This window comes from Mauremys mutica, chromosome 8 (assembly GCF_020497125.1).
Source record: "Mauremys mutica isolate MM-2020 ecotype Southern chromosome 8, ASM2049712v1, whole genome shotgun sequence".
Classification (NCBI taxonomy): Eukaryota; Metazoa; Chordata; order Testudines; family Geoemydidae; genus Mauremys; species Mauremys mutica.
This window is the reverse complement of record NC_059079.1, coordinates 77,591,187-77,659,062: the sequence shown is the minus strand read 5'-3', so window position 1 is coordinate 77,659,062 and position 67,876 is coordinate 77,591,187. Positions and strand designations below refer to the sequence as shown.

Below are 67,876 nucleotides of genomic sequence, written 5' to 3'. Positions count from 1 at the left end.
GCTGCTCAAAATCAGCTGCCAGGTGTTCTGCCTCAGCAGTCTGCCCCTGAGCAAACTTTTCACCCTTCCCTCCACAAATATTGTGCAACGTGCAACACGTGGCTATGACCGTGGAAATATTATCCTCATTGAGGTCTGGCCTGCCATAAAGGCATCGCCAGTGCACCTTTAATTTGCCAAACACACATTCCACAGTCATCCTGCACCTACTCAGCCTGTTGTGGAACCACGCCTTACTGCTGTCCAGATTTCCTGTGTAAGGCTTCCTGAGCCATGGCAGGAAGGGGTCTGCCGGGTCTCCCAGGATCACTATGGGCATGTCAACATCGCCCACTCTAATCTTCTGGTCTGGAAAGAAAGCTTCCACTTGCAGCTTTCTGTACAGACCGATGTTCCTGAATATACATGCGTCATGCACCTTTCTTGATCACCCGGCATGGATGTCAGTGAAACACCCGTGGTGATCCACAAGTGCCTGAAACACCATGCAAAAGGTACCTCTTCCTATTGATGTACTCCGTTGCAAGGTGGTCCAGTGCCAAAATTGGAATATGTGTGACATTTATCGCCCCGCCACAGTTAGGGAATCCCATTGCCACAAAGCCAGCCTGTATTTCATGCACATTGTCAAGAGTCATGGTCCTTCACAGCAGGATGCAATTAATGGCCCTGCACACTTGCATTAACACAGCCCCAACGGTTGACTTCCTGACTCCAAACTGATTTGCAACCGACCGGTAGTAGTCTAGAGTTGCCAGCTTCCACACTGTGATTGCCACACACTTTTTCACTGTGAGGGCAACTCTCATTTGGGTGTCCCTGCGCCACTGGACTAGGGCGAGTTTAGCACACAGTTCCAGGAAGGTGGCTTTCCATAACCAAAAATTCTGCTGCCACTGCTCATCTTTCCATAGCTGCATAATGATGCAATCCCACCACTCAGTACTAGTTTCCCCAGCCCAAAAGCGACTTTCCATCACGTTCAGCTGCTCCGTGAATGCCAGAAGTAATCTAATGTTGCTCCTATCCATGTCAGACAGCACATCAGGCAACTGAATCCTGTTGAGTTTGGAACTTCAAGATTAACTGCACTGCCATTCGCGATGTGCCACTGACAGCTAGCAGAACACTGGAGAGTAGTGCAGGATCCATTCTTTCAGCTAGGATGGCAGGGCAAGCAGAAAACAAGGGACATTGAAAAATGCCACGAACCGAAGTTGGAAGCACATGGAATGTTGGAACAGAAAGCAATGCATCATGGGACATTGAGCCCAGCCCCATGATGTGCTGTAATCCCCTCTGCCGTCCCACAAGACCTAGCAGCAGAAGATGAAGAGCTGAACTGTGGGATAGCGTCCCACCTGCATTGCTCTCACTGTTGATGCTACTGCCCCAAGTGTGGACATGCTATGCCAACAGAGAAAGACAGTGTGAACACGCAACAATGATTTTATTTGAGTACTTTTTAATCATCAACCAAACTTCTGTCAAAAAAACTGTGTCAGTGTAAACATAGCCTAAGTACCCCACAATCTAGTTGTGCTAACTCCTTGGAAAAGCAGATACAGTCAGGCCTGGATCCTGTGTGTTCATGGTGCTCTCCAGTACAAACAGGAGCAGAGGGCATAAATTGAGTTAAGTTTGAAATTTCCAGCCCTCAGGAGTTTGCTTGCTCCCCAAATTATTGAAATAATTAAAGTGTCAGCATCAGGCTTTAGAGTTGCCACCCTGACGAGGTTAATAGCGGTGGGGCCATTCACACTGCTGTGTCTTCATTGCAGAGTGAATTGGGTGACCGGCAGTCGGCTCTGAGTGCCAGGTTAGCCAAGCCTGGGTGCAAGCAGCCACAGTGCAAAGCCCTGCAACTATGTGTTACTGGGTACGTCTACACTGCAAAAAAAACAACAACCCAGCAGTGAGCCTTAGAGCCCGGGTTAGCTGACTCAGGCTTGTGAGGCTTGTGCTAGGGGCTAAAACTAGCAGCATAGATGTTCCTGCCCACAGAATAAAGTTGGGGGAAAAACTCCCCCGAGACTCCAGCCACTCTCCCAATGGAGACGTAAGCAACTCATGCGACTTAATTCAGCTCCAGTTGAATCCAAACCTCCCCGGGCTGCTCAGCCACCAGACACATTAACAACAGTGCGGCTGCCTTCTGGCACTGGGCCCCTCAGCCTCAAATGACTGCTGTCTCCTCCTGAATTGCTGGCTGGAAAACAATTCCGTCACCCCCAGAACTGGCTCTGGAGCATGAGGCCATACCAGTCACGCTGCCAGGCCGAAGGAGGTAAAACCGATTCTGTTCACATTTGGAAGCTTCCTCTGCAGAACAGCAGAGGTTTCGCCCCAGAATGGTGGTAATGGATCCCAGGCTGTCCCAGGGTTGGTGGCATACAGAGAAGTAGGAAATCTAACACGTTCCCGTCTGTCTCCTGGCTGGCAGCTTGCCAGGAGCCACACAACTCCTTCGCTCCCGCCACAGTTTACAATGCTGCATCAGAAGGAGAAGAAATGGCTTTTGGGAGCATAGGATCTGGCATAAAAACCGACTGGGCCAGTCCATTGTTCTGCTTCCAGCAGCGATGCCTCAAACACCAGAGTGGAGGGCGGGGCTCATTAAGTGCATGGATAGGTGGGCAGAGAGATGCCAGTTCTTAATGCTTCAGAGAAAGGCCATAAAAGCAACCCCCCTGCACACCTAGCACGTGCTGCCTAGCGGGGGACCACCCTCCTGCGTCTCCCGGCTGGGAGTTGCAGGGGCTGAGAGGGTAGTTCACCTCACACCCCAGCTAGCTCTGGGCTTCTTGGCTGAAATTGCCAATAAGTGGGCCAGTTAGTGCCACTGCTCATGGTGTGTTGTGTGTGGCAGACACCAGCCCATGGCAAACAAAGTAGAAGACATTTCATGTGTTTTATTTATTTGAATTTCTGCCCTTGTTCCATCAACAGCCCACTGAGCAACCACAAGCCGGTGACCATTTAGTTCAGTGTTACCCTGGGCTGGCTTTGAACCAGTGATGCACAGGCTGGATGTAGAAGACTGCGAAAGGGGAAGGAGAGCCTGATGGTTAAAGCATTATACTGGGCCTCAGGAGATCTGGCTTCAATTTGCAGCTCTGATGTAGACTCCCTGTGTACCTTGGGTAAGTCACTTTGGCCCAGCTCCACAAAGCTATTTTGGCTCTTAACTCCCATTGGCAGCTTTGTGGAGCTGGGCCTTACCTCTCTCTGGGCCTCACTTCCCCATCCTTTGTTTAGCTTGTCTATTCAGACGGTAACATCTTTGGGGCAGAGACCATCTCTATGTTACAGCGCCTCGTACAGTGGGAGCCCACTCTCAAGTCCTAACAATGGTGTCCAACCAGAGTGTCCTAGAGCTAGATCAACTACTGTCTCACCTGCAGTTAAGGCCCATTCTCTCCAGATTAATCTAGGCTGTTCTACCAGGTCCATCTCGCCATTCTTCTAATGGCAGGGTCTCCATCACATGCCTGGATAAGAGTCTTCCATGGTCTGACAGATGTTACATGTAGGGAAGTGTCCTCTGCATAATTCCATTCCCCTTTGCTTCATTCCTATAGCCCCAGCACACGTGTTATGCACTGTGGGTGCATCTGGCACAAACACAAGCATTTGATATTGAATTGGCTCCCAGCACTACCCGGCCCTAGCTTGGGTTAATGCGAGCGAAAGATAAGGCATGGGACTTTCTGGCAGCGTTCCAAGCAGCTGAGTGCTTAGAGCAGGGAAGCTCTCTGTCCAGAGCACAGAGCGCTCCGACCGTGTCTATGGGCCCCCAGACAGTGCTATCAGAAGAGCCCATTCAGCTCACCCCACCCACCCACTTTTAAAGCTGCCCTTTTCATTTGATAGCTTTTTACATTTCCAGGGTGGTTCCTTCACCTGGCAGCTAAGTAGGGGCAGAGCTGAGAGAAGAGAGACCTTCTGACCCTAAAGACAACAGCCATAACCCCTCTGCCACTTTTATATTATGTAAAGCCCATCATTTTCCCCAGCTGGGTGATGGGCCAGGGACACAGATCTGGGGTTACTATTGATAATTGTCAGCTGGTGTCGAGGAGCAATGCGGGTACTTTGGTATTTAAATTAATATTTTAAAATGATGGCATGGCACTGGTGGCCCCAATCCAGCAAAGCACCTAAGTATGTGCTTAATGTAAGCCCTGAGTAATCCCCCTGGCGTCACATGATTACAGTTATGTTCTTATGCTTCGCTAGATGGAAGCTTTCTGTTCTATAAGTGCCTAGGTCCCAATTCCCTGGTATAAAACAGGAGTGATGCTGCCCAAGCCCATGCAGTTGGCAGCTTCACTTGAACCGGTTACAACTAAATATACTTTCCATAGATGATAGTAAATACCTTGGTGTTTTCTAGTATGGATAATTATATCTCCCTCATTTCCCCAGGTGGATTCAATAGGATACAATCTTCTTTACTTCTTGCTCTAAGAAGTTGCTTTGTGTTGCTGTGCACTGATAAACAATTGATATGTTCCACCCCAGGGCTGACTGCATTTTAAAGGGGGAGAAAGTGATGCCTCTATGGAATTCATCTATCAGCTTAAGAGCCTGATTCTGGTGCATGGAACTCCTGTGGATGTCAATGCATGTAGAGGGCTGTCCGGATCAGCTCCTTGCTTTGGAAGTCTTCATGATGAAGGATGGGTGATATTAAATTAACTGCTTTCCTGTTAAAAACCCAAATATAAAGAGGAAACTGAGTGGAGAGTATTTGCACTAGATTCTACCCCAGTTCTTAAAAAAAAAAGAAAAGAAAAAATCACCTTCGAAGAGGCAGGACAGTACACCAGCCATTCTTTAGTGAACTCTTTCATCTTATTCCCAGGCACACCTTCCATAGTGAAGTACTAGATAATGCCTACATCATCTATACCCAAAGCATCTCAGCTCATCACACTACCTCACTCCTCTCCATGGACAGCTAGGGGAATCAGAGGTGGCTTCTGAAATTTTTGGCACCCATAATGCGTTTTGTCTGCTTCCGTGCATATAACCCTAGGCAGTAGCTCTGCACCTAAGAAATAATTTCAGACACAGAGACTAAGGCAGTAAGCAGCCTTTTTACTGATGGTCTGCCCAGCTTCCAGAAAGAATTGCACCACAACCCATCAACAGCATTCCTCCAATGTCTTATTGCCTGGACAAATAGACTACTTGCAACAGCACCATCTGGTGATAGAAAGACAATATCACCGCTTATTCTCCTCGCCTGCAAAGGGGAGCCAGAAAAATCACACCCCACTAAGTCTGTTTTCTCAGTGTTCCCTATCACACCTGAATGAGTGAGGCATATTACAGTGCCTGGCACTCCAAGTGCTCTCCCCGATTGGCATGCTTCTTCCACAGGCCCAACCAAGCTAGGTGGGACACAGCCCTGGAATAGGGAGGGGTTGCCCCTCTTGCCCCTCTGCTGCAGCATAAATCCTACCTGAGCTGCAAGCATTCTCCTCTTCCCCACCTGCCTTTTTTTGGAGTTTAGCTGCAGTGATTCAGTGGGACTTTTACACCCCGAGAAACAAAAATTAGGACTGAAGTCTCCCCTTTGGAAAGCGCAGTATATTAAGGCTACATTATGCTTCTTCATGAAGGTCACTGCAATATACAAAGCTCACCCAAATTGGCCGGTGTATTTTGTTTGCAAACACATCCACAAATCTGCTCGGCAGTGGCGGCTGTGCCGGAAAACACATTGTATTAATTAGCTTAAAACCATGCCAGTCTCATCGTCATAGATATGAGGAACCTGGACCATTAACTTTTCCAGAGCAAAACGTTCTGCATCTCCTCATGGTTTGGTACCGAGCAGCTCGTCATCCCTCATCCTGACTCCACATAGGGCTGAGTCTAACTTTGGCAGCTCTCCATGCAAGATAACACGTGAGCAGCCTGTAACTGGGTCAGCCACCTCCCAAGTACCCACTCGTGGCCAACGGTGGCTCTGCAGCACCCTGCATCAGTTTCCCCTTCACTCAGGCTCCTCACTTACACCACAAAGGTTTGCAGCCAATAACAACACCCGTTCTTGGGGGCCAGTTTAGTAACAAAAAATAAACTCAAAACCAAAGTCTCCTCTGCAGGAGACTCACGTTGGGCAAAACGTCTCTTCCCTGAGGGTGTCTGTCTGTCTTTCGGAAGTTCCTTTCTTTCACCCTGTCCCAAGCTAAGCACAACCCCTGGTCCCAGAGGCTGGGTGGGGCAGTCTGTCTGTCTGTCTGTCTTCCTGCTCACTCAGCATTTCTTGCCTGGTATATAGCCTTCTCTACCAGCCTCCAGCCCCACCGGCATCTTCTGCCAGCTGAATCAGGGCCCTGCGGAAATCTTCCTGCTGTCTGCAGGCATCTGCCACCTCTTCTCTGACCCAGTGGTTCCTTATCTACTGCAGGCCGGCTTCACTCACCTGACCCATCAATCACATGAACGTCATCCTCTGTACCTGGGGAGGTGAGTTAAGCATGTGGCAGGTGTATTGAGACCCATTTCTACTGAAGGGGCCCAGCCACCCTATGCCAGAGCCCTGTCCAGTACCCCATACTCACCACCACACTCCCCCACTGACCATTCACTGCTTAGCAGCAAGCCTGTGGCAACCCCTCCAACACCATCTGTTTGTGAAGCTCCGCTGCCTCTGGGGGCACTCTCCCCACCTGGAGCATGGACTGGAAGCTAAGAGCCAGCGCTGAAGGACACATTGCCATGGAGACAGTAGGAGAGAGACAGTTCAGGGTTGAGTTCCTTGCTGCTGCTTGTTGACACAGGGCAAGGACAGGAGTCAGGGAAGCAGGGCTGGTACTATGGTGAGTTGGACGTCAGCAGAGTCACTGTGTAGCCCTGGGCCTCAGTGGAGAAAAAATAAGAGTGCAAGGAACACAGGACTTTTCACCATGGTCCTTCCTCAGTGGCTTGTCCTTGTACTTGGAGCAGCACTTAGAAAGAGCCCATTTGGAGCAGATGAAGGAAATTCACCACAAGGAATGAGCTGTTTCTGTTTTCCAGGTGAATGCCACTCTGTGTAACCTGCTGCACATCTGACTTAGGCACATCATGCTCTGACACTACTTCTCCGGTGCTCAGAAACAAACACAGCCAGAAGCTTCAGGCTTAAGGAAGTAATTTCTTGCATTTCAGATCCCTGTTACCTAGCTTGTCTCTTCTGGTGAGAGGGGAAGGTTTGGTGCTCAGAACAATAACCCTTAGCACTAGGGCTGAATGAATAATTCCTAACAAATCAGGTCCTTGATGAATTGTTGGGGGAGAGGAGGTTGTGTTAACAGACACCTGTGAGCAGATCTGATTTTCTCAGATTCATTCATTCTCTGAAATGATTCACCAAAGAATTCTGGGACTCTAGATTGCTGGTGAGCAAGTCTGTGTGAGTATTTGCCAGTCAACACTCAAAATTCCAGCAGCACTGGTGACTTTTTCCTGGATGTGCAGATCACAAGGCGTGCATTGGTTCCCTGGCTGGCTGAGTCTAAGCCAAAGACTCCGAATATTCACCTTTGAAAATGTAAAATGTGCTCCCTGTGAACATTCTTTATTAATCTCTAAAACTGGTTTGTTTCCACACTCAGTCCTGCTAGTAACTCACCCACATTCGAGCGTCCACCAAGCATGAACATGAAAAAAGCCATGAACCCAGCCAAGGCTCATTTGAACAGCTGCTCAAAGACAATTTTTCCACAGTGTTCATCCAGCGCTGCATAGAGCTTCCATCCTGCTTTACATTTTTGACATAATGTGCAGCCGTTAATCAATTCCTTCTCAGTCATTAGGAAGCTTTATTCCTGTCTGTTCTGCCTCTCAAGAGTCCCTCAGAAACTAATACCTGGAGCTGTTGCCCAAAGCAACACAATTGCAGAAGCAGGCGTAGAACTCAGACATCCAGCGCTGCGGTTAGGATATAGGCCTGACCATATTGCGACAGATAGGAGTTTGTCTCCCCCATCTGATGGGTGCGGACCGCTGAATTCAGCTATTTGACCATCATTTCCCAGGCTGGTTCATCAGCAGCGTTAATCCCAGCTCCTGCGGTGATTTAATCCTATTTTTAAACAGGAGTGAAGCAGTCTCTCTGTATGTTAATGAAATGATTATTATACTGCTGCCCCAAGCAGCCCTGGAACGAGACACTGCAGTTTCTCTGCCTCCTGTCCTGGTTTCCTCTCTTGTTCTCCTCTCAGTCTAGCTGCTGGGTAGCCGGTTTTAGCCTGTCAGCATCAGGGTTTTTTTGTTGTTGTTCTCTTTGCCAGTTATGGGTAGAACTGTCTTTTGGGCTAGGAGCGGTTCTCCAGATTATATATACAGTATATGTATGTAGATTATGGTACATTTACCACAGTATTAATATATCATCCTTGTCATCACAATACATTTGCAAAGGGGCTTGTTTTCCACAGTGAGCGCTCGGGGGTGGGCATTCTCTGCTCCCAGACCTAGCAGCCCAATCCACCCCATCGGGATCGAGGAATGAAATGGAGACTAATGTGGACACCTGCAATATCTTGTGGTACGGGCCCGATTAACGGTGTAAGCAGGGGAATTTTCTCGCACACGCCCAGCGTTAAGATGATCACCATGTTCAGGAGGAATTTCTCTTCAGGGCTAGGGATACTTCCCTCCCTCTGGAGCTGTGTTGGTATTACTGAGCAATGGCAATTAGATTGTGTCCAAAATACTAATTATTCTTTGCAAGAAATTAAAAAAAAGTTTTTACTTTTCACAGAGCAAGTCTTGGGAAATTCTCCTGGTGTGAGGAAGAGGGAAGGGTAGATTTCAGAGACAAGCACCAACAAGAAGCCTAAGTATGGGAGCGAAGGAGTTTGCAGCATCAGCTCTGTTCCTGAGACCATGAATGCGTGTAACCCACCGGCCAGTGTGTGTTATAGGTCTCTCTCTGAGCCTGATCCAAAAAGGTCATGAGCCAGCCCCATCTGGAGAGCCTGACTCTTTAGCCCAAGCTGTAGCAGCTCATGCTTTTAGCACTGGAGGTCCTTGACTGAATGCCAGGTGGTTGGCCAAAGTGACAGCAGTCAGACGTGAATGACATTGCTGATGGGGGGTGGGAGAGAGGAAGGGCACAAGAGAAAGATGCGGAGCTCCAGTTCTACTGTGTAGACTGTCAGCAAGCAGTGGGACCTCCAGGATGGGAGGAGAGGAAGAGATGTGAGGCGGAGAGGAGTGATTGTGTGGTGGGTCCCATACTCTTGCAGGGGTGGATACTGGCAGGCTCTAGTCCTGCCCAGCTCCTCTCCCTCTGGGATGGTGCTTCAGTGATGCTGTATCTCAAGGATTTGTTAATTGGCACCTAGCCACGACTTGTAACATTAGCACTGAGGGAATCTGACAGGCAGAAAAATCTCTCCATCTGTTGGCTGGCTCTCTCTGTCCATGGGAGCTAGCAAATGTGGCACGTTCTCAGTTCAGGGGGTAGCAAAGCTGCCAGGGTAGCTTTAGGAGCTGGCAATGCCACACTGGCCTGCTGGGGCAAAGAGGGACACTTTCAGCTTCTTTTGTTTTCGTGTATCAGCGTTTAGACTTTGCAAACACAACCCAGCTCTCTGTGTGTGGAGCGCCACGGAACACAAAGCATGCTGAGGCTCTCTTCTCTTGGGCTGAATCCACGGCCATGGGCTCCATCACATCTGATAGCCTGTCTGGGTCTGCGGCCGCCTCAGCTATCCCTCAGAGGCATCTTGGTGAGGAAAACTGGGTCAGTGGTGCAATGCTGTGCATTATGGGAAATTCCATCCTGACCCCCACAGTGATGGCAATGTGAGTAAGAACCTGATCCCACATGTGCTTACTCATGTCAGTAGGGTTTTGCAGGCTCAGGCCTTAAGAGACTCAACCAGGCAAACAAGCTATGAAACACTGTTTGGAGGGAGTGTTTATGTATTGGAATGTCCTCTGTGAGGGGGGCGAATTCATCACAGGGGTAAATCCAGTGACCATATTGTGCACTGTTAAACAGCTGCTATGTTCCATCCCAGAGGTGGCAGCCGTTCAGTGGCAGTTTGTTTCCTGTATAAATTTAGGCCCTGGGGTATACTCTGTGCAGGACCTGAGGGGTTGTGGAGGCAGGCAAAGGTGGCTGTATGCTATTTGGGGCTCCCCTCACAGATGCTAGCTGGTCACAGCCCCCATAGGGCCATTATGCCAGCTGGGGTTTGCCAGAGCACAGCAGCACGCCGACCACCCCCCTCTCCTCCCAGCACAGCCCATGGCAAGGTGGGACTGAGGAGCGCCGTAGAGTTGGCTGTGTGATCTCTACACCTAGCAGCACTTCTTCTATGCCTGGAAATCCTCAGCCCATTGTGCTACAGGACCAGGGCAAGGGGCCTAGGGCAGGCTGAGCCCTGGAACGTAGTTTGTAAGACTCTCTGGGATGGAAGGTGGCAGAGCAATGTAAGATATTCTCATTCACACACTGCCTGAGGGATGGGAAGGGGCTGGAGAATGGAAGGCCAAAGGCATGACAATAAATGTGTGGCACATGCAAAACAGAGCAGAGGCAAGCTGGGGCTAGAGGGAGGACACACCGTGTGCTGGAGGCAAGTACCTTCATGCACAAGGCGCTGCAGAAAAAGAGTGCACAGCGTGCTGCCCTATAAAAGACTTTTTCTAGTTGCGATGCCAAGGTCACTGAAAACGCTGGCTGTCTGCCACATAAGTGCTGGCAGCTAGATTGAAGCCTGCTGTCCAGAGGTTGCTGCCTGTGTCTCCCCAATGCCCACATGCTCTAGGGGTTGGACAGCCAGGATTCTTTGGCTCCCTGCTGCTAGTTCTGCCCAGTTTCTTGCCTACACCCTAAGCCACAGAGCAGCAGAGTTTTCCCTTGAGTGGCAACCCCCTCTGAGGAGCATATTTGAGGATTTGCGTGCAATTTACAAGGGGAAAGTGCTAACCGTGGGCAGTTTTCGTCTTGTTGATTAAATGAGGTAAATCAAGTACAAACAGGAGGGCAAGGTTCTGCTCTCAGTTACAGCAGTGTAAATCCAGCCAGATTCCACTGGAGTTACTCCCCATTTACTTGAGTGTAACTAAGGGCAGACTCTGCCGTGGCGTCTGGAATGATGAAGGAGGTTCTGGTCCAACAATTCCCTCTCACTGAGCTATCCTTTGTGTAGTTGAAGCTAATGGCAGCACGCTGTTCTCTGCTAAACCTGGAATACCATGTAGGCCCAGCCCCTCAGCTGGCATAGGTCATCATAGCTCTGGCGATGTCCAACTCACGCCAGCTGAGGGAGCTGGGTCTGCCAGGTCGTTGGGGGCAGTGTGTGTTCAGATGAGAAGCAGGATGAAGTGATGTCAATGAGGTCAAGCAGGTAGAATCCGTCCCCTGTAGCATGCCAGTCACAGGGTGCATTATCAAAGACTGGGCTGAAGAGAGCTGGCACAGCGTGGCTTTGCGTGACAGCTGGAGCCCACACATGGTATTTTGGTGAGGCCAGTGCTGGTGAAGTGTGCCAGGCAAGGAGCCTGGAATGCATTGTCTGGTCAGTGAATAAGTACAGCCGCATTGCCAACTTCCTCCCATAGGCCGCCCCCCATCCTGACCTAGCAGGACCATTGCAAGAGCTGAGAGTGGAGTTGAGTCACGATGATCCATTCAGTTCTTGGCAGCTCTACGGAGACTAGCAAGGTGCCAAGAAGCGATGGCAGTTTTTGTGGTGTAGACACCTTTATTCAAGGAGACCTGAAGTGACACAGCCATTGCATGTCATTTGGTGTATCTATCATCTATCTGTTGATCACTTATACGATCCCCATCACCAGAGAGTCTGAGCAGCTGAGCAATGTGGTCACCTGAACAGAACTCAGACCATAGTAACCACTGGTCACTGGCAAGGTGGGCTGGATTTGAAATTGTGACTTATGGGTGGAAGGCTACCTTATTCAGTGTCAGCCCTAGATCCACCAGTTCCTGCCCCAGATGATGATGGTGAGGTCCAGCTCAGTAGAGTTGCCCACTATGACTACAAGAGATGAGACATGAAGCAATTCCTTACTTATCTGATGTGCACACAAGCCTACCATCAACATGAGCAAACCTCACGGGCTCAGCGCCTCAGCTGGTATGAATCCACATAGTTTCCCCAAAGCTAATGGAGCTATGTCAGTTGACACCAGCTGAGGTTCTGTCCCTCTATGTCTTGATCATTTCTGAGTGTGGAGATGTCAGTGTGAGCTGGTTGAGTAATGCGGCTTCACTCAAGCATCTGCCTATATCTAAAGTGCTGCTTCGGCCTTGGGGAAGAGAGAGTAAAAATTTTCAGCCTTCTAAGCATTTTGATTACCCCCCGGCCCCCCCCCCCAAAAAAAACAGCCTGTCATATGGCCTGTCATAATCCCTCCTCCAAACAGTAGGAACGTGGATTACACACAGCTTTACAGTAATCGTCCAATGAGAAGCCAGTTTATGCATGAGATACCATGGAGATGAGTGCAAGGAGATAGATAGATAGATGTATGGGGAATCTTGGGGATTAGATAGATGTGTCTGGGGATAGATGGATGGATAGATAGAGGAGAGAGAGAGAGAGGAGATGTATGGGGAATCTTGTAGATAGATAGAAAGAATGGGGATACCATTTATTTAAATATTTTTGGATGTTTTACATTTTCAAATATATTGATTTCAATTACAACATAGAATACAACATGTACTTCGTATTTATTTTTGATTACAAGTATTTGCACTGCAAAAAAACAAAAGAAATAGTATTTTTCAATTCACCTAATACAAGTACTGTAATGAAATCTCTTTGCCATGAAAGCTGAAGTTACAAATGTATAATTATATACAAAAAAAACTGCATTCAAAAATAAAACTTAACATTTTAGAGCCTGCAAGTCCACTCAGTCCTACTTCCTGTTCAGCCAATCACTCAGACAAACAAGTTTGTTTACATTTTCAGGAGATAATGCTGCCCGCTTCTTGTTTACAATATCACCTGAAAGTGAGAACAGGCATTCTCGTGGCACTGTTATAGCCAGCGTCCCAAGATATTTATGTGACAGATGCGCTCAAGATTCATATGTCCCTTCATGCTTCAACTGCCATTCCAGGGGACATGCGTCCATCTGCCCGACATCTGCCCAATAACAATCCCAAGAAGTGCAGACCGACGCATGTTCATTTTCATTATCTGAGTCAGGTGTCACCAGCAGAAGGTTGATTTTATTTTTTGGTGGTTCGGGTTCCATAGTTTCCTCATCGAAGTGTTGCTCTTTTTAGACTTCTGAAAGCTAGCTCCACACCTCATCCCTCTTAGATTTTGGAAGGCGCTTCAGATTCTTAAACCTTGGGTTGAGTGCTGTACCTATTATTAGAAATCTCACATTGGTACCTTCTTTGCATTTTGCTAAATCTGCAGTGAAAGTGTTCTTAAAATGGACAACATGTGCTAGGTCATCATCCGAGACTGCTATAACAGGAAATATATGGCAGAATGCTGGTAAAACAGAGCAGGGGACATACAATTCTCCCCCAGGGAGTTCAGTCACAAATTTAATTAACACATTTTTTTAACAAGCATCATCAGCATGGAAGCATGTCCTCTGGAATGGTGGCCAAAGCATGAAGGGGCATACAAATGTTTAGCATAAATGGCATGTAAATATCTTGCAATACCGGCTACAAAAGTGCCATGCAAATACCTGTTTTCACTTTCAGGTGACATTGTAAATAAGAAGAGGGCAGCATTATCTCCTGTAAGTGTACACAAACTTGTTTGTCTTAGCAATTGGCTGAACAAGAAGTAGGACTGAGTGGACTTGTAAGCTCTGAAGTTTTACATTGTTTTGTTCTTGAGTGCAGTTATGTAACAAAAAAAATCTATATTTATAAGTTGCACTTTCACAACAAAGAGATTGCACTACAGTGCTTATATAAAAAATTGAATTGAAAAATACTTTTTATCATTTTTACAGTGCAAATATTTGTAATAAAAATAATATACACTTTGATTTCAATTACAAGACAGAAAACAATATATATGAAAATGTAGAAAAACATCCAAAATGTTTAATAAATTTCAATTGATATTCTATTGTTTAACAGTGCAATTAAAACTGCAATTAATCGCGATTAATTTTTTTGAGTTAATTGCGTGAGTTAACTGTGATTAATCGACAGCCCTAATGGGGATAGATAGATAGATAACTGGACACCTTCAATTTTCTCTGGTAGTTCAGTCACATCCCTCCATCTTAGGTTAGTACTTCAAAGAATGGTTCTACTCTGAAGAGTGAATGTGCAAAAATATCATCAAGGGTTTCCATGTTCATCTTTCCATCATTCCAGATCAGATCTGCTCAGTTTACAATATAAAAGTAGATAGTTTGTTTCTAACTACCAGCCATAAAAAACTCACCCTGGGATCTGAGAGTCAAGCTGGGCTTTTTCTTAACTCTTGCATCACAGCGATCAATAAGGCCACTGCACTCAGAGACAAATTAACAACTCACTGATGATGCAAGAGCCAGATTACAATCCATCTAATTTTCTCAGAGTTATGTTGGGACATAGCCCCCAGGGAGAAGACCTGTTGAATTAAAAGGCATCCTTTCACACTAGGTCATGTTTCAGCATAGAAATGCACTTTACAAAAGGACACAGCCATGTAACATGGATGTGCTTGCATCGCTGGAAAAAATGGAGAGTCCCATTCCTCTCAGTTATAGCTGTAAAATATTGCTGCAGAACATTACAAAACTGCATTTCAGCCAAGGATAGTTACAGCAGCTGTGCGCACATGAATCAACCTTGAACTATCTTGGTCAACGTGCTTGCACTGCCCAAGGTAAATGAAACAATTGCTAGAAATGGGTCCAAGACACAGCGATTTAGCTCCAGATTTTGAAGCTCCCAAAGTACAAGTGCCTTTGGAACTGAGGTTTGGCTCACCCCTGTGCCCTCCTTTGGTTCAAACGGCACATTCCTCAAGTTTATATGATTTGAAAATGTAGGAACTGCCAGACTCCATAAGCCCCCTGGTCAGTCTGGTGCAGTGTGCTGCCTACAGTAGCATTCATTCTCCAGAGTAAGGTGCAAGGACCTCACAGCAGGCAGATGTGGGCTAATCTGCCCCTCACAATAGGTCTCTTTCTAAAATCTAATCATTAGATTGGCTTAAGCCTGGACGCAAGTGTTTTAATAGCCCAAATCTTGTTAGCATTATCTATTACTTAAAACAACCTGATTTTCCAAAGTTCCCCCACAAAACCTTCAGCTTCTAGTGACGGGTTCAATTTAGCTTCATGTTTTCAGTCCCTAGACTTTACATCATATGGATCACCCAGCCCTAAGCTCTGGGTGAGGAATTCTTTCATGCACTCAAATAAACGCACACGGTACAGATGTTGGCCAGTAAACCACCCCACTGCAGCTGTGCAAAAGGTGCTGAATTATTATGCAGGGATCAGCACATATTATTCAAAAACCTTAGCATTACACAGGACATAGGCTTTGCAAGATGAATATCAGCTTATATTAAGAATGACGGAACACAATGAATCTAAAATACCCCCTCTCTGCTAACAGATGTCTTCACAGGAGCATGTTGCTAAAGCAGGTACTCTCTAGGACAGGAACCACTCCTTTTATGAGCGATAATAGCCATTTGTCTAGCTGCACTGCTGTATCTCTTGCCAGCTCAGCAGTTTTTTGCAGCAGGGAGCTGTTCTCACCATGAAAGAAAAATCCCCTGATTCCACCCCTTTTTGGCTCTTTTAATAATCTAGTTTTTCAAAGAAAAAGCAGAGCTAATGATAAACATTAAAAATAGCATCTTTCCATGCAACAGATGTAAGCAGCTGGGAGCCTAAGCAGTAAAAGAAAAGATCCATTCATAAGTAAAGGTCAGCTGTGATCAATAATTAAAATCCCTGGAGGCAGTTTAGGAGCAGAGTCTTCTTCAGACAATGCTTTTGTCCTGATGGTCTGACAACTGCAGACTAAATCCAAAAGCAGAAGATTGGCATTTAGGACTCCAGGATTCTGTTCCTGGCTCTGCCACTGAGACAGTGTGTAATACTGTGCATACTGCTTGCCTGTGGGTTAAGGCAGGAAGTAGCCAAAACCATCAGAGATTCTATTTAAACAATTTCCGGGAACCACCCAAAACACCCCTTAGCCAAGGAAAGTCTCTCCCTTCTCTTTTGATTTATGAGGACAGGCTGAGGGAACTGGGATTGTTTAGTCTGCAGAAGAACGAGGGGGGAATTTGATAGTTGCTTTCAACTACCTGAAAGGGGATTCCGAAGAGGATGGATCTAGACTGTTCTCAGTGGTAGCAGATGACAGAACAAGGAGTAATGGTCTCTAGTTGCAGTGGGGGAGGTTTAGGTTGGCTATTAGGAAAAACTTTTTCACTAGGGGGGTGGTGAAGCACTGGAATGGGTTACCTAGGGAGGTGATGGAATTGCCTTCCTTAGCGGTTTTTAAGATCAGGCTTGGCAAAGCCCTGGCTGGGATGATTTAGTTGGGGATTGGTCCTGCTTTGAGCAGGGGATTGGACTAGATGACCTCCTGAGGTCCCAACCCTGATATTCTATGATTCTTTTCCAGACAATCAGTAACTTTAGCTGGAGAATCCCTTTTGATGAGGCCAACAAATTGTGGGGAAAACCAACTAGATGGTCACATTGGTATACAATCTAGGTTTGTAAAGGAGATTGTTCTCATCAGGAGATACAGTCCTAAGCAGTGCCTGCCATAAACAGATCCTGCATACAGGACCATGATCTAGTGCCACATTGTGGAAATGTTAAGCATACAGCTGGATGTGCAAAATGCATGCACACCTGCATGTCTAAATTGCATACGCAATTACAGCAAGTGCCACTCCACAGTGGATAATTTTGTGCACATGTTTCCACAGCCAGACGTTTGCCCATGTAGCTGTGTGCTAAGTTTCTGAGAAGTCCAACCCTTTCTTACCGACAGTCCTTTTTACACCAGGTGATTACTAGTTCTAGAAGGAAACCTGGAAAAGTTGCAGCACAATAGCCCTTGAAGATCAATCAAGGCAGACTGTGTCAAAAAGCTTATAGCCTCTGGGTTTATAAAATCCAAACCTCGCCCGTGATGCGAGTTGGGGGTCTCAGTCTAGCTCTTAAGCAGAGAAGTGTCCACATTACAGAAATTTCTATCGCTGTTAGGACCTTTCATGTTGCCAATGTCTGAATGGGCCATGGATACCAAACTCCCCATCCCTGTGGGCTGCTATGCCAAGGTAAAGCCTAGAAGTTACAGGCCCTGTGACAGCTGCAAACAGAAAGGCCCTTGTCTCCAGTAGCCTGATTACCCTCATCCCAGGATAGAAACAAATACCCAACTGAAGACACCAGAAAAATCAGACACCAGGAGTATCACAGCAGCAACTTTCACTGCCACAAAACTCATTCAGATCAAAGAGCAGCCAGACTGCAAGAGACACCCCTTTTGCATCACTATCAGCTACATTCCTCCACATGTCATCGCTCCTCTGCCCCATGACAATCCTGAGTCTACTCTGGAAACTCGTCTCAAAGCTGTGATGCCAACTACTGTGCCTCTCTTTCTGCAGTGATGCACTTCTGGCCTTTCTCCCCATTGACTATGTTTGATTAGTTTTCTCCCAGGGCTCTGAGCTTAAATTTTTCCAAGTTCAAACTCATTTCATTCTTTGATGCCCATCTTTTTCCCCATCTAGACCTCTCTCTGTCCTCCCTGGAATTTGCATCCCTTTTGATACCACTAGAGCCCTGTTTAGCGCCGCCCCCCCCCCTTTGGATCACTGATGTTGTTCAACACCAGATCAACCTCTGATGATAGGGGCACCACTGTATACCTTGATACAACATCATGTTAGCCTCTGTACCAGCCTTCTGCCAAGGGCTCCTATTCAAGCCATCTATTTTCCAAGCAGACTTTTGAAAGAGCACAGCAAGCGCTTTACTCAAATTCATTTCCTTTTCACTAATTAGAACGGGGCCTTTAATATGTTCCAGCCCACGGTGTTCAGCTCAAACATAGGTGTCATCACTAGACTATTTCAGGCAAGAGGTAGAACATGTAGATCAGATCTATTTGGTGGGGCTATGAATGACTGCCTTTCTGCACAGATCACCCACTGAGTTTTACAAAGCCCCCCTTTGAATAGATTTAAGAGTAGGCATGTTCTCAATTCCTCTCAAGAGGAATCTTCAGAAACCTGTATTGGCTTTTACATGAACCCACCTGGAGATGAAAGTAAGCGGCTGACCTGAGTGAGTCAATGTGAGCAGTCAATAGTGCCAAAGCTCCCTGCTGGAAACTGGCAGCAGGTGGGGTTGGGAGATACGAGCAGCAGCTCAGAAGTGGAGTAGCTGAGTGAACAGGCTTTGCTGTTAGTAGAGAAAAACAATCTTGGTTTGTGGCAAGGGACGGAGGACACTTTAATCTGAAAGCTACAGCTGAGAGAGAGGAAAGTTTAAGGAGTGAAAGCTCAGGCTTAAAAGCAGAGCAGAGGGCAATTTTTGGGGAAGACCATCAGGACAGGATGCTTGTTGGGGTCAGTACTGACAGATGTTGGAGGAGGCAGGGAATGGGAGGGTTTTGCAATTGGGATGAGAGTAGGGATTTGATTTATCACAGAAGTGAAATCACTGCTGGGCACTTGGGAAGTGGGGGAAGGAAGACGTTTAGGAGGGGAGAGGTTGGGATGGGTAATCTGTACTTTAGGGGGAGTTAAAGTATTAATTTGCACAGACTGTGATAGTCAGGAGGCAGCTGATACACTGTCTTGCCTGTTCATAGAAACTGGACTTTTGACCAAGTTTCAGTAGATAAAGGCTTCTCCATTACCTCACTTTGCACTAGGTATGAAGTGTCCTCCATTCGTTGTACAACTCCAAGAACTGCACCAAGCCCAGACGAGGAGACATTTATATGGACAATCAGTCACATCCAATTAAGTTTGTGTTATAAGTGTAGTAATGATGGGTATAAACCCTCATTCTTCATAGCAATAGCCAACTGACTGCCTAGAAGAAACTTCTATAAGTGCGAAAAGCCCCATAATGCACAGTTTTTTCTGGAGCCAGTGATGCCTGGCTCCAAGCAGGATACTGACTAGATAAAGCACTGGTCTGAGCCAGCAGGACAATTTCGACGTTCCAAGTGAAGCATGCAAGCACTAAGTAAGAGAAAAGCAGGAAGAACCTTTCTGAATGTAACTAGGACTAAAGCATTAATGAAGTTAGTTTACTTCAAAAACATATGGCGTTCAGGTTTCCAGTTTGCTCACATTCTTTGTGCCAGCAGTGGGTCTACCAACAAATGCCACCTCACCAGGATGCAACTAGCCAAAAACTCAAGAGAAATTGGACACGTTTCAATTTTTATTTAAAAAAAATCCAGAATAGATCCAATAAGAACAATTTTATTATCAGGGAAATTGTTTTACCATACACAGAGAACAGACATGGTATGGAGCAGAAAGCTTAGATAAGCAATGCATGTAACTTCAATGTGGCCTTATTTAAAAGGAATCAAGTTACAGCCAAATTAAAGTAACCCATTCTCCTTCAGTACAAGAATACTAAGCTAGCTGCAGATTTAATGTTCTCTAGCAATGTAGCTGGCCCTGCAACTGCTGAACCCAGGACCTGTTACAAATCAGTTCACAGGAACTTGGCTCCACAAAGAGGCTACATCAGGACTCCCATTCCCACCCCAGAATTTGACACATGGTTTCGAACCTTTAAACAAATGTAGTATACCACTTCGTCAAATGTTAGTAGTAAATGATGAGTGAATCCCTCGGGGGCTCGGTTGAAAATACCACAGGGCTGAATATTTAGAACTTTGTCTAGCATGAATTAACTTTCATGAAATGATGATTCATCTAGTGGACACAACACTAAATTTATACATTAAAGAAATTATATATAGAATACTGCAAAAACACAGTAAGACTGAATTCTGCCCATTTCTGCTCAGGAAGGTCCCTTCGCTCCCAAGCTTCAGAATTTTCACCCTCTTCCTGCTGCAGTTTCTGCACAAGAGTGACATTCTACTGTTTCTCTTCCTTCTGGTCCCCAGAACTTCCACCAGAACCCTCTCTCTCCGACGCCATCTGTGAAAGACACCATCTGTTAGTTACAGTACACTACTCCCACAGAGATATCCTGAGAGCTTGGAAGCAACTGCCCAGGTTTCTTCTAGACTGATCACAAGATTCTTCTCACATTGAAAAACAAAGCCTAAAGGCCAGATTATTGAAGGTATTTAGGCGCCTAGTGAGAATTTCAAAAGCACCTAGGCACCTAACACCCACTGAAACCAATGGGAGTTAGGCACCTCAGAGCTTCTGAAAAATCTCATTAGGGCCTAAATACCATTAACAATCTGGCCCTGGCTGACCGTTTTAGACAGAGCAGTCAGGAAGTCCATGATGAGTCTCTCACAGCCAGTGACTATGCGCAGAAGTTTAAACAACAACATTTACCATCATTTTAATTGTTTTTAATAACTGCATTTGAACATCTGGACACGGTACCCTTTCTACGCTCACTGAAAGATCTACATTGATACTTCTGCTAGGAGGTTTGCCTGAGGCCCATTTATCTTGATGTATAAGAACAGTCTCAAGTATTGCTTGTCACCGATCAAGAGCTTTGTAATGACCGTTTCTACAAGGTATTAAAAGTTATACGTAATCAGTGGGACAGATCAGCAGCACAAATAAAATGCTGCATAATATCGAGGATCAGACTTCAGAACTTCCCTGATTGGCTGGACAGCTCAAGACGTTGCGCCAGAGAAGATGTCACTAGTGCCACAGCTGCTATTTAGGGGAGTTGACCTGTGGCTTCAAGCTACCCAGGCAAGGACAATCCTCTAAGGCTTCATTTGGACCAGCTCCCTCTCCCTGTACAAGCCCGGCATACCCACCTTTTTGTATGCCATTTCGAAGAGTTTGAGGGACGCCTGCTGTAGGCTGGATGCTGCCTGTCTGATGTTTTCTCCTGTTTCAGCATCTTTACGAGCCAGCAGCTCTCTCATTTTAGCAATCTCTTCCCTCAGTTTGTTGCACTGTAAACAAGTTACAAACAATATAGTTACATTGCACTTAGTTCATTAAAACTGAGTCCTGCCCTTCACTTCCACGGCCCCTTCTCAGCTCTTGCCAAAAGGAGTGGACTTAAGTCTCAAATTAAAAGTCTGCAGTGCCTAGTAGCTTGTCCAGTTCCGAACGGGCATGTATCCACATCACTGAACACACCACAGCTGGCACCAACTGGTCACCTTGTTAAGCCAAGGACTTAAAAGGGCCACGGAGACAGAATTGCCCCCTTTGGCTGAGAGCGGGCCTCATCGATACCTCTAGTGACTTATTGCCACCACAGAGTCACGGGGAGCAGAAAAAGCTGCTCTTCATCTATCCATCTTTAAAACTCCACCAGAAAGAGCCACAAAGCAGAGTGTTCAATGCACAAAGCCCCAAAGAGTCTCCTCCCCTTGTTGTGTGTGGGAGGAGTGGGGATGCAAACAAAACAACATGGTCTCATCCCAGTCCCTGCTGCCATCTGTCAAACCCTCCACACAATCTGGCACTTTTTCGTCAGACTGGGCATGTGCTCAAGAGGGCAGGATTGGCGATGTGAGGTTACTGTGGGACAGCTGCACTGACAGAGCTGCGAGGGCGTGGGACACTCACTCAGCCAGGTCTAGAGGCAGAATGTGGGCAGGCACTGCCAGTCCTTTACTTTTAGGTCCACAGTTTGGACGGAATATTATGTTCTTGAAGCCTCAGATTTCCCTGCTCCAAGCAGGCCATGATCCTTCCAGGGCCCATTAACACTGCCCCTCTGGTCTCCCACAAAGCGAGGGGGTTAGACATGTTTCCCATACAACTTCCCTTCAGAGGCTAAGTATGTAGGCTCTTGTCTTCCCAGCCTCTGCTAGGCCAGAGAACAAGTTCTACCCTCTGACTGGGCTACACGAGCACCTGGTGTGTCCACACCCATGTTTTAAAAAGAAGCCCAACAGTGATCTGGGTACAGCCACTGAATCTTTATCTAAGCTAATCCAAGGGTACTTGCCAAGAATCTCCAGCCTCGGCCCTTCCTAAAACCACAAATTACTTGTTTGAAGTGGATGCTTTAATACTTTTGCAGCTTGTGAACTCAGTTTTAAACAGAGTTTTTGAAATGAAGAATAACGCAGAGATGAAGCAGTCACTGAACAGTATTAAAACCCCTCTGACACTAAGCATCTGACTCACTCCAGGTAAAGGAAGGAAACGAAGTTAAAACCATTTAAGCAGCTCCCAAGTTCCTGGGTGCTGTACTTCCAAGTTCACCCACTGTTCTGAGACACTCAGGACAGCATGGAAGCCTTCACTTAATGCTTATTGTCTTACAGACAAAGAAAACTTGTTTCATACATTCAGTGTCTTTGAAGAAAAAAATTCCCTCTGAAATCAGCCACTGCAAACCTTTCTATGGAGTCAGATCAAGGGTATGGTTAATTGAAAAGCCTTTCACATTAACATCTTCATAGGCCACCTACACCTTATTAACATTTGCGACTCAGGGTTTGAAATAAATTCTCTGCTACAATAAAATGTCCTCCCACACAGCCAACCACCTCCACCGTCCAAGAGGGACAAAAAGCAGCCAAGGACTGTGCCTGCCTTCCACTGTTAAGAATCCTTCATGTATTCTGGAAGTCGGCTTCTCTAGCAAGTTTCAGCCACATGCTATTTTAAACAATTAAGAATCCCTGAGAGGTTATGTGCTAACCAATGCTTCACCTGAGAGGGAAGATACTGTAGGGAACTCTGGCTCCTTTAACAAAGGCATCAGAAAATACCCACCTCATCTGCTGGCAGCTGATCCTTAAACTCCTCCATCTTGGATTCTGTATCATGGATAATCCCTTCTGCCATGTTCACAGCTTCAACACGTTCCTGGGCAAATTGACAACTGGGTAAGGCTCTATGCAATATAAGATTCAGATCTACACAACTCAGTTATAGTGTAAACAGATGCGAGTGGCACAGAACTGGATGGCTTAGCGGCTGGCAAGGCCAAGCACATGGCTTTTGCTGCACATGGATTGTCCCGTGCGTCAGTAACACCAACAAGGAAGGCAATATGGTTTTTGTTTCAGTATTTTGGGCAAGACACCTGGAGCCTCAGCTTTCAGTCCCAACTATGGAGTTTCTCAGCTGACAGGGTACTAGACGCAGTGTGGAACATCGTGCATTCTGTGAATTCGGGGGTCCTTCAGATTTTTGGTATCCCCTATGCTTTCTTCAATATTTAAATTATTTTTGCATACCAGGTTTGCTGGTCAAGAAATGCAAATCCCTATTAGCTTTCCTGGTTTCAAAGATAACCAGCATGGGGCCTGCTGCAGTGCTGCCTTACTACAGGCAGATGAACCATGTGGCCCATTGCTCAAGTGCGTTAATCCATGTGGCAGCATGAATTATTGCACTGATGGCAGTCTCAAACAGAGCAGGGCTGGATGTTCCACCTGTTTTGACACTCATTTGGAAGAATACCCCAGAAGAATAATGTGATCCTCAGAAGGATGAGGTGCAATAGCTTTTTTGGCTAACAACTCCAACACTCCTCCTCCCTCCTTTATATTCTATTGATCCTCGTCAGTGGTTCAAAGTTCACAGCACCTAATCTGCCCAGGCACCTGAGCTGGTACATCCTGCAGAAGCCAAGAGTTAAAAATGGGAACCGGGGAATGAACTGCTCTCATCTGTGAGTGAGTCACTCCAGATCACGGTTAGCATGTTAGCAGGCAGCACAGGAAAACTTGTACTGCCGTCTGTGGTGCATCCAATCTGTGGGTGTCTCCCCCGCCGCCCCCATTTCACGGTTGTCATCCGGGCACTTGAAACCACCAACACTAGTTCAGTGGGTTAGGAACACAAACAGTGACAAGACAAAGAGATGGGGTGGGAATGTTCTGAACACTCTACACAAGCCCTATATATCCACAAAGTCTGCCCGACGGACAATACATGAAGAAAAAGATAGTTATGAAAGTAGCTGGCACCTCTCAATAGTGTATTTTGCACATGTAACTTCCAAACGCCAAGTGGTCAAGAATCTCAGGGTTTCAACAGAGGTATGAAGCAGAGAAGAAAAAGCTACAACACCTAAGAAAACTCAGCTCCTTTCACAGAAAGCTACTCCATTATTCTACCCTTTGGTCTATACCAGAACTTCACCCTTCTGAGGATCAGAGATTTAAAAGTATTGCCAAAACAAGATCACTAGTTCTGTAGAGATGAGAGCAGTGTAAAGCATCTACAGTGTCAATGTCTGCAGTCTGTAAGCATATGCTAGTGCCATATCCTACAGTATCATCTGCTTAAATCAATGTTCTATATTTAGTAGTGCAATTCATTATAGTTTACTCTCATTAAATCAATTAGTCCCAACCATTAACCTTATGAATATTATAGATTGGATCACTTGAGTGCAGAAAGTGTCACTCCTTTTTGACTAAGTCAATGTGGACTCTGGCCAGATATTCCCTGAGGGAATGGTGATCTCATGTGCACGGAAGGCATACCAAGACTCAGATGAGACCTGGCACCCAAGATGCTGGAGACCAGGCTTTTAACATGTGCACTGCAATTGCCCATTAAAGGGGAGTGTGTCATAAGGGTTAGGACCAACATTTTGGTTTCATAAAATTAACAAAAAAAAAAGACAATTTATTTCAATGAGTTCAGTGAAAACAGTTTAAACATCTCCCTGCTGTGTTTGCACCTACCAATGCAGCATTGCACTGTTCCATGAGAAACTGGAAGTGAAAGTGGTAGGTCTAGCTTCAATATCCAAGATGAATTAAATGTAAACATTCAACAGCATCCATTGTGAAAAGTAGATTTAACCAGATTTTAAAAGTTCCATTCACATATTAGTAACAGGTAGGGTAATTTGTCTACTTATAACACAACCACATCCCTTTAATTCTTTAGAAAAGAATTTTAAAATACTTGGTTTGTAAACGTAAGGTGAACTACTGAACAGAGGTTAACGAGCTGGGTATTTATATGCCTATATTTTCTTGCAGTTAAAGACAACTGCATGTAGAAATCTGGTAATAGGGGACAAGTGTTATCTAGGCATCTAAAAACTCATTTGCACACGCAATTGCAGTCATTGCACATGCAAATATAGGCTTGAGTACAATGACCTACGATCTCTTAATCTGGCCCTTATATGTCAAGCCAGAAGTCCTCTGAGTAGAGGGCAGTTTCATAATATGGAATGGAGATTTTTGACTGGTAAACTAGTAATCCATTAGATGAGACCACAATGACCACCATCAAGTTACCTTTCTTCGCCTATCTTCCTCTGCATATTTCTCTGCATTCTTCACCATGTTCTCAATGTCATCTTTGCTGAGGCCACCAGAAGACTGGATCACGACTATGTTATAAAATAAAGTACAGTATTAAAAAAAAAAAAAAGCTGTTTTGCATTTTAATCTCTTCCCATACAGCAGAGATCAAAATAATCATGTCTTTTGAAAAAAGCGCTCCTACATTAATGCTTCAGCCACACCAGCTAGCCGATATTGCCAGGGATTGTTTCCTTGTACTAATGAGCCACTAGCACAAGGCATGTATTTGAGCCAGTGCAATAGTGACACCTTAGAGCAAGGGTTTTCAAATTTTTTTTTTTCCTGGTGACCCAGATGAAGAAAGTTGTTGATGCCCGCGAGCCAACGGAGCTGGGGATGAGGGGTGTGGGAGGGGGCTCTGGGTGGGGGCCAGGGGTAAGGGGTGCAGGAGGGGATCAGGGCACTGCGCTGGGGATGAGGGGTTTGGGGGGCTGAGGAAGGGGGTTGGGGCGCAGGCTTACCTCCGGTGGCTCCCAGTCAGCGGCACAGCTGGGGTGCAGAGGCAGGCTTTCTGCCTGTCCTGGCACCATGGACCACGCTGTGCCCTGAAAGCGGCCAGCAGTAGGTCTTGCTCCTAGGCGGAAGCGTGTGCAAGCAGCTCTCGCTCACAGCACCCTCCACCAGCTCCCATTGGCCAGAGTGGAGCCAGTGCTAGGGGCGGGGGCAGTGCTCGGAGCCCCCCCGCCTAGAAGCCCAACCTGCTGCTGGCTGCTTCCGGGGCACAGTGCGGTGTCGGAACAGCCTGCCTTAGCCGGGCAGAACTGCTGACTGGACTTAACAGCCTGGTCGGTGGGGCTGACCAGAGCCATCGTGACCCAGTACCTTCCATTCCAGAACTGGGTCACGACCCACAGTTTGAAAGCCACTGCCTTAGAAAATCCTTAGTATAAACTAAGAGATCTGATAAGAGAAAAGTGCTGATCCCCAATGACATTCATTCCTAGTGACGCATTTACCACTTCTCTGCTCTCATGCGAGCATTCAACTCTTGGGCTCAGAGAACAATCCTTGTACACCTTCAAAGTAACAATGGGGTAAACAGTGAGGTGGCAAAGTTTGCAGATGATACTAAACTACTCAAGATAGTTAAGACCAAAGCAGATTGTGAAGAACTTCAAAAAGATCTCACAAAACTAAGTGATTGGGCAACAAAATGGCAAATGAAATTTAATGTGGATAAATGTAAAGTAATGCACATTGGAAAAAATAACCCCAACTATACATACAATATGATGGGGGCTAATTTAGCTACAACGAGTCAGGAAAAAGATCTTGGAGTCATCGTGGATAGTTCTCTGAAGATGTCCACGCAGTGTGCAGAGGCGGTCAAAAAAGCAAACAGGATGTTAGGAATCATTAAAAAGGGAATAGAAAATAAGACTGAGAATATATTATTGCCCTTATATAAATCCATGGTACGCCCACATCTCGAATACTGTGTAGAGATGTGGTCTCCTCACCTCAAAAAAGATATTCTAGCACTAGAAAAGGTTCAGAAAAGGGCAACTAAAATGATTAGGGGTTTGGAGAGGGTCCCATATGAGGAAAGATTAAAGAGGCTAGGACTCTTCAGCTTGGAAAAGAGAAGACTAAGGGGGGATATGATAGAGGTATATAAAATCATGAGTGATGTTGAGAAAGTGGATAAGGAAAAGTTATTTACTTATTCCCATAATACAAGAACTAGGGGTCACCAAATGAAATTAATAGGCAGCAGGTTTAAAACAAATAAAAGGAAGTTCTTCTTCACACAGCACACAGTCAACTTGTGGAACTCCTTACCTGAGGAGGTTGTGAAGGCTAGGACTATAACAATGTTTAAAAGGGGACTGGATAAATTCATGGTGGCTAAGTCCATAAATGGCTATTAGCAAGGATGGGTAAGAATGGTGTCCCTAGCCTCTGTTCGTCAGAGGATGGAGATGGATGGCAGGAGAGAGATCACTTGATCATTGCCTGTTAGGTTCACTCCCTCTGGGGCACCTGGCATTGGCCACTGTCGGTAGACAGATACAGGGCTAGATGGACCTTTGGTCTGACCCGGTACGGCCATTCTTATGTTCTCATAATGATGAATGGATGCAGTTTCTCACGAAGCTGCTAGTAGTCTGTATTATTCTAGTTAGTGCACCTATCTAAGGAGACCTACTAGAAAGTACACGGACAGAACTGCACTTGGAGAGGCTTGGTATAATGGCAACTCAGATAAAGGCTCTGTTCCCAGCCGTGCTAGATACGTCCTTTGTAACTATCTGCAAGTCACTTCACACTGTTCTTCAGTTACTCCACGTGGAAAGTGAGCCTGTGTATAAGGCCCTCAGGCCAAGGGGGCATTCTGGCTCAGAATGCAGGAGGAGTCTTTATCAGGTCATGGAGTTTCCTTTCACTTTTGGAGAGCAGCCCAGAGCAATTCAGAACCTGGCTTCCAGACTGTTTCCAGCCATGCTCTCCCTCCATTTCCTTCAGTGATAGAGCTGTAGCTAGCTATCAAAGGTAACTTATTTTTTCCTACTGCTGCCCTGTGAAAACTGCCTTGTTTGAGCCAACATTGCAATCTACATTTCAAGTGGGTGGTGTAATGCAATTTCATCGGAAAGCAAGGGACAAATGTCACTGGACATTTACAACACTTCAGGAAGGGAACCAATTTTAGGTCTTCATCTCAGTAAGCACTTAATTTTTCACAGAGTATTGTAGGTGACAGTGAGCCTAAACCCTAAAAACCTAATAGCACAAGTCTATTTAAAAGTTAGACAGGGGATTAACGAGTCAGAGGTTTACAATGGGATCATGGTTGCAACCTTTGTTATACGCTACAGATAGCAAAAGGCTGGGCCGAGAACCTTGGTCCCCCATATCCAAGGGGAGGTATCTGTTGAACACCTGTAACCAGCTAATACAAGGCGACAAACAGTGCATGCTCCTGCTCCAAATGAATTTGGTGTCGATAACAAAAAACACCTTGTCAATAACAGCAACAGGACTGAATCCAAAAATATTCACCAAGATCATTAAAGCAAGTTTCTAATGATGTTTTCTTCAGCTATAACCCACAAATTCATCAAGGAATTCCATAACTCTGGAACGAAGAGGCAATACGCCATTTTTGAATGAAGCAGAAAAAATCGCAAGTCAACAAATTATCATGATAGGAAAATAAAGTGTCAAATAATGATAATTTTTCTTCGAGCTTTGTAGAAATCCAGCAATCCAGGCTAAAGAAGTTTTCCAAGCCAAAGTTATAGGGGTCTAAAACAGTGTGTCATGGTTACAACAGTAACTGTGGAGGCAATATTGCCTCTAATATTTGATTGTGTTATTAAGTAAACATAGTGACAACAGCTTCAGGTCCCCAAACTCCCTGCAGTTTAAAGATGTTGTTTCTAGGCTACCAGAATCAGCTGGTTATCAGGGGAATCTGCCCTAAGCACCTGGGTTTTTAAATTCTTGTGGCAGAGTAGCTAGGAATAAAGTACATTCTTAGTACTGTGCTTGTCTGATCAGATGCACTCTTCATGCCAGGTGTCTTGCTAATTAACCTCCTCCCCCTAACAGAGCTTGGCACACTGATGCTGTCCCATGACTAGACAATAAGCTGCCAGGACTATTAGCATATGACACTAGTTTCTCAGATGGACACTGCGCCAAGGAGCATAGCACAGAAGACAAGTGAAAACGAGCTCCTACCTGGTCCAGGGTTCCCAGTCACCTACCTCCCTGCTCAGCCCCCTCCCTTCTCCCCAACCAGTGGGAGAACAGAACAGTCTCTGCCCCAAGTGCCTCTGTGGGTAAGTAGCTCTGCTTCTTGGAGGTACAAGGGGGCATGACACAGCTGCTCATCTATCACTATAAGGGGACTTCTCTTCTGCCTACATCACTGCATTGCACAGCGTGAAAGACAGGCTGCTTTCAATGCAACTTCATCTGCTGAAGTGACGACTTAAAAGCTGGTCCTATTTCCCCACCAGCGACGAGTCTCAACAGGGGCTGCTCATGTACAGGGCTCATTTTAAAGGGAAGCTGGGCAACTTTAAGGTGGTAGAAGAGGGTCACAACAGCCTTTGGCAGTCTGTGCAGAAATAAAAGTTAATGAATGACCCACCTTATTGAAGGGTGCAGTGTTTTTTTACTGAAGCCACCACCGCTACCTCATACCACTCCACTCCCCGATTACCACATGCTCTGACTGTGCTCCATGCCATTACTGCCTCCCACTGGCTGGCTGTTTGAGAGCTGAGAGCCAACAGCAGCAGGGGCAGGGCACACCTCTGCCAGGAGGGAGAACGCAACCAGAGCTTGGTGGCCTGGGACACAGCTGGAGACCAGAGCTGACAGGAAGCCTGGCACATGAGTGGAGTCTGTGTCCCTGGGGGAGGCAGAGTCTGGGGGGAGAACCAGTCCAGGGTCCCAATGCCCCTCACAGCAGCAGGGAAAGGGCTCTGCTGTTACAACCCCAGCTCTAGATATGCCTCCGCACTGGCATGAGTGTGCCCCAACTCAGGGACTGGCCACAATCAGATTGGCTGTGGGAGGTGAGAGCAAATGTTAAGACAGCAACCAGAGACTGGTAGTAAGGGGTGGAGCTCCGCCCCTGCTTCCGTGATGGAGAGGTGATTGGGCCATTAGGTGGCACTGCAACCTGGTGTGTGGGCTCCTGCTCCCAGTCCTGGTGCTCAAGGTTGAACACACTGGAGCTGATACAAGTTATCCAGGAGACGTGGTAACAAATACAACTTGTCCTACCTCTCCCCTTCCCTCCATTTGTCTGCCTATCACCCTCACCTGCTGTGCCATGTCTGACTCTAGACTGTAAGCTTTTGGGGGGACAAGGGTCACATCTAGTTTGAGACATGTAGCACACTATTGGGGTTCACACACTCAGAGGTTCATACAGAGTAGCCAAGCATAATTCCATACATTTCCTTCCCTTCACTATAAGGGATCCAATGATTGCTGCACTTACTTTGCTGTTCACGTCCTGTCCCTTTATCCTTTGCCGAAACGTGAACAATTCCATTAGCATCAATGTCAAATGTGACCTCAATCTGGGGCACGCCCCGTGGAGCTGGAGGAATTCCAACCTGAAAACCAGAAGTGCTTAGCCATTAGTTCCCCAACAGATGTGGGTTTGGTCTACAAGCCTTCAGTGTTGTGCATATTATCTTGGTGAACTGCCAATTCAACTAAAACAACCTCAAAGCAGATCCCAGGATATGCTTGTCAGAACTCATGGCAAATTAGTGGTATCTGACAGACTTAATGGGACAGATCTAATTTAATGCAGCAGCAGACTTCTACCCAGAAGCTAGGGAAGCTGCCATAAATGTCACAAGAGCAGCAAATGCTGTTTTACTACTTAATGCCAGTAAATCACTTTCTCCATCCCATGCATGGCAGCAAGTTCAATTTCCTTTAGTTAATTACTTGGGTCTATTCTGGGGAGAGCCAGGCCCCGCTTGAGGCTACCATGTTTAAATGGTGACATATTCACCATGCTTCAGGAGATGCAAAGTCCTGCCTTACTGGAGGGCTCCTTCCAGGAACTGGATTTAATATTAGAGTTGTCAAGCAGGAAGAGGCCTCTTAAGAACCCGTATAAGCGTGAGGCGGCCCCGATACAGTACAGCCCTATTCAACATGACCACTCTTGAAATTAAATTACAAGTGTCCATACGGATCAGGAGGACAAATACCTGTACAGGCTGATTACGTATGAAGACAGTCAACTAATCAGCCACACTGAACTGCAGCAGCTACGTCCTATAAACAATCATCCCTTGGAGCATGGTAACTGCAGTCGAACACAATCTAGGCTGCTCCAAAGGGACTTGAAGGGAAGGGGTGATCGGCCAGCTATTGGCTGCCTCAGGGACAACTGTGAAGCAACATGGGATCTAAGTAGGGAGTTATATTTGGCAACAGGCTCTAACATCCTAGTTCCATGGGTACAAAAATCAATGCCTCTAAGATAGTATGGCTACCGAAGGCAGGCTGACAGTAAGGCCTACTGATTTAGAAGCCTGGATCACTTTGTGCTTTATATTTGTGGGGCAGGTAAAAATCAAATGGGTTCTGTTAAAGTCCCCACTTTCAAGAGAAGGGGGGGGGCGGTCAAACAAAATGGGAGGAGGCTTGGAACTTACTGAGTGAAGGTAGTTTAAGGTCATGAACATTTAGTGCAAACATACCAAAGTGAACTGGCCAAGAAGCTTGTTGTCAGAAGCCATCTCTCTCTCACCCTGGCACACTTTAATCTCCACTTGAGTCTGCCCATCAGCTGCTGTAGAAAACACCTGCAGAAGGGGGAGAGAAACAGAATATTTGACAGCTTACAACCCCTGAATTGACCTACTTACTACACAGACTAAAGGACAGGGAACAGCATGAAAACTAGGAAGTTAGGCTGAAGGGATAAAGAACTACTTTAAACGTGTATTATCCCTCCATGCTTCTCAAGCCTTTTAATACAGCAAAGATTTTAAGGCAAAAAGATATACATTGGAAGGCACCAGGGCAAGATTTCAACAAAGGCAGTCTAAGTGTTTGCCTGGGAGTCAGAGGGGAACAAGGAAATGAGCGCTCGAGCCCAATCTTGTCAGTATTCCTGCACGACAGGGAGAAGAGCATTCTCTACGACTCCAGGCCACCAAAGGTAGTTTTGGCCGTGCATTGTGCTCAGTTATATTAAGTCTCCGCACCAGTTCTCTTCAGAATGATGTGTTGATAGTAACATCATAGCACAGACACAGCCCAGTTCTGTCCCAAGACAAAAGCTCAAGGGATTTCTCACCACATGCTTATAAAGAGGGGGAGGGAAGTTGAGTTTATCGGGTTGAAAGCTACCCCCGCCCCGGCAAAGAAAAGTTACTCACTAATCTGCCTCATTTTGGGCTGGATTTCAGCCTCTCCTTCCACTTGGAATTCTGTCTAGGTTTTGGGGGGGTGAAAAGGAGAAGAGACTCTTCTGGGATCCCCTGCTCTCCTCCCCAATGGCTGCACATTGCAGGGACCCTCATTAGCCAGCTGAAGAAGCCCTCAGCCTCACATGGTTGCTAGAGAGCAATACAAGGCATATCCCGCCCCCCCCGCCCGGCCCCCCGGCAGAAGGCTGCCTTAACAGGGTTCCCAGCCCTTGCTGCAGTGAGAACTCATCTTAGCTCTGAGTGCCCAAAAGTGCTACCACATGACCACCACTAAGTCAGCTGGATCTTCACTGTGTTCAATCCCAAATGCCCTATACCGGGTGTCCCACTTCTCCCTCCCCAAGCCTAGGATCATGCCCATGCTGCTCTCTCTGCACACAGTGCTCCTCCAGTCATGCTGCCACAAGCAGCAGAGTGAACTGTCTAGCACGACTTCAACCCTCCTGGGCAACGTGGATGGGGGGGAAAAAAGGCACACTTATCATAGTGTCCCCATGGGACTTAAATACAGGGAGAGGGCAGAAATAGAACATGGGGCACCCAACGCCTGCAATTGTGCTGTCCCCAAGACAACAGCCCAGGAACTCCATTAGAAGCAGACAGTTACCAAGATGTTTAACCCTCACCTGGCTCTTCTTGGTTGGAATCGTCGTGTTCCTGTTGATGAGCTTAGTGAAGACACCTCCCAGCGTCTCGATTCCCAGGGACAAAGGAGTCACATCCAGCAGCAGCACATCGGTGACATCACCAGCTAACACACCACCTTGAATAGCAGCACCAATAGCAACAGCTTCATCTGGATTAACTGCTTTGCTAGGAGAACGGCCAAACAGATCCTGCACAGTCTGCTGCACCTGAATGAGTACAGAAAACAGCCCATGTGTAGGGAACTCCTGCTATCACAGCCTTGCTGCCACAGTCCACCCCATGGTATAGTGAAAATTTATATGAGAAAGGACCCCTCATTATCTGTTCTCCAACCAGCTGTCACTTCTGCCGTTCCCTCCGCCCACCCCTATTACTTCTGCCATCCAGTGGCAGATGAGACTAAGCTTCAGGCCCATGACTGGCTCCTACTCCCCCCGTCCCTCAATTTGCTCCTCATAGCACCTAGTTGAGTGGATTCAGGTGCACCCATATTTGCCCTACACCTACATCATCTAGGAGGCCAAAAGACAGCCAGTCCCCTCCTCTGGAGTGCTGTTTCCAACCCAGTGAGCCAGCAGTGAGTCACCCAAGGAAGGGGATGAAGAACTCTAGCCCCCCAGAGTTCAACACTCCCACCTACACTGACCCCTAGCTCACCACACACACCAATAACACAGCAACATTCTGCTTGAGCAGAACGGGGATCATTTATCCCAGCTGGGCACAAGTCAGCACATTCCAGGCTTATTATCCCCAGAGCTGGGCCCAGCTCCAGGGACTGAAATGCAATAGTAAGCACAGAACTGTGGGACAGGTTAGAAAATCCACAGAAAGGAAGGGGCACATCTCATCTTGTTTAGTGTATTAAAGAATAAATGAAGCCACATGAAAGGCAACAATGTCTCCAGACCCTTATTTAATGTGGTGTTTCAGTAGCTACTTTGTGCTCCACCTTTTCAGAACAATATGCTGATGAATACATCAGATCCATGGTTCAAGTATCAGGATAGGAACTCAGCTGGGTGTTTGAAACACCCCACACGGCTTTCAACTCCACTCCAAGGGGCCCACTTCCACCACTGAGATTTTAGCTGATGCTCACAGCTCCTCTGCACCCCAAGCTGTTAGTGGAGCAGCCATTTTCTGCACAGGTGAGCACTGTGCTCCTGGGGAGCTGTGAGCACTGCTCCACCTCGTCTGCCCGAGAACACTCCCTTGATACAGTGAAACATACAGGAAGACCATATAATTAACTGGAAATCTTCCCCCTAGGGGGCATGTTTTACAGTGCAAGGGGAGGCATTACTTCTGATCACAGACCTGACATTTCCCTGAGCATTGTCTGTGTGAGCACAGTTCCAAGTGATGTCAAATTCCACCCCAGCAGTGGTGTGAAGGGGAGCTGGGCAAGATGCAGTACGAAAGGGAGAAAGCTACATTATTGTGTGCAATACACAGGTGCAGATTTTGGTATGCCTGTGCTCAACTCAGCCTGCAGTTAAAGCTTTGAGTGAGAGTAGTCAGGGAAGCGTTATGTAACCTTGCAAGGCCACATGGTGCTAGAAAGGTATAAATAGGATACTGACATTTAAGTAGTGTCTTCCACCCCCAAAAGAGTCTCAGTACTTCAGGAAGGGCTTCCCCCACTATGGAAATGAAGCCACAGTGTGTAACACTACATAAGAGACTCAGACAGAAGGCAAGGAAAATATTGTACCCAGTTTAAACTGCAGGGACATTAGCAAGGGGGGATGCAATCACTGGATTTTGGCCAGGACAGCAGCTTTTAGTGACTTCTGTCGTGCAAACCTTACAGTCATTGAAACACGTCTACACAGCATTTGAGCACCTGCAGGAGCAGCCTCCCAGCCCTCGTCAACAGACTTGGGTTAGTGGGGCTCCTGCTAGTGCTTTGAAAGCAGCTGTGTAGACAGCGCTTTGAAGTAATCGCTCCCAGGCAAACCCTCCTCAGCAGGATACTCTGGATCCTGGATGGCTGTCAGTCACAGTAAGAACTTCTGAAGAGTACCACAGCGCCTACAGAGTAAAGAGGTCTTTACTGTTCTCCACAGACTGGGAGAGAATAACTGAGGGTACATCTACACCGTAACCCAACCTATGGCAGTGAGTCTCAGAGCAAAGGTGAACTGACTTGGGCTGGTGCTGCAGGGCTAAAAATAGCAGTGCAGACATTTGGCCTTGGGTTGGAGCCTGGTCTCTGAGATCTCCCCGCCATCCACTGGGTGACAAGACCTGGGATCCAGACTGAGTCTCTACACTGCTATTCTTAGCCCTGCAGCACAAGCCCACGTCAGCTGGTCTGGGCTCTGACACTACCTGCCATGGGACTTCACCCCCCGTGTAGATGCACCTTAAGAGACCTCCAGTAGCAGCATAGTCCACGTTCTTGAGGACACCCTTGCACAAGCATGTTCCCCACTGACTTCAGGGGAGCTGAACAGTTTTTTGGAGCCTGGAATCTGAGAACACTAAATCAACAGCAGGCAGGTCCTAATGTTCAAGACTTTGCATGTCTGCAAAGCAAGTCTAAGTCACCTGCTGGTGACTATCACCATAGTATACAGGTATATCTAGGTAGCCAGTGCTAAGAGCATAAGGCCAGTGAAACCTGCTCATCACTCATGCCAGGGAGCAAACACACACCCAATTATGCATTAGCGGCATGTGACAGAATGGCTTTGCTGACAGCCAGAACAGTGAACCGACAAGATCCCTAGATGGCAAACCTAAGCTGACAAGAGGGGGTGAATTCCACATAGGTCACAAGTCTGGCAGCAGCACACTGACTACACAAGCTGCTCTCCCAGGCTAGAGAGAAAAAGCCTTAAGTTCTTAAATCTCAACGGCACTGCTTACGTTCAGTCCACAACAGGCAGCAGGAGCCAGGAACAGAAATTTGTAACTCCTGCCAACTCTCACTGGTCTTGGCAAGGTTAACCCCGTCAGCAGTATCCTCCTGACAGGCCCCTGGATCAAACACCAACCCAAGTAGGGAGTGGCAATTGTTCTACTCACACGAGCAGGCATGCCTGATCCTGTCCCCCCACCCAACTCATTCTGCTGACTATATAGACAACTCTTCACCTACAGCATCTCCAAAGTTTCTGGAATTAGGACTTTGGTCCCCTTTAAAATGCTTCTGTGAAACACAAATAAAAGTGACTCAATCCTTGGACAAAGGCGTTAAGTGGTGTGTGTCACATGGGAACATACCATACCTTAGGCATTCTGCTCATGCCACCAACCAAGATGACTTCACCAATGTCACTCTTGCCGACTTCAGCATCCTGCATGGCTTTTTGGCAAGGTGCTACTGTCCTCCTGATCAGATCTGCTACAATCCCCTCAAACTGGGAACGACTCAGCTTCATGTTCAAATGCTTTGGTCCAGAAGCATCCATAGTAAGGTAGGGCAAGTTAATGTCGGTCTGCAAAACAAGAATTCACTGGTTATCAGAAGCAGGAAATCAAGACAAGCAACTACATGTGGTGTTCAGTGTTATGTACTGAACTGTGACAATTGATCACTTACAGATGAAGCCAACAGGCTTCTGTAAGAATCCCTTTAGGAATCTTTTGGGGGAAAAAATACCAAGTTTTCACACATATTTTAAGATTTCTGTACATCTTCTCCCCATCTCCTATAGCCTCAGTTTAAAGAGGCTGGTCATATTTTATATTAAGGTTCCAGTTATAAATGGCTTATAAAGGATAAATTAATATTATAAGCAGGTTACAAACATGATCTGCTTATGTTAGATATTTATAACCATGGCTATAAGCAATCCATTGACCCATTAGACTTTAAAAATTTAACTGATTAACTATTTATTGAACTATCAATCATTAACTCATTATAAACTACATCTAAACAGAAACTTAACATTAAGTGCAACCACAGATCCTCCAGGGTTAAGACAAATCCCATATATTCTTCTCAGTTTCTTCAATGGTGCAACTTTTCTGTACATTTACTCTTTTTAAAATTTTATAAAGCTGAGTCAGGCCCTGTTCACAGTAACTTTTCAGAGCTATGAATTGTTTGCTGTAACCTGCATGTGTAAACACACAGGAATGGCAGTCTAGAAACCACTAGCCCCTTATTACATGCAATGTTTTTGATCAACATCTTCACATCAGAGGTTAAAAAAAAAAAATCAAAGTAGAAGAAAGTGACAAAACCCCACCAAACACAGAGCACATGCGTATTTGCTGTTAAGACAGTATAGAAAAATTCACCAAATACCCCTCGTTTTTATATTTTTCAATACAGGACAGCCTACACTTCACTGGGGTTAAACATATTCATCAATAAACTGTTTTCTCAAAAACCAAACAAAATCTCTATTTTATAACATTTATGCCTGAGCATGAAGCCAACTGAATATTTTAAACGATTTCCATTTAAAATTATGCACCAGGCATTACAATTTAGAATGCTCATTTTCTCCGACTATTTATGCAAGAGGTTTAAAATCCAGTGTCCCTGCTTATAAGTCCACTGCACTAATCTGAAGTAAGGCACAGCAAAATAAAGGCAAAAGTGCTGAGCCATACTGACACCACAAATCACTGCAAAACATTAATGCCTCAACACACACACAATGGAGCAAGTTTGCAAAATCAGAACTGGTCCCTTGTTATAGACTAAAGCCAAGCTCTCTCCTCTTAAATAGCAAAGTCACTATGGTCATATCAAAGACTTTCCTGAAGGCTCTTGCTTATTTAACTCTTACTGGTGCAGTACAGAAGAATTTCCTGGCAGAATGGAGTGTATTTTCTAATGTAGTGCATTCTCTCTCTCTCTCCAGTGAGCTAGCAAACCAGCCTCTGTTATGACCTTGTCAGAACCATTTATCCCTTGTGACTGGCCTAAGGACCATGCTTCCTGTGATCTCCCCACTTTGCCAAAGAATACTCCCACCCAGAAATAACAGTTCTTAACACTATTCAAATCCTGGAAATTGGGAACAGAACAAAGACAAACGCAGACACTGTCTAGTTGACTTCAACATTTAAGTGAAACTGCTCCCTTCAATGAAAAATAGTTCATTGTTTGCAGCAGATAAAGAGGAGGGTCTGGAAGCATCCGATATGTGAAGCAGAGAATGGGAGATGTGATCCTTGGAATCTGCTCTCTGTGTCTAGTGACTACCTCCTTGTGCGCAGCTTTTAAAAGAGAGTGGTTTTTTTTTTTAAACAGATTATTTTCTTGTCATTATGCAAATAAGTAGTTCAGTCAGTTTTTACATTTAAAACTGTAAGATTTTGAATTGCTAGAAGTAAAGCCACAATATATCAGAAGCAGGATTATCAGCAATTCAATTCCTTGATGCCCTCCAGAGTTCTGGAATAAGTACTTGTAGCATGCAGACCTAAGAACAAGGTCAGATATTCCTACAGGAGAGAGAGGACATCTTTTGGGGTCAAAGCTAACAGGATTAATATTCCTATCCAGGAGGCAGAAACCGACACTGTTGTTCTAAGCCTCAAGCAATTACCTTGCATCACCTAACAGATGTTCAATTTTCTCTCAGACTGTTAATACCAATACTAGCTTGTCAAAGCATTTCCCCACAGAATGATGTCCTTTGCACACACTCAAGTTTGTTTTATCAACCGAAATTTCTGTCTTCACATTTGGCTCGTCTTTACCTGTTAAATAAAATGTGCAAAGTGACACATCAAAGTGGCCTACGAATGCACTTTATTATCCAATCATCTCACCTGCACAGATGAAGAGAGCTCACACTTGGCTTTTTCCGATGCTTCTCTCACTCTCTGAAGAGCCATGTTGTCTTTAGTCAGGTCAATGCCCGTCTAACCAATAAGAAATGTGTGTTAAAAAAAAAACCTGTCAATCTCCAAAAACCCATTAGCCTGCAGCTGTCATTTGCTGTAGGTCACCCCCGCCCCACTGTAATATAAAGACATCTGCAAAAATTAGAATTTGAGTCCTAGTGCTTTGTCTGCTTATCCCCCACACTTGTAACCATAACACTAAATACAAGTATTTAGTATTTTACATACATTAGCCCTAACCACCATGTGAAGTAGTTTTGTAGTAATATATCCATTAACAATTAGAAGAATTGGGGCAGACACTGTGCCTTGCTGAAGGTAACACTGGATCAATGACTGCGTTATGATTAGACTGCACAATTTCCCAGCTGCCACCCTTGTGCTCCATCTACTAGGCAGTAGCATCATGCAGCACTAGTGGATTTATGTGGCAATTCTCTTGTAATATGAAAGGAGGTGAATTATCTGTAGGACAACCCTATAGAGACACTGTCAGAGAAAGAGACGAGCAGAAGTCTTGCTATTCTGTTTGACCTAGACTCCTGTGAGATGTCCGCTCTTTAATTTATATTTGTCTTTAGCCAAATATGAGGAAGATTACTAAAGAGCAGCTCAAGTCATTTTAATAACCTAAATGCTAAAAGTGTAGGGTAATGGTCAAGTAAAACAAAACATATCAATACAGAAGAGGATCCTCATCCTTCTAAGGTAATTTGAGATTTCCTAGCTTCGAGAACTGGTTTTCAAAGCATTCTTAGTAACACTATCAAAATTACACATGGCATGTTATCTGTGCAAACAGATCTCATTTACCTCTCTCTTGAATTCCTTGACAATATGCTGCAGCAAGGCCTGGTCAAAATCTTCACCACCCAAGAAAGTGTCACCATTGGTAGATTTCACCTCAAAGACTCCCTTCTGAATTTCCAAAATAGAAATATCAAAAGTGCCACCACCCAAGTCATAGACTGCAATACTAAGACAGAAAACAGAGAGAATACACCTTTTAAAGACAGTCTTTTGGCTTGAACACTTTCAAACTCATGAGACAGGGGTGCAGATAGTCATGTGAACCTTTACATTGCCTGCATAGGCTATTGTCTACAAAGGTGAAGGCTGATAGTGGGCCTGATCCTGCATTCCTTACACACCAAAAGTCCCCATTTGAAGACATGTGACTCCTATTTAAAGTGAGAGTTTGTGGTGCACAAGGAATGCAGGATCACACCCATTATGTAATTTCAGCACCTGGTTTATTGCACTATTCAATTCTTTCATCTCCTGGAGAACTGGTGAATACTAAGTTTTCCCCTGAAGAAGCCTTCTCTAAAAAGAGAGTTACCAAGCTGACATAATAGGCCCATTCCATGCACATCTGGAATTCCTGACTTCAAATGAAAGTTCTGGGTGCATATGGACTGCACTCTTGTGCTTTTATGTAACCTTGGTCATTGCTATTACCTGCCTTACTAGGGAGTGCTTCTCCAGGAGAACATCACACTCACCAATGCTCTGTGCCTACCACTGACCAAAGTAGAAAGACTGGAACTGGATACTGCAGTTAAACCAGCCTTAACATTTTTATTAAAAGGAGAGTGCACTCGTGGTTTGCCCCCCATAAAGTCATAAGGCAAATTAAGGTATGGAGCTAAAGCCCAGGCATTTCAGAGTTATGAGACAGCTTTTGGGAAAGGCCAGGAGAAGCAGAGAGCGCTTACACAGCACTGTAAACTATGAAAAATTCTCTTCAATAACATGAATTTACAGTTTGTAAGCTCTATCACAGCAAAATTGTTATGGTAATACTGACACGCAGAGGATAATAAAAATAAATGTCTTAACGGGAACATCAGGAAACAAATGCTTTCCAGTAAACCAGAACCTGGATAGAGATTTTTACGCTAATTTAATCTTAAATATAAGGAACCTGTCAACTCAATCATCTTGAAGAACCATGCTAAGAAGCTGTTATTACTAACCACAGTTGAGTGTTCTTAAATTAGTGGTGTGTAGTTGTGCTGCTGTGGAGCTACCGTTAACCAATTTAAGATGCAGGTTGAACATCTAAGATTCACAGGTTTTTTTTTAAACTGGTAAGAATGGAATAAAGCTCTGAGAGCAACTGCACACAATAGATCACTGTGGGATTAGTTTAGCAATAGGGTATGAACTAGTATCTTAAGCAGCACAAAGTCTTAAATTATTTACAAAACAGAACCCTAGGGTGCTCTGGCTAAGAGGGGTGGGGATTACTAGCAGACATTTACACTTTGTCTTCAGACTTGTCTAGACCGTAAGCCAGGGCAGCAGCAGTTGGTTCATTGATCACTCTCAGAACATTGAGTCCAGAAATCTGCCCAGCATCTTTAGTAGCCTGAAAAAGAGAAGAAAGTTGACCAGTGAGAGAAGTTAAAATCTCTGCTTACAGACACAGGAAATCCAGGAGCTTGTGACCCTACCTGCCTCTGAGAATCATTGAAGTAAGCAGGGACAGTGATGACAGCATTCTTTGCGGAGTGTCCCAGGTAGTTTTCTGGAAAAGAAAAAACAGCAAGTTATTGTAGTTAATAAAAACTTCAGACCCACTCTAAAACGTTGGTACTTTGTTTCTACTCCCTCAGCTATAAACAGAACACGGGTCCTCAATCTGGGCTTTGTGACTTCCCTCCCTTTATGGAGAGATGGGAGAGGGTCCCAAAGCTTTTTTCATTTTTAACATTGGGGTCGCAGTATGCAAGAGCTTGTGACCCCTTAGAATAGCAGTCACCTCAAGACATTTCTATACTTTCCACTAGTGATCAGACAAAACTGGTTAGTGTGAATTCACCTATAACATTTGCAGAATTCTTTGCTTTTATAGGCGGTAGAAAACAATCCTGAGGCTATGCCTTTACTTTGGAATGTCTTATATTTGGTCAACAGACTGCTTACCCGTTTACTATCATTTGTATGATTTGTTTGTTCAGTATAAATATTTTCCACAGCAGGTTGATATACTGCAGATTAATGGTGACAAAAATGTAATTTATGATTAATCAGAAAAGCTCCAGGTTTTCTCACACATCCCTATTCAGTATCATAACTTGCTGTTCTCTTTCAATCAATATTGAAAGTAGAAAGTCATCACCAAATGCAAACAAACCTGTGCAAGTATTTGAATGCATGCTACCCACCTCAGAGACTTCACAGTGCTTTATTTTGTTTGCTTTAATATCCTTACAGTATTCTATCCAATCTAATTTACAGCCTTTGTGGTGACTGGTCCATCTGGGATATGGGTTGGCCTGCTGCACAACACTAAAGACCGCCATTTCCAGAATCTGGAGGCAATCTCTAACCGCCCACACACTGCAACTCAGTCTTCTAGGCCTGTCCTTCCATCCCTGCTAGGCCTTGGTAGCTACTACAAGGTTGAATCTATGTATAGTCAACACCCACTTGCAGTCTTACTTGTTGATCACTCGATATTGGGGTGCAAAAGTGCTCTCCAACCCAGATAGCAGGTGAGGAGTAGTGAGGGTTCCAAAACTAAATGTCAAATTACCCCACCCCACTATAGTTGGGGGATTTCCTTGAGATCACAGTAGGGATGGAAGGGGAAAAGAATCGTCAGCTCTGTGGGCCATCACTCTGGCAGAGCTCCACAAACACCGCTAGCTAGGGAGAAGTACTTCACAACATGAGGTCCCTTTAACATTTCTTCTCTTGCTGATGGATATCAACTAGCCATGTAAGAACCAACCCACCCCATCATCACTCTCATCAGTCTGGTTGCCACATAATGCAACTGGGTAGAGCTTAACTCCACATGCAGAAAAGCAGCAGATTTAAGAAGCTGACATGTCACAGCTAGCTAGGCAGAGGACCTAACCCTGTCTGAACAGGAAGTCAAACAGCTGCTGTATAGACCAAAGGCTAGCAGGTATTTGTGGCAGCAATCACTATGCCAGAGGAGGCAAGTATTAGGAGTCTGTAAATGGCAAGTTTCACAATATGCACGTTTATCTGGAAGAGATGACGACAAGTGTGCACTCCTTCACAGCCAGCAGACATGACTGACACTTTGCTTGAAACACTCATGTATTTCAAGACTCTGCAAACAGATTCTGAATAAGAGCAACCAGGAAAATGCTTTGCCGGAAGCTCTAACTTGGTCAAATACCCTAACTGGGTCAGTACAAAATTAAGGGTCCTTCACTCTCCTGAGGGTAAAACATAGCTTACTACCTTATCCCTACACAATCTGATGCAATTCAGGCCATGGTTTAGAAGGGTTCTAGAAGAAGGAAGTTTGTATTATGGCTGTAGTACGCCCAATATATTTATCAGACACCTAGTATCAATACCAAGGTTTGACTTGTTTGAGCACAAGTTTAACAAGGTAAACACCTGGCTGTACCAACCTGCAGTCTCCTTCATCTTCATTAATACAAAGGCACCAATTTGGCTTGGAGAATACAGCTTCCCATGCGCCTCTACCCAGGCATCACCGTTGGAGGCACGGACAATTTTAAAAGGAACATTTTTACTGAAACACAAGAATTTCATATTGAGTAAAGTTTGTCTAGATAACACTGAATGCATCACACAAGACTAAGTCATGATCTGAGGACTTCAGTAATTCAGCCAGAGGCTATGGGATCTATTACAGGAGTGGGTGGCTGAGGTTCTGTGGCCTGCAATGTGCAGGTGGTCAGACTAGATGATCATGATGGTCCCTTCTGGCCTTTTAGTCTATGAGTCTAAGGCCTACTCTGAATACATAGCTGGTATTGCTGGTTAACCTGAAATTGGCAAAACTTAGTGACACCTTGGTTTTAAAGGGAGAGATTCTATAGTAAACCTTCCCCTAACAGCCTCAGATGCAAGAGAGGCACCTGAAAATACCATTTGCAAAGATCCCAGATGGAAACCACTGCATTTCTTGGAAAAGGTCAATACCAATCAGTTTGATTCAGCTATGATGTATCCTGGCATCAGTTACAGCCAAGGACCCTGAGTAAGCTCAGGGTTGTCCAATTTGCTCCCTCCCAAAGGGACCTATATAGACTGTCAGCCTCCTGCCACCACTCTTCACTCAACTCTGAAATATGGACTCTGGAGCCCTCATTTGCTGCACTGCAGTTAGTGGTTGCTTCCCTTTCACCCCACCCTTCTACCATTGCAACCATTCAGCTACCCAGCCCAATCTCACTGCCCATTAAGTTCCTTGCTGCTGTCCTCCCCACTTCTCCTTTACAGCCACCCTTCCCCCATTACTCTCCTCTCCAATGAGTACACCCAGTTATCATCATGTACACAAGAGCTAAAATGTGCTGTTGCTACAGAAGTCACAATTAGAACCCAATGTGTACACATTACTCTAATCCAGCAACACAGTCTTATTGTAACCTGATCTTTCACATCCCCCAGCTCCCTTGTTTTTTTTCTTATATCCATTTGTTATATCAACTCTTTATTTACAGTAGATTTGTAAGCTCTCTGGGGTAAATACAGTGTTTTCTGAGTGCTGTAAAATAACCAGAGCCTCTTGCTTGCTTAAGTCCAAAATAACATAAGACCTATATCATTAAAAAGCCAGAAGAATGTTTAAAAGCTTTCACGCTAATCTGTGTTGGACAGAGTAATTTTGCACAAAATATCTGCATAAGATTCAGTTTTCTAGACTCAGGTATACACAACTTTCTGCAATATTTTGCAGAAAGTGCTGGAATTAAGGATATACCTTACGTTGTAAATACACAAGGATTTCTGGACACACAATAAAACCAGTGCACACTTAAAACTGAACAGTTTTATTTAAGAATCCCAGTGTAAACTGTGCCATAATTACTTTTATGCAAACTTTATTTCATGTTAAACAAGATCAAATCAGTGGTCCACCTAGTCCAGAAGCCATCCTCTGACAGTGGCCAGTACCAGCTGATTCAGAGGTAGATGCAAGAAACCCAATTGTGGACAATTAAGAGTCAGCCTTCACATATGGAAAAGATTTTCCTAAGCCCCCCCGTCAGCTAGTGGTTGGCTTACATGTCTCATCCACTTAAATATCTAACCATATTTTGAATCCCTAAACTCCTGGCCTCTGATATCCTGTGACAAATTCCACAGGATACTTTCTATCTAGTTCATAAAGTATTTCCTTTAGTAAATTGTAAGCATGCTGCTTTCCTTTTCATTAAACATTTTTGTATTATGAGAGTTTCCTAAAGTGAGGAAAATAGCTTTGGAGTAGGACAAGCCACTAGAACTGAATTGCAATCCCAGGGAGAAGTGGCCATTAAATTACTGTTCCTCTCTCTTCGATGAAAAATAATGGCTATTCAGTATCCCAATCACAAGGCATCTGCTCACAACTTTTATATGATAGACATGTAGAAAGTATAACATTCCTTGTAATTCAGTGAATATTATGTGTGCAGTGTTCTATAGCACGAGGACTCAATCAGAAGTGAGATGCAGGAAATCCTCAAGACAGGGGCTCTCAGGGTTCTGTACAGTACAAAGTACAGTCAGCACTTTGTCATTTGATCCATTTCTCTTGCCAATGCAGAGGGCACCAGCTATATTGCATTGTCAAGAACCAATTACACTTATGAGTCCGTCCCTGAAAGCTTAAAAAGCATCATTAATAAAATGCAGTGAAACACAGGCTAATCTTCTGAGGAATAGGAGTAATCAACATGTGGGACACTACGCACTGAGTACCACGTCCCACCATGTGCAAACAGCACTTTATTTTAGGCCATGCATGGGCGCACTGCACTCTGCAAATTCTCTTTCCAGAACAGGGGAATAACTTTATTTAGTTTTACTTACATATCTTTCTGTACTTCAGAATCATCATAGCGCCGTCCAATGAGACGTTTGGTAGCATAAAATGTATTGTGTGGGTTAGTTACAGCCTGTCGTTTAGCTGGCATCCCAACCAATCGTTCACCATCAGCTGTAAATGCTACAACAGATGGGGTAGTTCTGGCACCTTCGGCGTTTTCCAGCACCTACATAAAAACGATAAGAGGCTATAACCCAGGAAAACTACCTGCGAAAGTGGCAGCACTGATTCCCTCCCTTAGATCCAGATTGTTATACACTAGTAGTTATCAGTTACTCACTTTTGCTTGTTTTCCTTCCATAACTGCCACACAAGAGTTAGTTGTGCCCAAATCAATACCAATAACAGCACCTTTGACTGCTTCTGAGCTGCAAAATATATTTAAAACAAATATAGGGTTACAGCAACTAGTGAAACAACCAGAAAGCTTTCTCTCCTTGCAAGATGATGCGGGGAGGGGAGGAATTACTTTTCAACCAGATTCTACCCGCAGTTGGGGAAGCAAATCCATTTTCCACTCTAGAGTAACAGAGGAAATTGGAGAACAACCCAGCTTATGTTGGAAGTCAACTTGGTATCATCAAATTGTGGTTCTGTATTAGATTTGGTCATTCCAGGCATTTGTTGTGTCTAAATTCTTACTTGTTTTCTATGTTCCACTGTGAAATCCCCTGGACTTTTTATTGGCTAACATCACACTTCAAATACTTAAAAGTCTGTACACTATTTGTGAGTGTGGTCCTTCAAAGACTGATGTCAAGTCAGTTCTAACATCCCTAAACAGCAAGTCTTTCATATGAAAGGCCTTATTCCCTCTCCCCAAGCAGAATTAAGCTAAATAAGTAGGGCTGTCAAGGGATTAAAAAATTAATTGCAATTAATCGCACTATTAAACAATAAAAGAATACCATTTAAATATTTTTGGATTTTTTTTTTAACATTTTCAAATATATTGATTGTACAGTGCTCACTTTATATTTTTTATTACAAGTATTTGCACTGTAAACAAAAGAAATAGTATTTTTCAATTCACCTAATACAAGTACTGTAATGAAATCTCTATCATGAAAGTTGAATTTACAAATGTAGAATTACATACAAAAAACCTGCATTCAAAAATAAAACAATGTAAAATATTAAGAGCCTGCAAGTCCATCCCTACTTCCTGTTCAGCCAATTGCTCAGACAAACTTGTTTACATTTGTAGGAGATAATGCTGTCCACTTCTGTTCTTGCTTTCAGAGGACATTGTAAACAAGTTCTCATGGCACTGTTGTAGCCGGTGTCCCAAGATATTTACGTGCCAGTTGTGCTAGAGATTCTTATGTCATCCCTTCATGCTTCAATCACCATTCCTAAAGACATGCGTCCATGCTTATGACAGGTTCTGCTTGATAACAATTCAAAGCAGTGCAGATTGATGCAAATTCATTTTCGTTATCGGAGTCAGGTGCCACCAGCAGAGGGTTGATTTTCTTTTTTGGTGGTTCAGGTTCTATAGTTTCTGCATCGGAGTGTTGATCTTTTAAGACTTCTGAAAGCATGTTCCACACCTCATCCCTCTCAGATTTTGGAAGGCACTTCAGATTCTTAAACCTTGAGTCAAGTGCTGTAGCTATCTTTAGAAATCTCACATTGGTGCCTTCTTTGCGTTTTGCCTAATCTGCAGTGAAAGTGTTCTTGAAATGAACAACATGTGTTGGGTCATCATCTGAGACTGCTATAACAGGAAATATATGGCAGAATGTGGGTAAAACGGAGCAGGGGACAAACAATTCTGCCACAAAGAGTTCAGTCAGAAATTTACTTAACGCTTATTTTTTTAAACAAGAGTCATCAGCATGGAAGCATGTCCTCTGGAATGGGGGCCGAAGCATGAAGGGGCATACGAATGTTTAACATATCTGGCACGTAAATACCTTGCAATACTGGCTACAAAAGTGCCATGCAAATGCCTGTTCTCACTTTCAGGTGACACTGTAAACAAGAAGAGGGCAGAATTATCTCCTGCAAATGTAAACAAACTTGTCTGTCTTAGCGATTGGCTGAACAGGAATAGGACTGAGTGGACTTGTAGGTGCTGACGTTTTATTTTTTTATTTATTTTATTTTATTTATTTAGAGTACAGTCATGTAACCAAAAAAAATTCCACATTTGTCAGTTGCACTTTCAGGACAAAGATTGCACTAAAGAGGTGAATTGAAAAATACTATTTCTTTTATTATCATTTTTATGGTGCAAATATATACACTTTGATTTCAATTACAACACAGAATACAATATATATGAAAATGTAGAAAAACATCCAAAATGTTTAATCAATTTCAATTGGTATTCTATTATTTAAGAGTGCAATTAAAACGGCAATTAATCATGATTATTTTTTTAATCACGATTAACTCAAAAAAGTTAATCACGTGAGTTAACTGTGATTAATTGACAGCCCTAATTAAACTGATCAGAATTACTAGCTGTAGCTTTTTATTTCCTATTTACAATAATTTCCCCTATACATAGTTTTGATTACAAATTCCCATGTAAAAGGCTATTTCTTGCAATCTAACCTGGAAAATCCGTAATAGATTTATTCATTCATATAGCAAGCATAAAAACTATAGTACATTTATGAAGAGTTAATACAGAAATCCATGTTTTTTTGTTATCAGAGACCTTCATTTGTATCTAATAATTCAGATGTTAGTAGTCACACCTGCTTGAAAGCAGTTGCCTGGAGGGGAAAAAAAGACCATGAAAAGTGCTCAGATTAGTTTATTAGGCAATTCTCAGTATGGAAAAGTGCACATCTATAGATAAAAGAGATGAACTAAGGCCCTGTTGAGGTCCTCTGAGCCTGAGGTATTTAGAGCTACAGCTAGCTTTCTTTTTGAAATAAGACATGCTGACATTTTTAAGCTTTGACTGTGGGGTAACATGATGGGTGGTATTTCTAAATGAAATGATTTACAGAGAGGAGGCTTTTGGGGGAGGCTGAATATCCTTTTCCCTTAGTTTACTTGAGAAGTCTTGCCTTCAGTGGCAATTACGCCAATTTATTAGATATGCAGTGAGCAGAGATAGGGAGGTAGCCCCAGGTATGAATTTTTCCTCTAGGGTCTCACCCCATTCCCACCCCCCACCCCAGCTACCTTACTTCCATGACTTAGTTTATTTGGCTCCAGTGCTGAAGGACTTACATCAACTATATTGTTTTCATCAAGTTATACAACAGACCAGAATACCTAAGGTTTATTTTTACCTTGGATTAACAAATTAAGAAAAACTGCAGAATATATTGTGAGTGAGCACAAACCACTTCAAATTAAAAAATAAATGTAAACTGATCCGCAGAGCTGTGGAACCCTCTCCAACACAGTAATAGAAGATAATGTTGATGATGCATCAGGATTAGTAGATAGTAATTTGTCACACTCATTTAATGTTCTGATTTCATAAGAAAGGGGGATTCCTAAACAGAATAAACTTTTTCAGCGATACAGAGTTCTAAGTGTTTCCTGAAAAAGTGAAGGAAACAAATTAGGAGACGGAGTCAGTCTTGAGAAAGCACCAAGTTTTGCAAATTCTAATACACACACAATTTTCCTCCATTACTTTATACTGGACAGCAGAAGATTGGTGTATTGATTATGCTCACAAAAATGTTTTTGCTTCAAAAGAAGTTTAATCGGCATCTATGGAACAAACTGATGGATTAAATGAAGTTTAAAAGGTTTTATTAAATTTCTTCTGTGTGTTGAAATAAATAGACCTAATAAAATTCCAAACAAACCTAAGAACTTTACCTATAGCAGGAAATTTGTTGCCATACTTAGTATCTGATTATTTATGAAATGCTGTGCCAGTAGAAGCCATTTTGTTTCTCCTTAATTAACCATACACACATCTGACCAAGGATTTCAGATTATGAAGTTGGAGTCAATTTAGGTATCAAGACTGTTGCAGTTTTTTGTTTTTCTTACAGTTCAATCTTTTCCCCTCTCTCTCTCTCAAAAAAAAAAGGGGGGGGGAGACAAGAGAGATACTTACGCATACTTCCTACTTGATACTGTTCTGAGAACATCTTGACTGAGCGTATTCCAGACTGCCTATAAAATAAAGTCAGGATATTACAGCAATGAGAGGTTTCTTGCATCTTATTTCAGGTAAGATTACCTCACATCCAATATTTTAAAAGGATCTGTAGCTATGCTACCTTAAAATCATAAAATGTGATACACCTCCACTACCACATTAGCTTTGTGTTTAATCTTCAAAATTCCTTTTACTTAACTGAAAACTCAAACTGAAAACAAGGACTCAAGAAAATATTTCAATATATTATACAGCCATAGAACATTTACCTTAAGTTTTATTATTTGTTGTTTATATGAAATGTGAACACTTTAAGACCCAATATTATTCGAGCTGAGCAAGTTGCTGGTATAGAAGATTCTTGCTATGAAACATGCACAAGTTAAACTTGTTGCAAATGCTGCAACACGTAAAGTTGAACCTTTAGCATGATACAGGCAGCAGCAGATAAACATTAACCAAGTTTCTTGACATTTCCTCAAGGGGTAGACTAAATGACAGTGCTTCAGAGTTTTATTCTTTCGACTAGGTTAAAGAGATTCTGGATAAAACACGTCAGTGTTTTTGAGTCTGTAACCTCATATAACATCTTAGTACAAACAGAATCCCATCATGAGAAGAAAATACTGCTTTGTTAATACATTGAGACTAAACACCCCTCCTACTTAGCATACACTTTGACCTGGAGATGAGTGAGAAGAGGAGAGGCAAGAGACAAAAAGGAGAGAGTAATGGCTAAAGCCTGGTCTACACTTAAAAATTTGATCAACCTAGCTACATTATGTAACTAATGTCACACCCTGTGGACTGCAGTTATGGTGACCTAATACCCAGTGTAGACATGGCTAGGTCAGTGGAAGTATTATTCTGTTGACCTAGCGATCACCTCTTGGAGAGGGGGATTAACTAAACTGATGAAAGTGGTTCTTCTGTCAATGAGGGAAGCATCTACACTATGGTGCTGCAGCACCATAGCTATGCCACTGTAAAGCATCCTGAGACCGTGACAGAGTATCTCTCTGTACACAGACCAGGGAGTTCAGACACTAGGTTACTGTTCAGCATTGAAACGGTCTTGCAACACGATCCCCATTATCCTTGAACTACTTAACCATTTGCACTTCTGTTGCCTCATCTGTAAAATGGGCATAATATTTATTTACCACAGGAAAGTAGAAATGCTTAGCCAATTTAAGATTCTCATTACAGGGTCAGATACAACTCCCATTAAAACCAAGGGGAGTCTTTCAGTTTCAAATCCACCAAGTTACCTTTAAAATCTCTTTCTTGTCTGTCAGCAATACCAACTAACAAATGTACCTTAAATAAAGATTCTCTACTAATTTTTGCAGTTTTGAGGGAGCAAACAAAGAAGTTACAAAGCTGTTTACTTTTAAAAATGGTTCCTAGAACATGTACTTAGTTAGGTTAGCTGAAAACCCCACAGTAGTATAGCTGAACTCTGGCACTAAACTCTGTCAACACATGCCAACAATGAAGGTCAAAGGAAGAGCCCCCACCCTCTAAGTACCAATGACTCTGTGTTGAGCCATCTTTATGAGTTATTCCCATTCACCAGCCTGGGTGTTAAAATCAGAACTCTCCTGCTCTTACAGTTAAATCCATTTTCAATGCCCAGATTCCAAAAGAGCCCCGCCCCCACCACTTCCAGCTGCCCCAGTTCTCCGGTGCTCCCTCATCGTTAACATCTTAGCGCCTAACGGCCCCCTGAACGCATCCCCCAGCCGTACAAGCCCGCCGGGACGGATGGGGAACGGGACCGAGATTACAAGACTGGCTCCAGGTGGCCTCGGGGCAGACACCGATCCAAGCTGGAGAGTTACACAACCCCGCACGACGCTGGCCCTGAACTCGCCCGGAGCTCAGCACGGGGCTGCCAGCAGCAGGGCCTCCGCCAGCCATCGGCCCCGGCCTAGCCTCCTCCCCCATCTCAGCCCCCCCCCCCACGTCACTCGCTGGCAGAGCCCAGCCATAGCCCCCCGGGGGGGGCGCCTTACACGGGTGCCCCCGGCCAGCACCAGGGGAGGCCGGTTCCTGCACCCCTCCCCCACCCTCGTGCTCCCTGCACCCCGCGTGCCCCCCCCCCGCCGCCTGCCCCATCGCTTCCCACCCCCCACGGGCCCGGCTCCGCACCTGAGCGAGGCCGGGGCTGGGAGCGGTGCCCCGGCGGGGCAGCAGGTGGAGGCGGGCGGCGGTGCGGCTGGCGCTCAGCATGGTCCGGGTGCGGCGGGGCCGGAGACTCTCACGCGGGGAGGAGAGTGCGGGCTGCGCAGCGGCTCTTCTGGAAACCTCCACCCACGTGAGCCGGGTCAGCGCACCCCGACGGGGCTGTCTGCTGCAAAGGCCTGACCCCGCACCAACGCCTCAGCGCCCCGCGCCGCAGCGGAGACTACGCGGCGGCTCCGCGCGGCACCTCCCTGCGCGCTACCCGATCCCGCGCTGCGGCCGACAAGCCTCCTGTGAAGCGCGGGCACCCTGGGGGAATTCCACACAGGCACCGTGATGGGCAGCTGGGGTCCTGACAGAACCTGCGTACTCAAGGTCGGACGGGATGAAGCGCTGGGAAATTGCCGCGGCCTTGCGTCAGGGCGACTGCACACTACGCTTGCGCCGGTTACGGCAAGAGCGCATGCGCTCTGTGCTCAGGGCACATGCGCAGATGAGCCGGAGGGAGGTGGCTGTTTCCGGCGCTTTACTGATTACGCGCAGTCGGAAGGCTGCGGAGGGATCACGTGTGCTCTGCCCCCAGGGGTGGCTGGCTGCTACTGAGCCGCTAGGGGTGTGGGAAAGCAGCCCCGGCGGGGGCGGGGCCTTGCGGGGAAAGCCCGGGGGCGTAGCTGCGCACGCACAGCCTCTCCGCGCAGGACTAGGCGGCTGGGCTCCCCTCTCGCCGCTGGCAGTACAGGGCTGTGACACACGGTCACGCCTGCGCACAGCAGGGTGGGTCCCTCCTGCCCTGCCCCCCCTTGTCCTGTTCGCTCCGTGCAGGACACTGGCCTTATGGGCTCCTGGCTCAGCCTGGCACGCCCATGGGCAGCACTGGCTATGGAGCCCCTATGGCCAGGGGGCTGCTGCTTGGGGCCACACTGCCCTGACGAGGGGTCTCTTCTTGTGCTGCAGCAGGCATGCCGAGCCTGTTAACCTGCCCTGCCACCACGCCGCTACACATGTGTGCTGTGTTTCACACCAGCATTTTCAAAAGTGGCCGCTGCCCAACCTCAGCCACTTGGGGCCTGCTTTTCTGAGTTGCTGAGCCCAGCTGCAATCAATGGAGATTCTAGTTACTCAGTATTCTGAAAATCGGGCCTGTGGAAGTAGGGAAAGAATTAACAAGGATTTGAAGGGGATCTTAATGCATGTCAATCAGTTAGCAAGAGTCAGGCTAGTAGTTAGCAAGAGTTAGGCCACACTGTAACCCTAATGACGTGAGACTTGTAGAAGCGAGGATGGTGTGAAGCGAGAGGGAAAGAAACTGTGTGAGAAGTTATTATGACCTTGCAACTGATAACTAAATATGTAGACTGGCATCTCCTAGAAGTGAGAAAAATAAGATAGCAGGGTGGCTTATGTATAAACAAAATGCAGTTGTTGCTCATTATTGTCTGTATTATTGCTTGTTATTGTCTGTAACAAAGGTATAAGTGCTTGCTGTAATTGTTTACCTGTTGAGGGACCTGTCCGGGACTGGGGCGATCCTGTGTCCTAGGACACTCCCTCCCTCTATTGTAATTACTGGAGAAATAATAAAGTATTTGATTTTGCTGCACCCAAAGAAAAAGCAAGAACTGAGTTTTTCTCTGACAGGCCCAAGATGTCCCAGGCTGGGCACCCAAAAGTGAGGCACACAAAATCTCCTGCTACTTTTCAAAATTTTGGCCCATGTGATTGCCCTGGATTAAGTAGTTAGGCAGTGTTGGAGCCCAGCATGGGACCCAGAGGTTCCAACTCCCAATCCCACTCTTAACCATTTATTTCCCAACTCTGCCACTTGTGCATTTTGTTACCCCAATTTCCACATATCTTTGCACAGGATTTCCCATTAGTACATAGTATATATGAACAAGTGCAATTTACACTACTCTAAAAACTTTTGTTTCAGTCTCTGTAGGACAACAAACACTACCTTAGGTCATGTTTGGATGCTGATCGTCACAGCCAGAAAGGCAGGGAACAATTTTCAGCTATTGAAACCCTGCATTCTGTAGGATCTGAATCTATTGGAGGGAGAGGGGGCTGTGTTCAGATAAATAGATAAATGAGCTGGAAGTACAAACAATATACCCATGCAGCAAATCATGCATCCGACGAAGTGGGTATTCACCCATGAAAGCTCATGCTCCAAAACGTCTGTTAGTCTATAAGGTGCCACAGGACTCTTTGCTGCTTTTACAGATCCAAACTAACACGGCTACCCCTCTGATACAATATACCCATGTAAGCATGTCTGTGGGTGCTGCTTTGTCACATTACCAGACGGGGGCAGCAGAGTGCCATGCTAAAGTTGCATCTCTTTCAGACTATTCTTGTGAATTATGAGCAGTATGAGAAAGACAACTTAATTCAAATAACTGACAAATAACTTGCAAGTATTGGCCAGCCTGCAATTAAAGCAAAAGTGCTCTCAGAGGGAGCTGTCCGGAAGCATTGTCTGCAACAATCCCCCCTATTTTCTTTTCATTTACAGAAAGAACGTCTATCCAATCCTGCTGAAAAAGAGCCTCTAATTCTTGGCTCAGTTGCACTAACTGTACAGGCTGCTATCAACAAAGCAGTGGCCAATTCAGTACTCCACAAGGATGTTATAATAACAAATGAAGAAAGCAGCTCTCTTGAGTAGCTGAACTCAGCGCCTAAAGATTTCCTCTGTTGTGTATTTGGTTGTCATGGGTTTTGTTACTATGGCAACTGAGTTAGACTATTAAGGGATAGCTCAGCCGGTTTCAACCGGCTGAGTGAGCTCTCTGTGTCTGTAAATAAAATGGAGGTTTTGGTTAGCTGTCTGCTCTCTGGCCTCAAGTGATTGCTTCCTACACCGGCTGCCCCTAGGACATAACACTGGCGACGAGGATGGGATCCTGGTGCTGCTCCAGTAACAGAAGGAAGTAGAAGTCAAGGTAAAGACCAAACAAAGAAAAAAAGCTGCTTGTTTGCACTGACTGTGAAAGTGAAACTAAAAATCATGGCTACTCTGACCAGGCCCTTGGAGCCTTTTGATGAGAATACAGAGCAGTGGCATGTGTATACTGAGCGTTTTGAGCTTTTTGGTATTGCAAATGACATTACAGAAGCGAAGAAGGTGCCAATATTCTTAACTGTTGTAGGGGCTAAAACCTACTCTCTGCTGTGCAGCTTACTACACCCTGTTAAGCCTGAGACTAAATCTTACAGTGACATTGTGGAAATCCTGGGGTCTCATTTCTCCCCAAAACCACTGGTAATTGTTGAAAGATATAGGTTCCACAAAAGAGACCAAAAGGAAGATGAAACAGTTGTACAATTTGTAGCCATTTTAAAAAAGCTAGCAGAACACTGTGAATTTAAAGAGATGTTAAATGATGCCCTGCGTGACAGGTTAGTGTGTGGCCTCTGCAGTGAAGCTATACGGAAGCGCCTACTGACAGAGGCTCAGCTTACATTACAGAAGGCTGTTGATATTGCTGTCTCCATGGAACTGGCTACAAGGGAGGCACAATACATCGGTGCATCCCCTAGGGTGCAAAAAGTGTCACAAGAACTGACCCACAAAACGGTGCAGAGTCAAGAATGTTACCGCTGTGGTAAGCTGGGTCACCAGGCATCAGAATGCTGGTGTAAGGACCTGGTGTGTCGACACTGTGGCAAAAAGGGACACATTGAGTATGCCTGTAAACAAAAGAAAAAGAGGCCTGTGGTCTGGCCGACAAAAAGAGGAACCTTGCATACCCTAGAGCAGACCCAGGATGATCAAGGTGACACCTCCTCACAAGAGGAAGTGCCACTGCATGTTTTGTCTTTGGCAGCGGGCTCACATGAATACTGGGTAACCCCCTTATTGGAGGGCAAACCTATACGCATGGAACTAGACACCGGTGCAGCTGTCTCGCTGGTTCCTGAGACTGTGTATAAGGAAAAGCTACAGCATCTTCCGCTTAAGGCAACAAAAACTGTTCTGAAGACGTATACAGGTGAAGCTGTGTCCATGTTGGGCACTATTGATGTTAAGGTGGAGCTCAATGGACAGGCGGCTAAATTGCCACTGTTTGTGGTGAGAGGTGACTACCCAGCCTTAATGGGTAGGTCTTGGCTTGGGAAGATTCAGCTGAACTGGGCAGAAGTGCACCGGATGACTAAAGAAGAAACCAGTCTAACCCCTATACTAAGGAAACATGCTGCTGTTTTTGGAGATGATTTGGGAAGTATGAAGGGAATCACTGTGACATTGAACATTAAACCTGGCAGTCCACCAAAATATCTGAAAGCCCGAACTGTGCCATATGCCATCAGGCCAAAAGTTGAAGCAGACCTGGAGCGCCTGGTCACCAATGGAGTCCTAATACCAGTTACCCATAGCTCATGGGCCACTCCTATCGTTCCAATAGTGAAGAAAGATGGCTCTCTCCGGATTTGCGGTGATTGTAAAGTCACTGTCAACCCAGTGTTGTGTGCAGAGCAATACCCGCTTCCCCGCATCGATGACCTCTTCGCAGGCCTGGCTGGGGGACAAAAGTTCAGTAAGATTGATCTGAGTCAAGCATATTTACAGATGCACGTCGATGAAAAGTCCCAAGAGCTGTTGACTATTGTGACTCATAAGGGGCTTTATCGATACTGTCGCCTACCCTTCGGAATCACATCGGCTCCCGCCCTGTTCCAGAGGGCTATGGACCAGATCTTGTGTGGCTTGTCAGGAGTTCAGTGCTATCTGGATGATATCCTGGTCACTGGAAGAAATGAAGAGGATCACTTAAAGAATTTAGAGGCTACCCTACAAAGACTGGAAGAGTATGGCCTACGAGTTCGCAAAGACAAGTGTGAATTCTTCAAGCCCTCTGTTGAATATTTGGGACACATCATCGATTCTGCAGGTCTTCATAAGGCCCCTGCAAAAGTTAAAGCTATTGTGGAGGCTCCCCCACCTCGAAATGTAAGCCAGCTACGCTCATTTCTAGGACTACTGAACTATTATGGAAAGTTCATCTCACAGTTAGCCACACTGCTAAAACCACTTCATGAGCTCCTTGGGCAGAACAAGGCCTGGAAGTGGACTGAAGCCTGTGATGTTGCATTTAACAAAGCTAAGGATGCATTGTTAAATTCTGAAGTTCTAACGCACTTTGATCCATCCTTACCCCTGCAATTGGCCTGCGATGCTTCCCCTTATGGAGTGGGAGCGGTCGTGTCACACATTATGCCTTCGGGAGAAGAAAGACCTATTGCTTTTGCTTCACGCACTCTAAGCAAAGCAGAAACTAACTATGCCCAAATCGAATGTGAGGCATTAGGAATTGTTTTTGGAATTCGGAAGTTTCATCAGTACCTGTTTGGGCGAAAGTTTACTCTTCTTACAGACCATCGACCTCTGACATCAATTTTTGGACCCTACACAGGCATTCCCTCATTAGCTGCTAGTCGTATGCAACGTTGGGCATTGATACTTTCTGCACACACATATGAAATCAAATATCGGAAATCCACTCTGCACGGCAATGCAGATGGCCTCTCAAGGTTGCCTTTACCGGTCAAACATCAAGATAGTGCCCAAAAGGAAATCTTCTACTTTGAACAGGTAGAGAATACACCCATCACTGCTACTCAGATAAAGAAGGCAACCCGCGTTGACCCAGTATTATCCCAAGTTATGGACCTGGTGATGCATGGAAAATCTCGACAAACCTCTCCGGTCTCACCCGACCTTGTTCCCTACATGTCCAGGCGGACGGAGTTATCGGTCCAATCTGGTTGTTTGTTGTGGGGGAGGCTGTCATTATTCCACCACCCCTGAGATCACAGATGTTAGAACAGCTACATTCCGGTCACTGTGGAATAGTGCGCATGAAGGAAATTGCACGAAGCTATTTTTGGTGGCCTAGATTGGACAGTGCTATTGAAGAGAAGGCAAAAGCTTGTATGTCATGTCAGAGTGTAAGAAATGCACCCCAGTGGGCACCCCTACACCCATGGGACTGGCCTGAAAACCCGTGGCAACGTATTCACGTTGACTTTGCTGGCCCCCTTGAAGGAAGCATGTTCTTGGTGGCAGTAGATGCCCATTCTAAATGGCCAGAAGTCTCTATAATGCAGTCCACTACTGCAGAGAGTACTATCCAAAAACTACGAGGACTCTTTAGTCGTTTTGGTCTGCCAGAACAACTTGTGAGCGACAACGGACCGCAGTTCGTCTCTCAGGAGTTTCAAAATTTTATGAAGGCAAATGGGATACACCACATCACGTCAGCACCATATCATCCGTCCACCAACGGATTAGCTGAAAGATTTGTGCAGACAATGAAAAACGCTTTGAAATCAGCAAAGGGACAACACTCCATTCAAAAGCGTCTGGATACCTTCTTACTTTCCTATAGAAACACACCTCATGCTACGACCCAGGCTTCCCCAGCCTTTCTAATGATGGGACGACAGCTGCGCACTTGCTTTGATCTGCTGAAACCTTCTGAAACCAGACAAACTGTGCAACATCAGCAGCAATATCAAGTAATCAGACGGGCACCCAGAGCAAAAGACCGAACCTTTAGCCCAGGGCAGCCAGTTTTGGCTCGGAATTATACTTCCAGAGCTAAATGGGTACCGGCCACAGTCATCACTCAAACAGGACCTGTTTCCTATACAGTCCGGACTGCAGAGAATCTTACCTGGCGGCGACATGTAGATCAGCTGTTGCCAGGTCATGCCAGTCTTCAGGACCCATCTGCAGTTGAGGGGTCTGACTTCACCCCTCCTGGTGAGACACCGAATCATGAGTCACCTGTTCCTGACTGTTCTCCTCCATTACTGCCGGCAGCTGAGATACCCCTTTGCCCAGCACGAGCTGATACCACCTCCTCACCTATTCGTGCTGCGGACCCTGAGCCCCTAGTACTTTCGGATGCAACAACACCAGAAGTTCGCCGTAATCCACCTAGAGACAGAAGGCCTCCTCATCGGCTGGATCTTTAGTTAGGGCGAACCCACGGTTATGGGGCAAAATAATCCCCAGGGTTTAGCCGGGAATGGAGGCAGTCTACCCTCCTTCTCTAGTTTAGTGTGTGTTTTATTTAGGGGATGTTCTTATTAGGGGGGGAGGAGTATGTTGTGTATTTGGTTGTCATGGGTTTTGTTACTATGGCAACTGAGTTAGACTATTAAGGGATAGCTCAGCCGGTTTCAACCGGCTGAGTGAGCTCTCTGTGTCTGTAAATAAAATGGAGGTTTTGGCTAGCTGTCTGCTCTCTGGCCTCAAGTGATTGCTTCCTACACCGGCTGCCCCTAGGACATAACATCCTCCATGTCACTGCAGGGGTAAGAGGCTGAAGTGTCCTGCAGCAGCTCTGGGTACAGTGCCCTTGGAATGTCAGTGGTTTAATATTTCAGAATCTAGTTGATTTTAGCCAGGGAGCATACTCCTGAAAAGTCAGTGTCCCTATTTACAATTTCCAGATGTGGCCTTGCGCGGGCCTGGGATGCAGCTGGACTCAAGGCCCAGTGGATGATCTAAAAAACCATTGCTGAAATGTCACATGTCCATCTTTCACCACACTAAGTGCAAGATCTTTTGTGTTAATTCAATATGCCCTGAATTAACTTACTGGATTCTCCACCTCTTTTACCCTGTCTTTTTACACTCCCCTTTGCACCACTGATGCACCTCTGACTCTTTTCTTTCCTTGCCCTGTTCTCATCTCCAACCCTTCTTCCATGCAGTTCCTACTCAGACCTGGTCCATTCTCTTGCCGAATCTTTGTCTATGTGATTCTCTTCCCTGACCTTGTCTGCCATGGATCCTATCCATCTCTCCTCCTCCAAGTACCTCCTTAAAACAGTTGTGTGCTGTGACGCCTATTAACTTTTGTCCTCCCCACAAGGTAGCAAAATAGATGAAACAGACACTTCCTGACAGACAATGTGGCATTCCCTTCACCACTCAGTCACTCTGACCCCATCCTGCAAGATGCCGAGCAACTCTTGAAAGATGCCTAGTGCTCTCAACTCCCCTTGAGTTCTCAGGGTATGGAGGATGTTCAGTGCCTTGCAGGACTGGGCCCTATATTTGCAGTTTCCTGGAAGGGCACTGGTGTGAGGGGGGGGGCCATGAGGAAGAGAAGGGGGCCGGTAGGGTGCATTTCATCATCATATACAATGGTGTGACTCCCTGAGGATTCTGCAACATTGACTCAGTCTCCCAGAATACCTTTCTGGACCCACATTAGGTTCTCTCACAAACCCCTCTTTAAGGAGCTGTGTGGGCACCTGTGGGATGGGTACCCACAATGCAGTGCCATTGAAATGGTCAGCGGGAGTAGTGTGTGCAGATACAATTAACCAGTTTTATGCTAGTTGCTATGGTTAGTGAAGACACTTTGCAACATTACAGGACCAAATTATTCCAGAGCCACTCTGCGTTCTAGCCTTGAAATGATCTAGCTGGCTAGTGCAAAGATAAGGGAGAGACTCCACAAAAATATTCTGCCATAGGGTTGTGTCCTGCTCCCATTGAAGTTAATAGCAAAACTTTAATTGACTTCAGTGGGGACAGCATTGGGTCCTAACTGATTTCTGATACAGTTTAAGTCAGTTTCAATTTGTTTGGGGAAACATCTTGTTAGTTCAACCCGCAATTGTCTTAAGCAGATTCCTCTGTAACTGGCAGCATGCAAAAAGGTTACATGAAATCTTCAGCGAAATGAGTACGTTATAAAACATCTGTCATTGCCAAGGCAACTTAAATCCGTAGACAAATGTGACAAGTTCTGCAGGGAGCTGTGCGTTAGCTTCTCCACAGTAATTAGTTCCTGTCTGCAGTGACTCTAAGGCAGCTGCTGCTCTCCGGCTCCTAGGTGTATGTTGTACATGCATTGCTGATGTGTCCTACTACGAAAGGGTCTGGTAGAGCAGCCTTTGGAGTCAGCTACACCCCAGTCGCTTTCCTACACACTGAAATGAGGTCCAATAGAAAAGGCACTGGCTGATCAAACATAACACGCAGTCAAGCTATATCTAAGATTCAAGGGCCCAAATGAAGAATATTAGGAGCCAAATTCTGCTCTGTGTTATTGTTACAGTGTACAGGCCCCTAATAAGCAACAGATATTCAAGGCAATGGGAATATTCATGTGCTTAAAGTTAAGCATGGGTGGTGGGGCAGCTGCCCCACACAGACAGAAGAAGGGTTAAAACAGTCTTGGGGAGGCTGTGCAGAACCCAACCAATTGGAAGAGGGCTTATTGAGCCAGCCAATAGGGAGAAGACTTAGTGGAGCAGCCAATCAGGGCCAGGCTGGCCCATATAAGAAGGGCTGCTGAGCAGCTCAGAGGTAGTCTCTTCTTGGAGGTTAAGGATAAGGGGCTGCCCTGTAGGTGGGAGTGGGAGTGGGAGTGGGAGTGGGAGTGGGAGTGGGAGTGGGAGCGGGAGCTCTAGCTCTAGCTCTAGCTCTAGCTCTAGCTCTAGCTCTAGCCTGTCAGCTGTCAGCCTGAGGTCCTGATACAAGGGAGGAGAAAGTGCTAGGGCTGTGGGGAAGTGGCCAGGGAAACAGGTGGTGGAGTAGGAGAAGGGGCAGTATGTGCCTGTTGGCTATAGGGTCCCTGAGCTGGGACCTGGAGTGGCAGGCCTGGATCTCTCCCTCCCTCCCCCCCCCGCCATTTTTCACTGAGGTGAGTAGCCAATTCATGGACTGCAGTTTGCCACTCAGGTGAGTGGCTAGACCAGAGACTGCAGTATGCCACTGTGACATTCCCCTGGTGTTATCTTGACCGGTGATCTGCTAGGTCACTCCAATCCTTGACTCTGGAAGCCAGCCTTTCCCTGCTATGCTGTGAGAACCCCCACTCCTGGGCTGTTTATGCACGGCCTCTAGCATGTAAGCTTCTTGGATTGTGCAACCGAATGATGCTAGCCAATATCTCCAGTCCCAGACAATCCCAGGAACCTCTGTCTTGCAGTGTCCAGTTATGCCCGTTGGACACTGCAAGCTTATATGAGTTTGTCAATTTAACAAAGAAATTGATATGCACCAGGCTTGTTATCCCAAGGGGAGTTTCTGACATGCTTCAAACCAAACATACTGCTCCACGTAGAACAAACAGATTTATTAACTACAAAAGATAGTCACTTAAAATCTATAAGTCAAAACACAATAAGTTGGATTTGGTCAAATGACATAAAATCAGCTTAGAATGCATTTTGCTTTTAACACTTTCAGTGCCCTTACAAACTTAGATGCTTCTCACCACAGGCTGGCTGGTTGCCCTTCAGCCAAGCTCTCCCCTTTGATCATCGCTTCAGTCACTTAGTGGTGATGTCTAGATAGAGGTGGAAGAGAGAGGAAGAGCATGGCAAATGTCTCTTCCTTTTATCATGTTCTTTCTTCTCTCTTGGCTTTACCCCCCCTTCAGGGTCAGGTGAGCATTACCTCATAGAATATCAGGGTTGGAAGGGACCTCAGGGGGTCATCTAGTCCAACCCCCTGCTCCAAGCAGGACCAATTCCCAACTAAATCATCACAGCCAGGGCTTTGTCAAGCCTGACCTTAAAAACCTCTAAGGAAGGAGATTCTACCACCTCCCTAGGTAACCCATTCCAGTGCTTCACCACCCTCCTAGTGAAAAAGTTTTTCCTAATATCCAACCTACACCTCCCCCACAGCAACTTGAGACCATTACTCCTTGTTCTGACATCAGGTACCACTGAGAACAGTCTAAATCCATCCTCTTTGGAACCCCCTTTCAGGTAGTTGAAAGCAGCTATCAAATCCCCCCTCATTCTTCTCTTCTGAAGACTATACAATCCCAGTTCCCTCAGCCTTTCCTCATAAGTCATGTGCTCCCGCTTCCTAATCATTTTTGTTGCCCTGCGCTGGACTCTTTCCAATTTTTCCACATCCTTCTTGTAGTGTGGGGCCCAAAACTGGACACAGTACCCCAGATGAGGCCTCACCAATGTCGAATAAAGGGGAATGATCACATCGCTCGATCTGCTGGCAGTGCCCCTACTTATACAGCCCAAAATGCCGTTAGCCTTCTTGGCAACAAGGGCACACTGTGGACTCATAGCCAGCTTCTCGTCCACTGTAACCCCTAGGTCCTTTTCTGTAGAACTGCTTCCTAGCCATTCGGTCCCTAGTCTGTAAGAGTGAATGGGATTCTTCCGTCCCAAGTGCAGGACTCTGCACTTGTCCTTGTTGAACCTCATCAGGTTTCTTTTGGCCCAATCCTCTAATTTGTCTAGGTCCCTCTGTATCCTATCCCTACCGTCCAGCGTATCTACCACTCCTCCCAGTTTAGTGTCATCTGCAAACTTGCTGAGAGTGCAATCCACGCCATCCTCCAGATCATTAATGAAGATATTGAACAAAACCGGCCCCAGGACCGACCCTAGGGGCACTCCGCTTGAAACCGGCTGCCAACTAGACATGGAGCTGTTGATCACTATCCGTTGAGCCCGATGATCTAGCCAGTTTTCTATCCACCTTATAGTCCAATCATCCAGCCCATGCTTCTTTAACTTGCTGGCAAGAATACTGTGGGAGACCGTATCAAAAGCTTTGCTAAAGTCAAGGAATAACACATCCACTTCTTTCCCCTCATCCACAGACCCAGTTATCTCCTCATAGAAGGCAATTAGGTTAGTCAGGCATGACTTGCCCTTGGTGAATCCATGCTGACTGTTTCTGATCACTTTCCTCTCCTCTAAGTGCTTCAGAATTGATTCCTTGAGGACCTGCTCCATGATTTTTCCAGGGACTGAGGTGAGGCTGACTGGCCTGTAGTTCCCTGGATCCTCCTTCTTCCCTTTTTTAAAGATGGGCACTACATTAGCCTTTTTCCAGTCATCCAGGACCTCCCCCATTCGCCATGAGTTTTCAAACATAATGGCCAATGGCTCTGCAATCACATCCACCAACTCCTTTAGCACCCTCGGATGCAGTGTGTCTGGTCCCATGGACTTGTGCTCCTCCAGTTTTTCTAAATAGTCCCGAACCACTTCTTTCTCCACAGAGGGCTGGTCACCTTCTCCCCATACTGTGCTGCCCAGTGCAGCAGTCTGGGAGCTGACCTTGTTTGTGAAGACAGAGGCAAAAAAATAATTGAGTACATTAGCTTTTTCCACATCCTCTGTCACTAGGTTGCCTCCCTCATTCATCAAGGGACCCACATTTTCCTTGACTTTCTTCTTGTTGCTAACATACCTGAAGAAACTCTTCTTGTTACTCTTAACATCTCTTGCTAGCTGCAACTCCAAGTGTGATTTGGCTTTCTTGATTTCACTCCTGCATGCCTGAGCAATATCTTTATACTCCTCCCTGGTCATTTGTCCAATCTTCCACATCTTGTAAGCTTCTTTTTTGCGTTTAAGATCAGCAAGGATTTCACTGTTAAGCCAAGCTGGTTGCCTGCCATATTTACCATTCTTTCTACACATCGGGATGGTTTTTTCCTGCAACCTCAATAAGGATTCTTTAAAATAGTCATAGTCCCTGACTAACCAAGGGAAGCGGGGTGATTCACTTGAAAGTCCAACAGATCCTTTGTTGCAGCCTAGGCCAGTATCCTTTGTTCCTGTGAGGCTGGGCTGGGTTTGTTCCATACATGCCCTGATGAGGTGTGAACTGCCCCTCTGTTCCTGGAGAGTTTTGCCTGGGCTTGTTTTAAGCCATGAGAACACATTTTCAATCTCATAACTATATACATGAAATTATAACCTATAACATTACTATAACAACACTCAGTGCATCATGAGCCTTCCGAAGACACTCAACATGACAAACTTTGCATTGGATACCACACAATCATATTATAAGGATGAATATGGGGTGCAGCATGTTCCCCCGATATACAGCGTGTCATAGCCACTGAGGCAAATGGCTGGACTAGGACTGTTGTGTCCCTTGGAATGGGAGAGAGAACTGAGTGGGGCACATCCGAAGGGCTGTGTCCAGGAGAGGACACTGCGGTCTGGGGAGCAACATGGGTCCTAGAGCGGGAGGCAAGAGTGATGACGAGTGAGACGCCTCTAGATTAGGGTGCTCTGGTGAAATGAGAGCTAATTCCCAGGATGACCAGCAGGTGGCGCTGCAGTGGTGAGTCACAAAGTGCTTGAGTAGTTTGGTGGATTGGGGCCTGAACAAAGACAAGACAACAGGTGGGTGTAGAAAACAACTGAGAGGTGGCAGGGAGAAGAGTTGGGAAGATCAAGGTGACATATGGGGTTCATAGGTGGTATGTTCATCTTTGTTAAGGGAATAAGAGAGGTTAAGGAATCATTGACAGGACACTTGCCTAGCTATTATCATTAGGCACTTTACCATGGGCATCACAGGGGATGGGAGTCTTCAGAAATGATTTGGCGGAGGACAGGAGTGGCTGTATAAATTGATTCTGGATGGGTGTTCAGCACGTAGATGGGAGACAGTTGTACCATGCTCATCACTTGGCTAACCCCACTGACTTCAAGAGTTACTCCAAATTTACCTCAGCACAACTGATACTAGAATCTAGTGCAGCTGGCGTCCTCATCGACAGTTACCAAAGTACATTTTATCAGCTACGTGGATGTGAATTTTATTACTTGATCATGGCCTAGAGGGGGACTAGAAAATCATATGGAAACAACAGAATAAGTAGACAAAAATCCACAGCTTTAGAGTCTGTTAGCATCTCACAAAAAATCCTTCCTACTGTTTAAGTAAGTGTCAGTGACTTGTCACTTGTGCTAAAGATGCAGACCACAGTAGGAAGCAGCAAACCACATTTCATCCTTGCACAATCGCAACTGTTGTGATAGGTATGTGAGGCACCCCCAGGAACCAGAATAATGAAGGAAATTAGCATGTTACAAATGAGAACCTCCCCTTTATACATTCTGTAGATTGTTTCCCTGCTCTGAAGCTTTTCACAGATAAAAAAAGAAAACCACCAACAGAGGGAGGTTCCAGAAAGCCTAGTTCAGCTCAGGGAAGGTGCGATCATCATCTCTGTGCAAAGATCTATGTTCAAAGAAGGCTAGCTGTTTACATGGTCAGGTTAAAGAAGACACAGGTAAAGGATGGGGCCAACCTAGCCTGAGTCCATCAGTTCACAGGTGGGAGCTCTGACTGGGTAAGATTTACAATTACGCCACAATCTCTTGTACATTTAAAGTGGAACATGAAGTCCATGCAACAGCACATTTAACTCAAAGTAAATATTTGTTTCTGGTTCAAAGCCCACACAAAGCCAAGGCAGAAAGAGGTTAGTGGTCTGTACTAGAGATGAAGGCCAAATCTTCAGCTGGTCTAAAGCAAGATAGCTCTGTTGACTTCAAGGGAATTACACCGATTTACACTGACTAAGGATCTGGCCCAAGTACCTAAATCCATCATACAAGGCCTCCTGAAGGGTCAGGTGTGGAAAGAGGACAGTCCAGCTGGAGTTAATAACCGGACAGGACACATAGGAGAAGTTAGGCATCAGAGATGGTGAGTGGGTCATCCTTATCTAGAAGCAGCTGGTCAAGGGAATACAAGTGCTTGTGAGATGGGTGATTTCCCTGAGGAGGGAGGACAAGGCTCAATCAACAAACCTCCTAAGTGGGAGAGCCTGACTAGGACTCCCTATGCAAAAGACAGACTATACTTAGGTCTGTATTTTCCCCCCAAACCAATCTGTCTGCTATGAGCCAAAACTCTGCTACCTTTACTCTTGCTGTGTAGCACTGTATTCTGCAAGGAGTTCTATTAAAATCAATAGGGTCACCTGAGAAGTATGGCACTGCTCAGTGAATAAAGGTGGTGGAATCAGACCATCTTGGAGTGGCAGAGACCAACCAGACAGCTCCAGGAAAGGGGAGACCTAGGCCTGGTCTAGAAGTGTTCTTCACCCTCCACTAAGGAACTGACCCTGGCAAGGCAAGGGTACATCCATGGGATTGCTTTACCTCTTTTATGCAACAAGATGACTTCTTCTGGAGACATGTCCTTTTTGACCCAGTAGTGAGCACTTGGGTGAGTTGATACCTACACAGTGGCAAGGTCCAAGATTATTACTGGTCTTACAAAACGCTCAACAAATATTATCAGGGATTCTGAGAATGAGGAATTTAACTTCCATCGGGAAACACTTACCTGGCATAATAAAGAATCAATATCCTGTGTGAGTCATAAACTACTACAACTAAAACTAACGCATATAAAATAGTGGGCTACAGTGGAGGTAGAAATAAAATAGAATTATGAGCCCATCTAGATCCTGTAAGGCAGAGGTGGGCAAACTATGGCCTGTGGGCCATATCCGGGCTGCGGGACCCTTCTGCCCAGCCCCTGAGCTCCTGCCCTGGGAGGCTTGCCCCCGGCCCCTCCCCCACTGTTCCCCTTTCCCCGCAGCCTCAGCTCACCCCACCACTGGAGTAATGCTCTGGGCAGTGGGGCTGCAAGCTCCTGGGGCAGCGCAGCTGCAGAGCTGCAGCCTGACCCGGTACTCTGGGCTGCACCGTGACGTGGCGTGGCTGGCTCCGCAGGGTGGCTCTAGCTTCGCCAGCCACCGGTGCTCCAGGCAGCATGGTAAAGGACCGGGGGCAGGGAGGGTTGGATAGAGGGCAGGGGAGTTCGGGGTGGTGGTTGGGGGCGGGGCAGTCAGAGGGCAGGGAGCAGGGGGGGTAGGATAGAGGGCAGGGGAGGGTGGTGGTTAGGGGGCGGGGGTCTGGATAGGGGTTGGGGTGGTCAGAGGGCAGGGAATAGGGGGGTTGAATGGGGGCAGTCAGGAAGGGGGGGTTGGATGGGGTGGTGGGGGGCAGGGGTTCCGGGGGTGATCAGGGGACAGGGAGAAGGGGTGGTTGGATAGGGCAGGGGCCCCAAGGTGGCAGTCAGGAAGGAAAGGGGGGGTTGGATGGGGCGGCAGAGGGTCCGGGGCCTGTCAGGG

At 45.6% G+C, this 67,876-nt stretch overlaps 1 protein-coding gene and 1 non-coding gene across 2 annotated transcripts; both read right to left on the bottom strand.

Moving 5' to 3' along the window:
* Nucleotides 1-19,394: 19,394 nt before the first annotated feature.
* On the bottom strand, nt 19,395-52,359 carry HSPA9 (heat shock protein family A (Hsp70) member 9). Its single transcript, XM_045027233.1, has 17 exons — nt 51,927-52,359; nt 49,728-49,786; nt 45,963-46,050; nt 45,667-45,848; nt 43,251-43,375; nt 41,307-41,380; nt 41,115-41,221; nt 39,661-39,823; nt 38,773-38,865; nt 36,264-36,473; nt 33,003-33,230; nt 31,642-31,746; nt 30,417-30,534; nt 25,385-25,479; nt 22,890-22,982; nt 20,963-21,103; nt 19,395-20,144 (listed from the first exon to the last, which is right to left on the bottom strand). Exons 1-17 carry the CDS (start codon nt 52,005-52,007, stop codon nt 20,082-20,084), a joined length of 2,025 nt encoding a protein of 674 aa, XP_044883168.1. The 5' UTR covers nt 52,008-52,359; the 3' UTR covers nt 19,395-20,081.
* Nucleotides 32,124-32,194, bottom strand: LOC123376768. Its single transcript, XR_006581939.1, has one exon. It is a non-coding gene; the product is annotated as a small nucleolar RNA SNORD63 (small nucleolar RNA).
* Nucleotides 52,360-67,876: the final 15,517 nt, after the last annotated feature.

Excerpts from the sequence above, each read along its gene's own strand:
- HSPA9 (XM_045027233.1), bottom strand. The coding sequence starts at position 52,007 with ATGCTGAGCGCCAGCCGCACCGCCGCCCGCCTCCACCTGCTGCCCCGC. Across the intron at positions 41,381-43,250 it reads GAAGATGAAGGAGACTGCAG|AAAACTACCTGGGACACTCC; the intron begins GTTGGTACAGCC and ends TTTCTTTTCCAG. Across the intron at positions 31,747-33,002 it reads TTCCAACCAAGAAGAGCCAG|GTGTTTTCTACAGCAGCTGA; the intron begins GTGAGGGTTAAA and ends CCCCTTCTGCAG.